The following is a 72,089-nucleotide window of genomic DNA, read 5'->3' on the forward strand; positions in this document are numbered from 1 at the left end:
GATTAATAGGCTACATTATTTCAGTAGAATAATTAATAATGTCTAATAACATGTTCATGCATGGCAAATGCGTCACAGAATTTTTAGCCATTTGAAACGGACTTTAAGAAATCTGTGCATATGCTGTAGAAACAACCCTGTTGTGAATTCACTTTCTGGCCTGCCTCTGGTTGCTAGTGAAGGCAGTGGAGCTGGTTTTATTGACAGAGGAGTCGCGAGTTCTCTTTCCGGGCTCACTCTGGTGGTTACAGGAGGTAATGGAGCTGATCTAATTGACAGAGGCCTGCCCCCTGATAATGAGGACGACGATTGGACATCTGGAATCTCAGACTGGATTTAAGACAGCCGACTCCCTCCATCCCTGCTAGTGATTTTTCCTGCCTCCTGAGGTCTTAATTTCCAGTTCATTCCCTGCATGCTCAAGCTAAATGTTCTTTGCTATTGTTCACATTTGATTTGGTTTTGTCTATTCAGTTTTGTGTGGTCAGCCAGCCCCGGCTGGGGCTGTGCTGAATTTCCATCCTTATGTTACTGTTTGTGTCAGTTTGTTTTTTGTCCCTTATTAGATTGGCCTCTTTTTGCTCTGCTTTCAGAATATGCCAGAGTGCTGATATAGTGGGAGAAGTCTAGTGACTTCAGAGTTTTTGCTCTCAGAAGTGTTGGACATTTTTGCAGGGTTTTTTGTGTGATTGCAGACAGTGTCTTTCCTTTCCTTTCTAGTTAGTGTGGGCCCCATCATTTGCTCAGCCTATTTTCCTACCTGTGTTTGTGTTTTCATCTTGTCTCACCGACAATATATGTTTGGGGGCTGTCTATTCCTTTGGGGTCTGCTCTGGGGCAGTTTAGATTTCCCCTTTTCTTGCTTTAGGCTTATTTAGTTCTCTGGCTGTGTCAAGGCGTCTAGAATCATCGTAGGCATGCTCCACAGCTACTGCTAGTTGTGTGGATAGGATCAGGGCTCTGCAATCCGCTTAGTTACCAACCTCTCTGGTTTTCTGTAGCTTAGCTTGGTCTTGTTTTCTTCCTCGGTGACCCAATCATAACACAACCCCATATAACTATTCCATTTTTAGAATGTGTACATGGTGTCTTGAAGATGCTGGCAGACCCACATAGGTTTTGAAGCAGAAGTGTTCTGTTTTTCCTGAAGTGCCTTCTTTGTTGTCTTTATTGTCATTTTTTCTGTAACTCTACCACTTCTGGCATTTTGTTTTAATTTTATACTTAAAATAGAATACATTATGCAGGAAAATGATGGTTGCCATGGCAGCAAGAGGGCAAACAATAACCTCATGATCTGCACACTATGGTGGCCTGTTAGACCATTCCATGAGCATGGTCTAAAAGGCGTTTTGTCAGTGAAACACTGACAGGTGTAATGCATTGCTAAGAAAATACGTTTAAAAAAATGTTTTTTTAAAAAATCACAAAATAAAATTATACCAATAAATATGTATATTTATGGATTAACAAAAATAAACAAAAAAGTACACATATTTGGTATAACTGTGTCCAGAACAACCCAATCAATAAAACTATCACACTATTAAACCCCCTCAGTGAACACCATAAAAAAAATAATAAAAAAAAGTGCCTAAAACTATGTTTTACGGTACACTGCTGAAAAAAGTGGAATAACATATACCGTATATACTCGAATATAAGCCGAGATTTTCAGCCCAAAAAATTGGGCTGAAAGTCCCCCTCTCGGCTTATATTTGAGTCATATACAAAGGGGGTCAGAGGGGGAGGGGGGGGGCGGGGGTGTCAGGTCATACTTACCCGACCTGACACTGTGTCTTGAGCCCCCAGCTTCTCCCCGTGCTCTCTCTTCCCGCCTTCAGCGGTCACGTGGTGCCGCTCATTAAAACTCATGAATATGCGCATATTCATGAGTTTTAATGAGCGGTACCACATGACCGCTGAAGGCAGGAAGAGAGAGCGCGGAGAAGCTGGGGGCTCAAGACACAGCGTCAGGATGGGTAAGTATAGTGATACTCACCTGTCCTGCGTCCATGGCTGCTTGCTGCTGTCTGTCATCGGTCAGTGACTTCAGACAGCAGAGGACGCAGTGACATGGTTAGTGCGCGCCGCGCCCCCTGCAGTCTGAACGTCACTGACTGATGACATGGCAGATAGCGGTGAGCAGCCGTGGACGCAGGACACGTGAGTATCTCAGGTGCCAGCAGTGACACCGGCACCTGACACCCAGCGACGGAGAGGTGAGTATGTCATTTTTTTTATTTTTACATGCAGCAGCAGCAACATGGGGGCAGCATATGGGGGAACAATCTATGGAGCTTCTTATGGGGGCAGCATATGGGGGAATAATCTGGAGCTTCTTTTGAGGCAGCATATGGGGGAACAATCTATGGAGCTTCTTATGGGGGCAGCATATGGGGGAATAATCTATGGAGCTTCTTCTGGGGACACCATATGGGGGAATAATCTATGGAGCATTTCCCACCCTAGGCTTATACTCGAGTCAATAAGTTCTCCCAGTTTTTTGTGGCAAAATTAGGGGGGTCGGCTTATACTCGGGTCGGCTTATGCTCGAGTATATACGGTAATAAAAAGTTGAATGTAAATCAGAATGGTTTGGCTGCAAAAATCATTTTGTCCTGCCAAAAACAAGCTACCTTACACCTCCGTCAGTAGAAAATGAAAAAGCTATAGCTCTCAGAACATAATGATGCAAAAACAATACTTTTTTCCTATAAAAGTGTATTTATTGTCTAAAAGCAACAAAACATAAAAAATTATGCAAATGTGATATAGCTGTAATCGTACTGACCCAAAGAACAAAGCTGCCATATCAATTTTTCCACACTGTAAGCAACATACAAAACCCCCCAAAGAACAATTCCTAAAATTTTGTTTATTTTGCATCTCAAAAATTAGAATACAAAGCGATCAAAACATTATGTGCCTGAATATCGTACAAATAAATACTTCAACTCATCCCTCAAAAATAAAGACATCACATGCCTCTGTGACTCTGTTGGCATAAACATAGAAAAGCTATAGCTCTCAAAATATGGCTACACAAAAACTTTTTTTTTTGAAGAAAAATGTTTCTTAGTGTGTGAAAGCAGCCAAAAAAAAAAAAAAGAAAACCATATCAACCTGGTATCTGGTGCAGACAGAGTCCAGAGTAACTCTGCTGCCTAATTATAGTGAATGGATCCCTTGGGGGTTTCATCTGAATCACGTCACTCAGAGATTTCGATATAGAAACTGCGAAGTAAGTGCTCAGCGTAGAGAACACAATATATGTGATCCAAAATTTTAAGTAAAATGTTCACAATAAAAGATTCAACTCAATCCAGAAAAAAAGCAAGTCCCCAATCAGGTCTGTCATCTGTTGATGGAAATATAGGGGGCTTCCATGTTACAGGTAGCACAAAGTCTTTGGAAAAACGTTATGGCTCTTTATCCCCCAAAAGCCTTAACAGTAAAGTCTGCACTATAATATGGCGCTCCTTTCCTTCCAATCTTTTCACTGTGCCTGAAAAGTAGTTCCCGATTCCCTGTGGGGTATTGGCACACTCAGCAGAAATTACAAACTGGGCCATCCATTTACTACTAATATGAAGTACAATGTGTCAATAAAAAACAGTTTCAGAATTACTGGGTTATGTTGAAATATTCCAGAGTTATAACCACATAAAGTCACACCGGTCAGAATTTAAAAATTGGATCTGGTTAGTAAGGTGTAAATAGGCTTGGGGCGAAAGGGGTAAGGAAATGTAAAAAGATAACACATGTGCACAATAAGTCGTTTTGACATTGCTGTGGATTTATTTATTATTTTTAACTTTTATCAAGTGCTATGCAGGTAACCTAAGGCTACATTTAGATATCCGTGTCTGTTTTTACATGTAAAATGGATTGTTTTTCTCTCACATGTTATCCATGCAGCTGAGTTGCATCAGTTTTTCCTAATTTCTTTTAATAACGGAGGTAGAATGAACTTGTATTTATCCGTTGACTCTTAACAATGAATCGGTGAAAAAAGGCTGAAGCATGGAAGGAATTATGAAGGTCTTCCATGTTCCATCTGTGATTAACAGACCACTATAGAGTTCAATTGCCAAGCATGATCAAAGCTTGAGAATACGATATAGGGCTCATAGTCATTGCGAGAAAAAAAAAAATCAGATTGCACTCTGACCAATGTTATTCAATGGGTTACAGCTCATCGGCGTTTTTCTTCTGAGATGAAATCGTCCTGAGAAAAAAATTGCAGCATGCTGTGCTTTGCCACTGACCTCGGACGAGACTCGCCAATGTAAGTCAATGGGTGGGAGCAGAAAAAATCGCGAGGCATACGGAGCATTCATATGCTGTCCGATTTTTACAGATACATTACCATTCTGTAGAATAAAACACTGTAAATGGACCTGGAAATTATTTCAGAATTATAGTTGCAGAGAAAAAAATGCATGTCATACTGATGTCATACGGATGCTATGTGGAAAAAAAAATTGCATTGTAGTCTCATGACACTCGCATGACACTCATCCGTTTTTTCCTTCCTTGTATTGGAACGTTTTTTTCACATATATGGGTGTGAGCCCATGCTTTGAATGTCATGGATATGACACTTGGATCCACTTTTAAAACAGACCGGTGTTGGATCAATTAAAGTGAATGGGTGCCTACGCTGTACGTCTAGGAAATGGACAGTACATGGACCTGTAACACTGATTTGTGAATGTAGCCTTCAGCAAAGGCTTGTGAACTTTCCCTAAGTTCTTATAATCTTGTTTTACCTATTACAAATCCACGCATGAGATAAATCTGGGATGTAATCCTATCCTGGAAAATTAAACAAAAAAATTCTAAAAGCTTTCTTTGGGAGAGAATTTCATGATCACTGTGGATAGAATTTTTCTTGTTGCTTAAATATTACCAACATATTCTGTATATTTACATGCACTAGTAAGGGTGAAAGTGTAAGATTCTCATCATAACTAGAGATGAGCTAACTTGTTCGGTAAACATTCGCCAATCTCCAATTCAGCACGAACGTAGCACATTTGGATGCATGTTTGGTTTCCCAAGCATTTTTGCTCAAAATCAGCAACATTCAGTCAAAGATCAGTAAATGATTGCATTTTCACTAATGCTTTTGTTTTGACTTTGTCTAAGATAGTTGTGCTGTATGATGAGCGGGCGGGACATGTTTTATGAGGGGAGGAAGGTATTTACGTCAGAGGAGCATAGTGTAATTTTTTTTCTTTAATAGCTTAATGTGTGTACATTCCGGCAGCCAATCAGGGCACAGAAACCATCCACAATGTCATGACACAAGGTCTTCTGTGATTGGCTGCTGAAGTTACTTGTCCTTCTCCATATAAAAAGCAGACATATTGTTTGGCTGACACTATTTTCTCAGTGTTACAGCACAGAGAGGTTGCTCCTGCTGCTGCACTTGAATGTATAATTTATTTAGATAGGATACTGTCCTGTGTGAAATCGATTTTCCAGCATCTAACGAGATTATGTTAAAACTGTGTTGAAGTCAGGAGGCCCCATTTGCTAATCCAAATCTTTTGGGCTAAAACTGTGTTGCAGTGAGGAATCAGGAGGCCCCATTTGCTAATCAAAATCATTAGACTTAATATTGGGGTTCAGCGAGGAGGCCCTATTTGCTAATCCATATAGTTTGTGCTAAAACTGTGTTGCAGTCAGGAGGGCCCATTTACTAATCCAAATAATTTTGACTAAAACTGTGTTGCAGTGAGGATTCAGGAGGCCCCATTTGCTAATCAAAATTGTCAGGCCTAATATTGAGGTTTAGCCATGAGGCCCTATTTACTAATCCAAATAGCTTGGGCTAAAATTGTATTACAGTCAGGAATCAGGAGGCCCCATTTGCAAATCTAAATTGTTAGGTCTAATAGTGTTGTTCAGGTACACTATCGAAGAAAATAAATACTGATTGTTAAATACTGAGTCTGCCCCGTGTATCACATAAGTGTGTATCATACAGGTGTGATGCTCAGAATGAATCCAGGATGATGTATACAGACTGTGCCCTGTCGTCTGCCACCATCGCAGTCTAATCAGCATGTCCATTTATCTTTTCTCCCTACAGGTACGTAACCCAACATTCCATACAGACTTTTCTTACCTCTGCTGCTAGCATTCACTCGGTACTAGTGTTGCGCGATACCTTCCGACATCGGGAAATATCAGATCGGATTGGATCGGACCGATACCCCAAAAATATCGGGTATCGCCGATTCCGATACCGGAAACCCATGCAAGTCAATGGGGCACAAATATCGGAATGAAAATAAACACTTTCTTTCCTTGCACATCCAGTTCTGGAGGGGGGAAGAGTGTGGGCGGTGCGTGGGCGGACACTGTGTGTGTCTGTGTGTGCGGGCGGGGTCTGTATGGGCCTCTCGGGGGACAGTGCGGGCCTGCAGGGGGTATGTGCGTGCCTGCCGTGGGTCTGTGTGGCTCTGCCGGGGGTCTGTACGGGCCTAACGGGGGTCTGTGCGGGCTGCCGGGGGTCTGTGCGGGCCTGCCGGGGGTCTGTGCGGGCTGCCGGGAGTCCGTGCGGGCTGCCGGGGGTCTGTGTGGGCCTGCCGGGGGTTGTGTGTGTGTGCAGGCATCGTCTGATGGGACTACAAGTCCCATCGGGCTATGACTGCTACAATGACAGTGATTGACACATTAGCCAATGATGGGACAGTAGTAGTCCCATCATCCGGCTAATGTGTTGAATGTAAAAAAAAAAAAAAATACATACTACATACATACTACATACATGCAGTACTACACATATACAACATTCATACAACATACATACATACTACATACATACTTCATATATACAACTTTCATACAGCATACATACATACTACATACATACTTCATATATACTACATTCATACAACATACATACATACTACATACATACTACATATGTACTACATTCATACAACATACATACATACTACATACATACTTCATATATACAACATTCATACAACACACATACATACATACTATATACATACTACATATATACTACATTCATACAACATACATACTACATACATACTTCATATATACTACATTCATGCAACATACATACATACTACATATATACTACATTCATACAACATACATACATACATACTTCATATATACTGCATTCATACAACATATATACATACTACATACATACTACATATATACTACATTCATACAACATACATGCATACATACTTCATATATACAACATTCATACAACATACATACATACTACATACATACTTCATATATACTACATTCATACAACATACATACATACTACATACATACTACAGATATACTACATTCATACAACATACATATATACTACATACATACATAGTTCATACAGTATATACTACATTCACACAACATACATACTACATATATACTACATTCATACAACATACATACATACTACATATATACTACATTCATACAGCATACATACATAGTACATACTACATACATACTACATACATACAACATACATAAAACATGCTACAGACATACAACATACATACTACATACATACTACATACAATACATTCATACAATAAATACATATAGACATACAGTACATATAACATAGAGTACATAGTCACCATCACTTGTTACTTTGATCCCCGAAGCCAGTGTCATCTGTAAAAAATATTAAAATAACAAACAAGCAATATACTCCCTGATCTGCAGAAATCCATGAGTGTCCCACGACGATCTCCGGTGGAGAACAGCAGTATCAGCTGATGTGACCACTCTCTAGGGGCCCCAGGAATACAATGACGGGAGGTAAGTATCCTTCCGCACTGTATTCCTCCGCCACTGTAAAAAAATAGTCCCTAGTCTCACTTTTGGCATTGCTGTGTGAGAAAGTTCCCACGCAGCTTTTGCCATAAAGTGAGACCAGTGAACTATAGTGACCTCTCAGTGATGCACTGCAGGAGATTGTCGTGGGACACTCGTGGATTTCTGCGGATCAGGGAGTATATTAGTTGTTTGTTATTTTAATATTTTTTACAGTGAGATGACACTGGCTTCGGGGATCAAAGTGACAAGTGATGTTGAGTATGTACTCTGTTATATATGTTATATGTACTGTATGTCTACATGTATGTATTGTATGAATGTATTGTATGTAGTATGTATGTAGTATGTATGTAGTATGTATGTTGTATGTATTATGTATGTATGTATGTTGTATGAATGTAGTATATATGTAGTATGTATGTATGATGTATGAATGTAGTATGTATGTTGTATGTATGTATGTTGTATGAATGTAGTATATATGAAGTATGTATGTAGTACGTATGTATGTTGTTTGAATGTTGTATATATGTAGTATGTATGTAGTATGTATGTAGTATGTATGTTTTTTTTTTTTTACATTCAACACATTAGCCGGATGATGGGACTACTATTGTCCCATCATTGGCTAATGTGTCAATCACTGTCATTGTAGCAGACATAGCCCGATGGGACTTGTAGTCCCATCGGACGATACCTGCACACACACACACAATCCCCGGCAGGCCCGCACAGAACACCGGCAGGCCCGCACAGAACACCGACAGCCCGCACAGACCCCTGGCAGGCCCGTACAGACCCCCGGCAGGCCCGTACAGACCCCCGGCAGCCCGCACAGACCCCCGGCAGGCCCGCACAGACCCCCGGCAGGCCCGCACAGACCGCGCATCATGATGACATCATTTCAGCAGCCAATCACAGCCATGCCATTAGTTAACATGGCTAAACAACTGGCTCATTACATTATGGGAACTTCCGATTCCGGTATTCGATATTGTAAAAATATCGGTACTCGGTATCGGAATTCCGATACAGCGAATATCGGCCGATACCCGATATTTGCAGTATCGGAATGCTCAACAATACTCGGTACGTAACCCAACTTTCCACACAGACTTTACTTACCTCTGCTGCTAGCATTCATTTGGTATGTAACCCAACTTTCCACAGACTTTTCTTACTTCTGCTGCTAGCTTTCACTCGGTATGTTTCAACAAACCCCTGCTTTACCCCAATGTTATTTATGACCTTGTTTACATTGCCTTGATCATATGCATCTGGCTCATTCTTAATTATCTGACCAAGATGAGCAGAGACCACTCCTCTCTGCTTCACACCTGAATGCACTTTCTAGCAAATATATTGCAGATCCTAAGTCTGCCAAGACTTTCGTCTGCCCCATGTATCACATAAGTGTATATCATACAAGTGATGTGCTCAGAAATAATCCAGAATTGAACCAGAAGTGAACCAAAGGTAACTGGATACATAATCACTGTAAACAATGTTTCTATTTGTTTTTACTCTCACCCCTATAATCCTTCACTTTCTGCTAACCCCCCTAATACCTACACCTAGTAAGGAACTGTTCATCTCTTCTTCAATCCTCCCCATCCATCTCACCTCCTCCTCCGAACTGTTCCTCAGCATACAATCCTCTGTCTCCAAACACAGACAGCACCCTCGTGCCCTCTCATGCTCCCACCTGCTAACACTTTCTCTGCTTCTCCTCACTGCTTATGATGTCTTTCCAGATCCTGGTCCTCCTCATCACATTCCCACAGTCATTTCTACCTCCCATCCATGCTCTATCACAACTTTCCATAACCTCTCTAACCTTATTACCATTCGCCCAGCACCCGCTTCCCCAGTCCACTAACAGGAGCTCTATAGAATGCTCGCTCTGTCTGCAAATTAAACAGCAGAAAAGAGCAGCACCGCTTACCTGCCCAGATCTTGGAACAAATGAACTACAGGGTGCAGTCAGCTCATATAGCAAGATGTTAGCAACAGTTATTTTTCCCTCTGTCTGCAACAAACTTTCCTACATCCATGATCTTTTCATTACTCACAAACTTTCCTTCCTCGCCATCACCGAAACCTCGCTTATCCCCTCTGACACAGCCTCTTCTGCTGCACTTTCATATGGTGGATTCCATCTTTCCCACACCCCCCGCCTCAGCAGCAAGCATGGCGAAGGAGTTGGTTTTCTCCTGTCAGATAACTGCTCTATCTCTCCAATCTGACTGTCAACCTCTGTTACCAACCTTTCCTTTGAGGTGCACTCTGTGCGCATCTACTCCCCCTCCAACTTCCAACTGGCTGTCATTTACCGCCCTCCAGGGCTAGCCACCACCTTCTTCGACCACTTCACCACCTGGCAACTTCATTTCCTTTCTGCTGACATCCCCACTATCATCTTGCTTGACTTCAACATCCTCATTGACACTTCCCTCTCAGCTGCCACTAAATTTCTATCTCTCACTTCCTCCTTCGGCCTCAATCAATGGTCTTCTGCAGCCAGTCACAAAGATGGCCTCACACTGGACCTCATCTTCACCCGCCTCTGCTCCCTCTAACCACTCTAACTCACCTCGACCTCTTTCTGACCAAAACCTACTTACAGTCTCTTCCCTCGCTTCTCCAAGTCCACAATCCCCACCCCACAAACTTGCACACCTTTGCAGAAATCTTAAACACCTCGATCTACACCCACTGTCTGAATCCCTCCTCCCTCTTACAGACATAGGTTCCCTACACAATGCAGATGCTAATGCCACCCTATATAACACCACAATAGCTGTAGCTCTGGAATTGATTTCCCCTCTCACACATACCAAAGCTTGCAAAATTAACAGACAGCCCTGGCACACCAGCCTGACCAAAGAACTGTGGCAGGCTTAAAGGGTTGCTGAGCAGAGATAGAAAAGATCACTCTCCAATAAACACTTCATCACATTCAAACAGTCCCTCACTACTTTCAAGGCCACACTGCAGCAAAACAAACCTACTTCTCAGCTCTCAAATCCTCCCTGTCTCACAACCCTAAGCATCTATTCAACACCTTCAATTCTCTCCTCCATCCCCCAGCACCTCTTCCCTCACCACTCATCTCAGCTGAAGACTTTGCCTCATTTTTCAAGCATAAGATTGATAACATCAGAGACAGTTTTGGGCGACAACCTCCCAGAGCCCTTTCTCCTAATTGTCCAGCCCTCCTCCTCCAAAACCAACTTCTCCACCATTACAGATGATCGACTCTCCACTCTACTCTCAAGATCACATCTCACCAACTGTGCACTTGACCCGATCCCATCCCACTTCATGCCAAACCTCACCACAGTGTTCATCCCAATCCTAACCCATCTCTTCAACCTATCACTAACAACTGGTGTTTTCCCCTCGTGCTTCAAACATACCTCAATCACACCTATCCTCAAAAAGCCCTCTCTTGATCTATCCTCTGTATCTAGCTATCGCCCTATAAAACTTCTCCCAATGTCTCAAAACTACTGGAACAACACGTCCATCTTGAACTGTCCGCTCACCTCTCTTCTTGCTCCCTCTTTGACTGCTTACAATCTGGCTTCCGGCCGCACCATTCCACTGAAACTACCCTATCTAAGGTCACCAATGACCTATTAGCCAACAAGGACTACTCTGCCCTCCTCCTCCTGGACCTGTCCTCTGTCTTTGACTCAGTGGACCATTCCCTATTACTACAGACACTCTCATCACTTGGCATCACAGACTTGGGCCTATCTTGGATATCGTCATACCTAACAGACCGGACATTCAGCGTCTCCCATTCGCACAACACCTCCTCACCTCACCCCCTGCTCTTCTCCATTTACACCTTCGGCCTTGGACAGCTCATAGAATCTCACGGCTTTCAGTATCACCGCTATGCTGATGACACATAGATCTACATCTCTGGACCAGATATCACCTCCCTACTAACCAGAATCCCAAAATGTCTGTCTGCTATTTCATCCTTTTGCACTAAATTTCTAAAACTTTATATGGACAAAACAGAATTCATATCTTTCCACAATCTCACTCGTCCCCCCCAGTGGACCTATCCATTAAAGTAAATGGCTGCCCACTCTCCCCAGTCCCACAAGATCGCTGTCTCAGGGTAATCCTTGACACTGGAAGAAAAAATGTAGCACTCACCAGCATAAATCAGATCCAATAGTCCTGGACCCGTAGAAGCGATTAATCGCGAAACAGCCATCATCCTCCCTCGCATGTCTCACAAGTCCTGCTTGTCCACTTGCTGTCTATTGCACTTATGTAAATAAAGGACTATTGGATCTGATTTATGCTGGTGAGTGCTACATTTTTTCTTCCACTGTTCCTTGGATCTCGTCTATTTTCGTCAAGCACCAATACCAGCTATGCTTTGCGTGGTGTTCAGATTTATTTGGTTCCTTGTCTGTAAAGTGGTGATTTGTGTTCCCTAGTGCCATTCACTTTTTCTCTTTGCTTGAGAGATTAATGCTTGATACTGATATCTCTTTCACATCACATATCGAAGCCCTTTCCACTTCCTGCCAACTTCAACTCAAAAATATTTCATGAATCCGTATACTCCACAACCAAGAATCTGTGAAAACCCTAGTCCCTGCCCTCATCATATCCCACCTTGACTATTGCAACCTCCTGCTCTATGGCCTTGCTGCTAACACTCTTGCACCCCTCCAATCTTATCTAAACTCTGCTGCTCAGCTAATCCACCTGTCTCCCACTATTCCCCTGCCTCTCCCCTCTGTCAATCCCTGCACTGGCTCCCCATTACCCAAAGACTCCAGTTCAAAACCCTAACCATGGCATACAAAGCCATCCACAACCTGTCCCCTTCATACATATCTGACCTTGTCTCCTGGTGCTTACCTACAAGCAACCGCCGATCCCCACAAGATCTCCTCTACTCCCCTCTTATCTCCTCTTCCCACAATCACATACAAGATTTCTCCCACGCATTACCCCTACTCTGGAACTCTCTACCACAACATATCAGACTCTCGCCTACCATGAATACCTTCAAAAAGAACCTGAAGAAATACCTCTTCCGACAATCCTACAACCCAACCTGCAGTAATCACCAATCAACCAAGCCACTGCACGACTAGCTCTACCCTCGCCTACTGTATCCTCACCCATCCCTGGTAGAATGTGAGCCCTCGCGGGCAGGGTCCTCTCTCCTCCTGTACCAGTCGTGACTTGTATTGTTTAAGATTACTTTACTCGTTTTTATTTTTGTATACCCCTTTTCACATGTAAATGGCGCTATAATAATAAATAATAATAATTGTTAATTTAGTGACAGGTCTGTGCCTAAGGTTGTGAAACAGCAGGTTAAAAGAGGGTAATGGTACATAGAGGGTAATGGTACATACACCATGCATGGGAAAATGCGAGGTTGTGGTGGAAGAGGTAATAGACTTGGTGTTTAACCGGTTAGGTGTTAATGTTAATGAAAGCTCAAGTGAACAATCACCATGTCATCCTTCCTAAAGACCACTACCAACATCTTTTACTGGATGGGATACTCAACTCCTTTTCTTTGGCAGCTGCACAGCGGTATGCCTTGTAGATGAGTCAGAAGAGCATGTGCTCCCGTGCATGGCAAGAGCTGCATCAAGTGGCCTCTCCCCCTCTTCCTCCACCTTAACATCACACACCATACAATCATCAGAGGTGGCAATCACCCTTGTTTCTCTCCGGGTCACATATTTCCAACCGCCCAACTGACTGTGGGGAACCACAAATGGGTGTTGTGAACACTTTTGACCTGGCTTCTGAGTTTGGGCTCCCTCTAGTGGTTGCAGCGGGTAATGAAGTTGGTCTGGCTGGCAGAGGTCAATCACCTGAAGAGGATGATTGGAGGTCAGGTGTTACAGACTGGGAAGATTTAAGTGAGCAACCTTCCTTCAGTTGTTGCTGGTGATTTCGTTTCTTCCTGTGCACTTTGGAAGTCTGTTTGTCTCCTGCTTTGTCCGGCATCTTTCAGATAAGTCATTTGTCTGTTTTTTTCCTTACTCTGATTTCTGCTTTGCTGTTGTGAGTTTAGCCTTGTCCCTGTGGGGACCTGCACTGGACCCCGTTCCATATGCTTCAGCTCATGTTAGTTTGTTCAGTATTTCTAATCCCCTGGTATATCAGTATCTTTTGCTTTGCTTCCAGTTCACACCAGAATTCTGATCTAGTGGGGGAGAGGTTGTGTCGCCTCAGTATTTTTGCATATCAGACGTGTTGGATTTTTCTTAGGGTTTTTTGCGTGATTGCAGACAGTATTCTTTCCTGTCCTATTCTATCTAGACAGTTTGGGCCCCATCATTTGCTTACTCTATTTTCTGCCTGTTTTTTGCTTCATCTTGTCTCACCGGCAATATATGTTTGGGAGCTGTCTATTCCTTTGGGGTTCTACTCCGGGGCAGTTTAGCTTTCCTCTTTCTTTCTTTAGGCTTAGTTAATTCTTTGTCTGTGCTGAGGCATCTAGGGCATCGTAGATACGTCCCATGGCGAATTCTAGTGTGTTGTAAGTTCAGGGGTCTGCAGTCCGCTTAGTTACCAACCTTTTTGGTTTTCTGGTTGCCTAGCATATGGGCCAGTTTGCAGAGCTGTTCACACATTCTATTCCATGGGCATCAGAGGTCTGCTCCAAAGATTCACAGAATCGAGAAGAGGAAAGCATCTGCACTGATGCCTAAAATGTTTTCCTGTTGGATCTGGGGCCGGACAAATTAGGGTCCGAGCAGAATCCAAACCCTCTTCACCAGATATTAATCTATGATTGTAGAGGTGATACTGATGAGACTCAGATACCAGAGGCGCATGAAGCCTGTACTGTGCTCTCAGAGTGGGAAGAGGAATAGGGTAACTCTCAGTGCGAGGAGTGGGAGAACAGAGAAGATGATGATGAAGTTGTAGATCCCACATGGTGTGAACCAATAGGAATGCAGCTGAGTAGGTCAGCAGAGGAGGAAGATGAGCAGGTTATGTTGCGGTTTCCCGCACAGACATTAAATGATGCAACCACGACAAGCACTGCATCCTCAGCCACAAGTGTGGCTGTGGTCAGCACCGATCATGAGTCTGCGGTTCACAGGAGTGGCAAGGACTCATGTTATCTGCCAACTTTGCAAAAACAATTCAGTGGCACAAATTTAAATAATTTGACTACTATATGCATGAACTGGCACATGCATGATCAATATGCCTTAGCCTGGGAATCACACTGCACAAAAATGCAAATTGGCAGGCCTTGCCAACCACTGGCCATTCCATCAACAGCATCTGCTGCTTCTTCCTCCTCTGTTACCATGGAAAGTGTTCTCACACAGGTCTCCGGCCATAGAAACTCCACTTCTTTACCTCCTACAGTCAGGGTGAGTGAGAACCCATCAGCTGTTGTGGAAGTGGAGATTCCTGCTGTTTTTGTCTCACTGAGCACACTACCTCTTTCTCAATCCACCGTAACATCTCTCCATGCTCCTCACTCACAGTTCAGTAGTTTGTCCTGTTCATCCTACTCAACCCTTCTCAGCACAACAGCCAGCCCTCGCCCGACAGTTTCAGTCAAATAAAAGAATGTTTCCTCCTACACATGGAAAAGCTAAGAGCTTGAACTCCACCATCTCCAATCTGTTCACCATGGAAATGCTGCATTTCTGCCTGACAGATACAAACGGTTTCTGAAAGTTGATTGCCTTCACAATCCTTCAGTGCCAGTTGCCCAGTCACCATTACTTCTCTAAGAAAGCTGTGCTTGTGCCATACTAGCATGTCGCAAACAATATCACCAAGCAAACATAGGCAGGGACGTTAAATCTCGGTGACTGGGCACTGGGTGACTGGTGCTGTGGGTGGAGGCAGGTAAGGAGCTGTTCCACAAGTCTTGGAATCCCCAAGGCTTGAGAGACAAACCTATGTATCAATCACTTCCTCTACTGCTTGTGGCTCCTCCCCCTCCTCTAGGGCCTCCACCTGCGTCCTCAACCCCTCATTTAATGAGTGCAGAGAGAATCCACCCCACCTCAGTACTGCACAGCCAGGGTTCACCGCAATCAGTGTTTATATTAATATGCCCAGGAGAGCGCAGTCACCCAGCTCAAGAGTTGTAGACAGCTATCCAGGCTGAGTTAGAGCAATGGCTGTCTCCACTGAACCTGGAGCCAGGGGAGGCTGTGTGCGATAACGGTGTGAACCTGGTAGTGGCCCTATGTCGGGGCAACCTCACACACGTACCTTGCATGACTCTCTCACCCTGGTGGTACAGCAATTTCTCCGCCACTATCCCGGCCTGGATGTGCTGCTGCAGAAAGCACAGTTGATGTGTGCTTACTTCCACCGATCGCAACCCGCAGGTCACCGACTTGCAGCTCTGCAGAGGTCTCTTGGTCTACCAGTTAACCGCTTGATTTGCGATGTGCTGACATGGTGAAATTCCACTCTGCACATGTTGGCAGCAGCAAAGAGCTTAGTTACATTATGTCCTTTTAGGCCCAAACAGTCTGACCATGGTACAAATCATGCTTATGAAGTGGGCACAGATGAAGGACCTCTGCACCCTTCTGCACAATTTCAAAATGGCTAGTAAGATGGTAAATGCTGAAGATGCAGTCTTCAGCATCACTATTTTAGTCATCTACATGCTGGAGTATACTTTAAATAGTCTGCAGGATGAGGTGGTAGTCCCAAAGGAAGAGGTGGAAGTAGAAGGCTGCGGAAGGGATAACAATATCTCTAAGTTCCAGAATGTCATTGCATAGGCGAGTGCCATGGGAGGGTCTATTACAGTGACTGAGGGGGCATATGGTGCCAATCAAACTATTAGTGAAGGTACAGGAGCCAAGGAACAAATGGAGCATGAGAAGGAGTGGTCAGAAGATGAAGATGAAGATGATCCTCTCTTGTCCGTGGTTGGCGGGAGGGTACTAAGAAAGCAAGCTTTAGTGTTACCCTACCAGTTGTTCAAAATTTTTATAAATGATCAAGATAAGAGAACTGAATGTAAACTAACCAAATTTGCAAACGATGCAAAGCTTTGTAGGGATAGGGAAATGATTCAGAATGATCTAGATAAGCTTGAACAATGGGCAGTGACTAACAGAATGGTATTTAGTAGGGAGAAATGGAGGATTCCATATCTGGGCAAAAATATAAATTTTATCTATAGAATGGGAGGAATACAAGTAAGCATCAGCATTCAGCACATGTTAAAAAGATTTGGGTATACTAATAGATCACAGACTGCATGTGAGTCAACAGTGTGATGCAGCAGCAGCAAAAAAGGCAAATACAGTTCTAGGATGTATTAAGAGAAGCATGTATTAAGCATCCCCATGTATTTCTCCTTGGTCACATTTAAAAAACAATACATTGAAAAACTGGAACAAGTCCCAGGAAGAGCTAAAAGGATGGTGAGCGGACTGCAAAGTATGTCTTACGAGACACAGATAAAGGATCTGGGAATAATTAGCTTGCAAAAAAGAAGGCTAAGAGGAGACTTAGAATCTGTCTACAAGTATCTGAAGGGATGTCTCGATGTAGAGGTATCATCATTATTCTCATTTGTACATGGAAAAACAAGAAGCAATTAAATGAAATTGAAAGGGAGAAAATACAGATTAGATATTAGGAAAAACTTTTTGACAGTGAGGACAATCAATGAGTGGATCAGGCTGCCACGAGAGGTGGTGAGTTCTCCTTCAAAGGAAGTCTTCAAACAGAGGCTGTACGGACATCTGTCTGAGATGGTTTAGTGAATCCTGCATTGAGCAGGGGGTTGGATACGATGATCCTTGAGGTCCCTTCCAACTCTTCTATGATTCTATAAACACATCATGGACTTGTGCCTCATGTAATCGCCCGACATATGAGTACCATCTTGCTGCACTATCTTCAACATCGTGCTATTATTCTTAGAAGTAGTGCTGACTACTGGGATGCTACTCAGTCAGATCCAGGATACAAGAGTAAATTTTACCAGATGACTCCTCACCTGGAAAGTGACGTGTGCATGTTGGAGTATCAAAACACGTTTGTAGACAATCTTAAGACTGGGTTTCCCCAAGACAGCAGTGAGGCACACAGAGTGCATCACAGTTCTACACTTACAACCTTGAAAAAAAAGGAATGTAATTACCAGTTTAATGGTAGTTTTAAAGTAGAGGGACCAAAAAATGGTAAGTATTGTAAAATAGCATTTATTAAGACAAGTATCCAGGGAAATGGTGGCACAAAGGCGCACACATGCAAATGAATCGAATAATAGACATCACAAATGTAGCAAAAAAATGTTTTTTGCATATACAAGTTATTTAAGAACATACAATCATGCTATTGACAACCATGGGGACACATGGGTTATAGGTATTTATGGAGTATTTTATGTTAATATGAATATAAATGTAATGGTAATAAAGGAATCATATATGTATACACACAGAGTAGGAAAAGGTAATGTGTATACATTCAATATATGAAATAATTGTGTGTAAAAACATACACACTCATTTAAGTAGTGGTAATCTGACACACGGTTGCATAGGACATAGTTAGGAATAGTTCATGGCAGGGTAGTACATACCAGAGGAGGTGGTGTGCTGATGCAGATGCGTGGCACCGGACAATCTTAAGAGTGGTCTTCCCCAAGACAGCAGTGAGGCACACTGAGTGCATTGCAGTTCTACACTTCCAACCTCGAGAATGTCAAGGTATCACCACGAAAACAATAACAACAACAGCAGCAGTGTAAGTGGCATAAGCAATTTTTCTGAGTTGTTTTACACATTTTTAGACTGGCCCGTGCATCAGCAGAACAGAGTACAAGTCTGACACTTTTTGAACGACTGGAGAGGATGGTGCAGGAATATGTCGAGCTCAATATTAATGCCATCAGGGGGAATTTTGACCCTGCTGCATTTTGGTCTTCAAAAATGGAAGCGTGGCCTGAGCTCACCTGTCACACCTTGGAGGTTTTGTCAAGCCTGGCAGCAAGCGCGCTCTCAGAACTTGTGTTCAGCTCTGCTGGTGGTGTCCTGACGGATAAGCACATTCGGCTCTCAGAACGTGTGTTCAGCTCTGCTGGTGGTGTCCTGATGGATAAGCACATTCGGCTATCACCTGAAACTTTCATTGAAATGAACAAGTCATGGATATCCAATGACATTTGCTCCCTAGTCATAGACTGGGCTGACGAGGCAATGGTATCATTTTTAGTGTTATGCATTGATCTTGCGTTACTGCAGTCTGTGACACCTTTGTCTTGGCTTCTGTGCCTGCTGTTGCTACTGCTGCTGTTACAAACAATTGTTTGAAATGTGTAGACTCCAAGTTGGATCTCTATCTGATGCATTGCTTATTGTGGAAGGTATATCAGAGGCCCATTATACTGTTTGAACTCTGTGGAAATTGATGTCACTTTAGTAGTGTGTGACAATATTTTTTTGAAATGTGGAGACTCCAATTTGGGTCTCCATCTCTAGTGAAGCCGGTAGTGGAAGGTGTGTCAGAGGCCAATTATAATGTTTTTACTCTGTGGAAATTGATGCCACTTTAGTAGTGTGTGACATTAATTTTTTTGAAATGTGTTGACTCCAAGTTGGGTCTTAATTTTTTGGGTTGCCTGTAGTGGAAGATGTGTCAGAGGCCCATTATACTGTTTGCACTGTGTGGAAATTGTTGTCACCTTAGTTGTATTATTATTATTATTATTATTATTATTATATTTTAGCATTATGCATTATTTTGCACAAGTATTTATTTATATTGTCATGCACTTTGCACTTTATTTAGTCAGTCAGTTTGGTCTCTCCAGTGAAGCTCGGCAGCCTCTATATTTAAAAAAAAATTATGTATATGCCTAATAAAATTTGATATTTTAGGATTATACTCTATGAGCATTTAATTCTTTTTTGGTTGAAGTTCTGATACTAAGTTGAGTTCTCTATCCAGTTTTACTAAGTTGTGGGCAATTTTGTGTATAATATTGTAATGTAGAATGCAGCATTTTGCACTCAGCGCAGGTGAGATGCGTCCAAAATGCTGCTCTTCCTGATCTTGGACACATACACTCAGACATAAATGCTGAACCTTTCTATTATACTTTGTGTCATTCCTCACCACTTTAAAGATATTTGGTGTCAATGAATGGAAACTTGTTTATCATCAGAGACATGGAAACTTGCTGAGATTTGTTACAGTGTATCAGCCTAGGAATCCAACTAGAAGCACATGCTTCCAGGGGCGTTACTACTGAGGTTGCTGGGGTCGCAGCTGCGACGGAGCCCCGGAGTGGTTAGGGGCCCGCCCAGTCCAGCAAAGAAGCAGCCGGCTTCATGTTGGACCTGGGCTTCGATCACGTCCAGCGCCCCCTCATCCAGCATGGACTTGGTTATTCCTCCCCCTGAGCTCTGCACTCCACCCCTCAGTGTCTCAGGTGATGGAGGATGAAACCTGCTTCCATCACTCAAAGCCGACACCTCAGTGACCAGTCACATGGAGCCCCATGACTACAGAGTGCAGGGGGAAGGCATGCATGATGGCTGTTCTGTGTGCACTGAACCTGTGAAGAGGTCACAGGAGGGGAGGAGTCAGGGGTCACAAGATCAGGGGCCTCCGTGTGTGCAGGACTCTGCTGTGCTGGTTGTTATGGTGCTGGGAGAGGGTAAGTTTATGTGTGGGGTCAGGAGGTGTCTACAGTATAGATATAGCAGAGCCATGTGTGCATGAGGTGTACAGAGCGGAGCCGTGTGTGCGAGGTGTACGGAGCAGAGCTGTGTGTGTATGGGGTGTACGGAGCAGAGCCGTGTGTGTACGAGGTGCACAGAGCAGAGCCGTGTGTGTACAAAGTGTATGGCGCGCAGCCGTGTGTGTACAAAGTGTATGGCGCGCAGCCGTGTGTGTACAAGGTGTACGGAGCAGAGACGTGTGTGTACAAGGTGTACGGAGCGGAGCCCTGTGTGTATGAGGTGTACGGAGCAGAGCCGTGTGTGTACGAAATGTACAGAGTGCAGCCGTGTGTGTACGAGGTGTACGGAGCAGAGCCGCATGAGTATGAGGTGTAAGGAGCGGAGCCGTGTGTATACAAAGTGTACGGAGTGCAGCCGTGTGTACACGAGCTGTATGGAGCGGAGCCTTGTGTGTACGAGGTGTACGGAGCGGAGATGTGCGTGTACGAGGTGTACGGAGCGGAGCCGCGCGTGTACGAGGTGTACAGAGCCACGTGTGTACGAGGTGTATGGAGCGGAGATGTGCATGTATTTTGGCATGGGGGGCCATTTGAAAGTTCGCACCAGAGCCCATAACTTTGTAGTTACGCCACTACACGCTTCTCTAGTCTTAGATTATATATTTATTGCTTTTACCTGAACCAAATAATTGATTCTTGGAAAGCTCTTTCATACATTATTCTATACTGGGCCATAATTTATCTTATTGTATTTTTCCTCATCAAGCTTAAAGCAACACAGTTATTCACTTCTAGCCTATTTGCTATCACAATGCATAGTATAAGGACAAATACACACTTTTATCAAATGTGGACAGTGCTAGGCCCACAATACCATGTCAGCCAGCGGGTCCACTAACCTGGGGTTATTGCTCCATAGACATATATAAGGCAGTCACATGAGTTTAGGAGTTCTGCTGGTCAAGATTGGTATTGCGATCCAAGCACGGTCCTCTTACAAAGAAAGCATTGCAAATAGTAAATTAAGCATAACTATAGGGTCAGCATAATAAAACATACAAATTTGAGTATTGTTTTCACTGGAACAGTTTATAAACATACATAGAGCCCATTGTCTTCATGATCTAATACTGATTAAAGCTTACAAACTGTAGATATATGATAAGTTCTGTTGGCATCCAAAACTTTGTGGAACTGGAAAAATATAGTCCTTTGATTGATTTGACAATTGCTTTATTTGGCATAATGAATCAAAATGATGATTTACTAATCAAAGGATATTAATATTACAAGAAAATATATTGTACCGTATATTTTATCAAAATATTAGCTTAGAATATATTGCATTATGATGAAATTGATAGCGATTGACCAATGCACTAATATATACTTGAACCAAATGGATATGGTAAATCCACCTTCACAACCCATTATTCATCAGTCAAAAACATGTAAAATGAAAAAAGAGGAGACAATGGTCTTGATTGAATATTTCATACAGTATTGTTTCTTCACTTCTTCTGACACAGTCATAGGCATCGTCATAGTAACAGACTACAATTTCTAAAGCTAGTTTTACACTAGCGTATGGAGGAGCTACGGAGGGCTGCATACTTCCTCCGTGAAGCTCTGCCCTCTGTCATGCCTCCATTGTGAAGCTCCGCCTCTGTCGGCATGCAGCCTGCGTACCCTATATTTAGCATTGTGTATGCAGGCCATGCCGATGTATGCGAATGCCTCCGCATGCTTCGTTTTGATTGTGCAGCGACCGCACCAAAATGCAAGACGTTGCGTTCGGCGCAGGTCGCCGCACCGTCAAAACGATGCATGTGGTGGAATGCAGAGGAGGAGCTTCACAGAGGAGGCGCGGTGGGGTGGAGCTTCATGGAGGAAGTCCGCAGCCCTCCGTAGCTCCTCCATATGCTAGTGTGAAAATAGCCTAAGTAGTCAGATTCTGCCGTTGCACTCTCTTTTCAACTCTCTTGTTAATTTCCAGATGTTTATTCACAAAACAAAAAGGCCTAATGGAAAAGAATATACCTGCAAGATCAGAGTACATAGATCCTGAAGACATCTAGCACGGAGATATGTAGATCAGCATAACAGCTTTTGACAAAATAGATTTTTATTCCTTAACCAATTTCAGGCTAACTTTATTTTTCATTCTATGCGACTTGAGAGAATAAATATGGTTACAAATTGGACATTAGGTTATATCTGCTTTAGGCAACCCATTTTCTTATGTCATTACAAAAGGAGAAAAGAAGGTTAGAAAGAATCTTCCTCTTGCCAGAAATATCTTCAAATCTAAACAACAGGACCTCCCATGATCTACTGAACACCTCTTATTAGAGTTGAGCGAAACGGGTCGAAAAAATTCAAAAGTCACCGACTTTTGGCAAAGTCGGGTTTCATGAAACGAAACCCGACCCTAGGATGAGGTCGGCCACGAGGTCGGCGACTTACGCGCCAAAGTCGCGTTTCAAAAGTTTGTTTTGCGCTCTTTTTCAGCCAATCAGGATCCACGGACAATGTGGGCAACGTGATGACATTGGCACGGGTCACCACCATCTTTCAGAAGGGCATGCAAGTGATTGGCTTGCTTTGGTGGGCGTTACAGGGGGTATAAAAGGGTGTGCACGCCGACCGCCATCTTACTTCTGCCGATCTTAGCATAGGGAGAGGTTGCTGCTGATTCTGTAGGGAGAGCGTTAGGCAGGGAAGAAGACAAAAAAACTGCTTCTGCTGCTAGCGATTTGGCCTGCACAACACACCAGTCACTGTGTGTGCAGTGCAAGGGGAGGCTATATAGTGGTGTATCAGTGGTGTTGGTTGTTGGGCTGCCTTCTAAGGCTTCCTGACAGGCTGGCATTGCTGTTTACCCACTGCTCCGCAAACTGCTTTTTTAAAAGCAATCCAATCTCCCTTATCCTCTAGTCACTTTGGTCACAGCTGCGCCATCGAGCCTGTCACATAGCGCTCAGATATTCATTGGGCCTCAAACTGCTTAAGCAATCCCAATTTTTTTTTTTGTCCTGCTGAAAAGAAAAAAAAACTGCTTCTGCTGCTGATAGCAATTTGGCCTGCACAACACACCAGTCACTGTGTGTGCAGTGCAAGGGGAGGCTATATAGTGGTGTATCAGTGGTGTTGGTTGTTGGGCTGCCTTTTAAGGCTTCCTGACAGGCTGGCATTGCTGTTTACCCACTGCTCCGCAAACTGCTTTTTTAAAAGCAATCCAATCTCCCTTATCCTCTAGTCACTTTGGTCACAGCTGTGCCATCGAGCCTGTCACATAGCGCTCAGATATTCATTGGGCCTCACACAATCCAAAAGTGTCCAGTGTCCAAAAATGTGTGCAGATATTCAAAATCTCCCTTATCCTCTAGTCACTTTTGTCACAGCAGTGCCATCGAGCCTGTCACATAGCGCTGAGATATCAGTGGGCCTCACACAATCCAAAAGTGTCCAGTGTCCAAAAGTGTGTGCAGATATTCAAAATCTCCCTTATCCTCTAGTCACTTAGGTCACAGCAGTGCCATCGAGCCTGTCACATAGCGCTGAGATAACAGTGGGCCTCACACAATCCAAAAGTGTCCACTGTCCAAAAGTGTGTGCAGATATTCAAAATCTCCCTTATCCTCTAGTCACTTTTGTCACAGCAGTGCCATCGAGCCTGTCACATAGCGCTGAGATATCAGTGGGCCTCACACAATCAAAAAGTGTCCAGTGTCCAAAAGTGTGTGCAGATATTCAAAATCTCCCTTATCCTCTAGTCACTTTTGTCACAGCAGTGCCATCGAGCCTGTCACATAGCGCTGAGATATCAGTGGGCCTCACACAATCCAAAAGTGTCCAGTGTCCAAAAGTGTGTGCAGATATTCAAAATCTCCCTTATCCTCTAGTCACTTTTGTCACAGCAGTACCATCGAGCCTGTCACATAGCGCTGAGATATCAGTGGGCCTCACACAATCCAAAAGTGTCCAGTGTCCAAAAGTGTGTGCAGATATTCAAAATCTCCCTTATCCTCTAGTCACTTTTATCACAGCAGTGCCATCGAGCCTGTCACATAGCGCTGAGATATCAGTGGGCCTCACACAATCCAAAAGTGTCCAGTGTCCAAAAGTGTGTGCAGATATTCAAAATCTCCCTTATCCTCTAGTCACTTTTGTCACAGCAGTGCCATCGAGCCTGTCACATAGCGCTCAGATATCAGTGGGCCTCACACAATCCAAAAGTGTCCAGTGTCCAAAAGTGTGTGCAGATATTCAAAATCTCCCCTGTCCTATAGACACCTTGTACCTTGTTTTACATTACTATATAGTTTGTTGGATTTTGTCTACATTTCTACCAAAAATGAGGAAGGCTGGTGGAAGAGGCCGTGGAATTGGGCGGGGGTGGGCAGCTGGTAATGATGGTGTTGGTGGTGGATCTGATGGTAGTGGCAAGAGCAAAATAGGACCGAATGCAGGAGGTGCTGACCCTGCGTCATCGTCTGGCTACATAAGGCCTCGAACGCTTAGTTTTCTAGGAGTTGGCAAACCGCTTTTAAAGCCAGAGCATCAGGAAAAAGTTTTGTCTTACATTGCTGACTCAGCCTCCAGCTCTATCGCCTCCTCTTCTTCAATTGTAAAAAGTAAAAGCACTGAGTCGTCATTGGAGGCTCATGTTCATGAACCACACCTTTCCTTGTGTCCTTCACCCCAACCAAGATTGAAGGATGACGCAGGCCATACTACTGATTACTCCATGGAGCTGTTTTCACATACCATGCCTGGATTATCAAGTGAAATGGTGAATTACCCAGGCCAAGATGAATCTGACATGGAGTGCACTGATGCACAGCCGCTGATGGATGATTCTGCTGGTACATTCACTCAGAGCACTACATTGTCCTCGCAGTGTACAGAGCCAGATTCTGACCCTGATGAGACTCAGGTGCCCCTTCCCACACACTATACCACCATACACGGTGACACAGAGGAAGGTGCACATGACATAGAAGAGGAGGTGATGGATGACCCAGTTGTTGACCCAGATTGGCATCCATTGGGGGAAGAGGGTGCTGCTTCCAATAGCTCAGATGAGGAGCATCCACAGCAGACATCGACATCGCAACAGCTGTTATCTGGCAGGCCCGGAGCACTCCAAAGACAGGATCCAAACATCAAAAGAGTTGCTGGACAGCTTGTCCAGAGGGTCAAAAGATCACAGCATGCTAGGCCGCAAAATGTCTGCCAAAGAAGGAAGAGTGCAGTGTGGCACTTTTTTGAACAAAATCCTCATGATCAGGCCAAGGTTATCTGTAAGAAGTGCGCAAAGACCTTTAGCCGAGGGAAAAATCTGAAAAATTTGAATACCAGTTGCATGCTTAGACATTTAACCAGCATGCACTTGCAAGCGTGGACACAACACCAAACCTCAAGTGCCACATGTGCAACTGATCACAACGAAGGTAGTCAGCAACGCTACATTGTTTCCCCCACTGTAAGCCCACCGATTAGCACAGCAGCAAATGTTGAGGTGTCGTTGCAAGACCACAGCAGTCAGGGAATCCCACTGTTATATCAACGAAAGACTGATTCTAGGCCATCAGAAAGAACACCAACTCCATCACCATCATCAACCCTCTCTCAGTCCGCCCTATCCACCGCTACTTCCACCATATGCAGCTCTCAAGTCCAGCTCACCCTCCCAGACACTATGAGTAGGTCAAGAAAGTACTCAGTCTCTCATCCGCGTACACTGGGTTTGAACGCCCACATTGCCAAACTAATCTCATTTGAGATGATGCCCTTTCGGTTGGTGGAAAGCGCAGCTTTCCGCGAACTCATGGCCTATGCAGTACCACGCTATGACCTACCCAGTCGCCACTTCTTCTCTCGCAAAGCCATCCCAGCCCTCCACCATCATGTGAAAGACCGCATTGTCCATGCACTCAAGCAGTCAGTGAGCGGAAAGGTGCACCTCACAACTGATGCATGGTCCAGTCGGCATGGCCAGGGCCGTTACATGTTCATCACTGCGCACTGGGTTAATGTGGTGGATGCAGGGTCCACAGGGGACAGCGGTGGTGGGACAGTGCTGCCTAGCCCACGGTATAGGAAACAGTTGGCTGTAGGCGTTCGACCCTCCTCCTCCTCCAGAAGCGAAAGCTCGTCCACAGAGCGCAGTCGTACGAGCACTCCATCTGCAGCTGCCACTGTTGCACACGATGTGTCCCCCTATCGAGCAGCTAGTGGAAAGCGTCAGCAGGCTGTGTTGCAGATGATGTGTTTGGGCGACAGACACACCGCCGAGGTGCTGGCCGAGTACTTGAAGCGACAAACTGAGTCATGGCTGGGCAGTGTACATCTTGAGGCAGGCAAGGTAGTTAGTGATAACGGCCGTAATTTTGTGGCAGCCATAGCCCTTTCAAAACTCAGCCACATACCTTGCTTGGCTCACACCTTGAACCTGGTGGTGCAGTGCTTCCTCAAAAATTATCCGGAGTTAACAGCCCTGCTCCATAAGGTGCGAAGACTGTGCGCGCACATCCGCCGGTCGCCTGTACACTCCGTTCGTATGCAGAAGCTGCAGCGATTGCTCCACCTTCCCAACCACCGCCTCATTATCGACATTGCAACAAGGTGGAACTCCACCCTGCACATGGTGGAGCGGCTGTGCGAGCAGAGGCAGGCCATAATGCATTTGTGGGAGGATACACGGCCAGGCACTTTGAGAGCAGACATGGAGTTGACAGGTGTGCAGTGGTCGAAGCTGAAAGACCTTTGTAAAGTCCTTCAGTGTTTTGAGGAATGCACACGGCTGGTAAGCGCAGACGACGCCATCCTAAGCATGAGCATCCCACTTATGCGTCTGCTCATGCAAACTTTGACGCACCTTAAGGAGCAGGCGTCTGCAGCCAATGTTGATGAGGAGGAGGAGGAGGAGGGAATCCTTGATGACATTCAGCCATTGTCTGCTCAGGGACCTCTCCTGGACGAGGTGGAGGAAGAAGAGGAGGAGGAGGATGATGATGGGGATGATTACTTAGGGGAGGAGGATGCATCTCGTGGGGCAAGTGAAAATGTTGGCGTGGCAAGGTCTGGTACAGGGTTTGTGCGTGACTGGAGGGATGTGGATTTGCCAGAAAGTGCTCCTCCACCCAGCACTCACAGTGCATCATTGACACCGGGAACATTGGCCCACATGTCAGATTATGCCTTGTGGATCCTAAAAAGGGACCCCCGCATTGCCAAAATGATGAACGATGACGACTACTGGTTGGCCAGCATCCTGGATCCACGCTATAAAGGCAAATTACAAAACATCATGCCACAGGAGAACCTTGACCTAATATTGGCTAATAAACAAGCAACTCTGGTAAATCGGTTGCTTGAGGCATTCCCAGCACACAGCAGCGGTGATGGTTCTCACACGAGCCGTACAGGCCGGGGGCAGCTTGGCAGAGGTGTTCGTGGTGCACACAGCAGAAGTGGCGTTGGAGACAGGGGTTTCATGACAATGTTGTGGACTGATTTTTCAAATACCGCTCACACAACTGGTAATACTGCATCGATGGAAAGTGACAGGAGACAGCAGTTGTCAACTATGGTTACAAACTACTTTTCCTCCCATATCGATGTTCTCCCACACAGGTCATTCCCCTTTGACTATTGGGCCGCTAAACTGGACACCTGGCCTGAATTGGCCCATTATGCCTTACAGGAGCTCGCTTGCCCAGCTGCAAGTGTGCTATCAGAAAGAGTCTTCAGTGCAGCTGGATCAATCCTGACAGAAAAAAGGACCCGTCTGTCAACCCAAAATGTGGATGATCTAACCTTCATTAAAATGAACCACGCATGGGTTTCCAAGGATTTTGTCCCACCTTCCCCTGATGACACATAGGGTGACAGAAAAATGGCTTGCTTTGGTCCACCTCTTCCTGGTACTTCACCTATTTCGCCTTTTGCATCAGCTGAATGTCCAACATCAACATATGCCACTTTCTAAAACTCCCTAACTGTGCTGCCTCCCCCCCCATGGCCGGGGTCACCACCTAGCGCACGACACCGTGCGAGTGCCGTTGCCCTGGACAGGTGGGTAGGCCGACTCTTGGGCGCGGGCACTGGCACAGGGTCCCTCATAGTGCAATCAAGTGTCTCTGACGGTGGTGGTGCACACCCGCCGTCAGACACACCGCTGTACTATGAGGGGCCCAGTGCCAGTACCGACGCCCACGAGTGGGCCCCCCTTGCTTGGGCAGGGCCCCAGCATTTACAATCTTTACCTCTCCCTGCTCCTCCGCTGTGTAATCTGGGCCGTCAAATCCATACTGTGCCTGACACAGTCTGAGCCTGCCTCCTGATGTATAGACATATATTTTGAATGTGTACGCTATCCATACATGTTATCCGGGGATACGGTACCCTTTCTAACCTTTGTGCAATCACGTGCAATCCATACTGGGCCTAACACCGTCTGAGCCTGCCTCATGCTGTATAGACATATGTTTTGAATGTGTACGCTATCCATACATGTTATCCGGTGATACGGTACCCTTTCTAACCTTTGTGCAATCACGTGCAATCCATACTGGGCCTAACACCGTCTGAGCCTGCCTCCTGAGACATATATTTTGAATGTGTACGCTATCCATACATGTTATCCAGGGATACGGTACCCTTTCTAACCTTTGTGCAATCACGTGCAATCCATACTGGGCCTAACACCGTCTGAGCCTGCCTCATGCTGTATAGACATATATTTTGAATGTGTACGCTATCCATACATGTTATCCGGGGATACGGTACCCTTTCTAACCTTTGTGCAATCACGTGCAATCCATACTGGGCCTAACACCGTCTGAGCCTGCCTCCTGAGACATATATTTTGAATGTGTACGCTATCCATACATGTTATCTGGGGATACGGTACCCTTTCTAACCTTTGTGCAATCACATGCAATCCATACTGGGCCTAACACCGTCTGAGCCTACCTCATGCTGTATAGACATATATTTTGAATGTGTACGCTATCCATACATGTTATCCGGTGATATGGTACCCTTTCTAACCTTTGTGCAATCACATGCAATCCATACTGGGCCTAACACCGTCTGAGCCTGCCTCCTGAGACATATATTTTGAATGTGTACGCTATCCATACATGTTATCTGGGGATACGGTACCCTTTCTCACCTTTGTGCAATCACGTGTAATCCATACTGGGCATGAGAACGGCTGGCGAGCTGTTAAGCAAGCTACAGCACCTGTCCAGACAAGTACAGGGATTCCCTAGCGAGGAGACTTATTTGATTGTTTTCAATGTTGGGACAGCAATTTCTGGGGAGCACTATACTCTGGAGAATGATAGATGGGGCCCACCATACACTGGAACATTCCAAAGGTGGACATCAGACACTGGAGCAGCATTTACAGGGCCCATTATACACTAGAGCATTAGAAATGGGGCCCATTATGTTTGGAGCATTATTTGGGCCCATAAGACAGTGGAGCTTCATCCATGGGGACAAACATATACTGAAGCATTATGTGGAGCTCATCATATACTGTTTCAAACATTATATGGGACCAATGATTCTGTATGGAGAAATAGATGGGCCTCGTCATGAGATGTAAAAAGTGAGGTATTTTTCATTGGACTATACTGCTATTTCTCTGCCGTATCGGAGCATGATGAGTTGTGGTATGTGTTAAAGGGGCGCTCTTTCGCCCAGGGCACATGAAAACCTGGAGCCAGCCCTCCCCCCCACAGTTTGTAGCCAAATAACCCCCATTTTTCAGTGCGTAACTTGTATTATGAAGTTAATTAAGGTAGACAAGCTTAAGAAAGAAGAATTGATGCTTTTGGCATTCAAATGGGCACTGTAGGTGTGTTTCCTGTCCTCCTCTCACTGCCGACTTTTATACCCCATTGACTTACATTGGGTTTCGTGTTTCGGGACGACCCCGACTTTTCCCTATAATCGGACGATCTTGCTCGACCCGACTTTTGGAAAAGTCGGGTTTCACGAAACGAAACGCGACCCTAAAAAACCAAAAGTCGCTCAACTCTACCTCTTATATGAATAGGGATTACCCAAAAATAAAAACATAATCAAATGTTATAAAATAACACATCAAAATACAAGAATGATCTTAACATCCGGTGATTTTGAAATATAAAATGGCCTTGATGTGTTCATCGTGTTCATCTTTTCTTATCCATATAATTACATTCCTTACAGCATGTTCCCATTTTTTACTGTATTTCCACAACATTTTTTTGTCGTAACTGTTGCATACACAAGATTTTTATATCACACTGTTGGGTATACATCATTTTAAATCTATTTTTCACCTATAATACCTCATCTTCAAGCTATTAACTAAATTAATCATTGACTATCACAGCTGAATTTAAATTGATATTAAGCCAAAGAGAAACAAACCATTAAAACAAGAAAGAATACATAAATATTAATACAATGACATAAGTAACTCATTTAGAAAGATATGGGCATACAGCTGAATCACATAAAGAAAGCCTGAAAGGTCTGTGGTAAATATACAATTATATTGTTCTAATGCCCTTTTTTGTTATTATTTTTATTCTTATTTTTTTTCAATAATTGCTTTTTAAATATCTGCAAAATGCAAAAAAAAAAATCCAGGGATTTAAAGAGAGACCCTAGCATTGTGACATTTTTACGCAGACTATGTTCACACCTCAGAGTCATTTTCCACCATCTTATGAGAAGGTTTGCATGAAAAAAGGAAGAAAAAGAGGTAAAAAACAGTTAGGCTATGTGCCCACGAATGCATAAAATTTCTGCTTCAGAAACGGACTCCTTCCCAGAAAACGCACGTTTTATTTCCGCGTGTTCTGCGCGTTTTTTGCTCAAAAACGCGCATTTTTGATGAGTTTTTTTCCACACGTCTTCTGGACTCATAGGAAATAGCTAAAAATGCAGTCTTTTCTGCAAAATTAATGAGCATGCTGCGTTTTTAACCGCTAAGCATTTCCTATGAGAAAAAAAATGCATCCATTGGCACAAAAAGGCCTAAATGCATTAAAATGAATGGGATGCTTATTTTAAGCGTTTTTGAAGCAGTTTGACCCTGAAAAACGCTTCAAAAATGCTTAAACGCTTACGTGGGCCCACAGCCTAAAGGTAAAAGAATGGTGTTATTAATCTGTATAGAAAAATGACCTGCTGTTCACGTGTTCAGGCTGTTTAACATCTTTTAGAAAGATGTTAAACCTCCTGGCTAGTGTTGAGCATTCCGATACCGCAAGTATCGGGTATCGGCCGATACTTGCTGTATCGGAATTCCGATACCGACTTCCGATATTTTTTCAATATCGGAAGTCGGCATCGGAATCGGAAGTCCAAAGTTGATTGACAGCCTGACGTTATCATGATGCGCGGTGTGTGCGCATCATGATGCGCCGTCATTTCGGGCCTTCCGGGGGTCTCTGCCGGCCTGCCGGGGGGCTGTGCCGGCCTGCCGGGGGGCTGTGTGGACTGCCCGGGGTCTGTACCGGCCTGCCGGGGGGCTGTGCCGGCCTGCCGGTGGTCTGTGCACCCTGTGGGGGTCTGTACCGGCCTGCCGGGGGGCTGTGCCGGCCTGCCGGTGGTCTGTGCACCCTGTGGGGGTCTGTACCGGCCTGCCGGGGGGCTGTGCTGATGTCCGGGGGTCTGTGCAAGCATCGTCCGATGGGACTACAAGTCCCATCTGGCGATGCCTGCTACCATGACAGTGATTGACACATTAGCCAATGATGGGACAGTAGTAGTCCCATCATCCGGCTAATGTGTTAAATGTTAAAAAAAAAAAATACTACATACATACTACATGCATGCTACATACATACTACATGCTACATACATACTACATACATACTACATACATACCACATATATACTACATACATACTACATACATACTACATGCATGCTACATACATACTACATGCTACATACATACTACATACATACTACATGCTACATACATACTACAAACATACTACATGCATGCTACATACATACTACATACATACTACATGCATGCTACATACATGCTACATACATACTACATATATATTACATGCATGCTACATACATACTACATGCTACATACATACTACATATATACTACATACATACTACATACATACTACATACATACTACATGCTACATATATACTACATGCATGCTACATACATACTACATGCTACATACATACTACATATATACTACATGTATGCTACATACATACTACATGCTACATACATACTACATATATACTACATGCATGCTACATACATACTGCATGCTACATGCATGCTACATACATACTACATACATACCACATATATACTACATACATACTACATACAATACATTCATACAATACATACATAGACATACAGTACATATAACATAGAGTAACATACTTACCAATACTTGTCACATTGTTCCCCGAAGCCATTGTCTTTTACGGAATAAATATTAACATAACAAACCACAAAAATACTCACCCACGATCCGAAGCAGTCCACGAGTGTGTCCCACGACGATCTTGGGTAGAGAACTGCAGCATCAGCTGTTGCTGCCATTCTCTACGGGCTGCAGGAATCCAATGACGGAAGGTAGGTATCCTTCCGCACTGTATTCCTCCGCCACTTAAAAAAAAAAAAGTCCCTAGTCTCACTTTATGCCATTGCTGCGTGGAAATTTCCCACACAGCAATGGCATAAAGTGAGACTAGGGACTTTTTTTTTTTTTAAGTGGCGGAGGAATACAGTGCGGAAGGATACCTACCTTCCGTCATTGGATTCCTGCAGCCCGTAGAGAACGGCAGCAACAGCTGATGCTGCAGTTCTCTACCCAAGATCGTCGTGGGACACACTCGTGGACTGCTTCGGATCGTGGGTGAGTATTTTTGTGGTTTGTTATGTTAATATTTATTCCGTAAAAGACAATGGCTTCTGGGAACAATGTGACAAGTATTGGTAAGTATGTTACTCTATGTTATATGTACTGTATGTCTATGTATGTATTGTATGAATGTATTGTATGTAGTATGTATGTAGTATATATGTGGTATGTATGTAGCATGTATGTAGTATGTATGTAGCATGCATGTAGCATGCAGTATGTATGTAGCATGCATGTAGTATATATGTAGTATGTATGTAGCATGTAGTATGTATGTAGCATGCATGTAGTATATATGTAGTATGTATGTAGCATGTAGTATGTATGTAGCATGCATGTAGTATGTATGTAGTATGTATGTAGTATATATGTAGTATGTATGTAGCATGTAGTATGTATGTAGCATGCATGTAGTATATATGTAGTATGTATGTTGCATGTAGTATGTATGTAGTATGTATGTTGCATGTAGTATATATGTAGTATGAATGTAGCATGTATGTAGTATGAATGTAGCATGTATGTAGTATGCATGTTGTATGTATGTAGCATGTAATTTTTTTTTTTTTTTTTACATTCAACACATTAGCCGGATGATGGGACTACTACTGTCCCATCATTGGCTAATGTGTCAATCACTGTCATGGTAGCAGGCATCGCCCGATGGGACTTGTAGTCCCATCGGACGATGCCTGCACAGACCCCCGAAGCCTGCACAGCCCCCCGGCAGGCCGGCACAGCCCCCCGGAGCCTGCACAGCCCCCCGGCAGGCCGGCACAGCCCCCCGGCAGGCCGGCACAGCCCACCGGAGCCTGCACAGCCCCCCTGGCAGGCCGGCACAGCCCCCCGGCAGGCCGGCACAGACCACCGGAGCCTGCACAGACTCCCTGGCAGGCCGGCACAGCCCCCCGAAAGGCCCGTACAGACCCCAGAGAGGCTGTACAAGGGAAAAACAGGATTTTTCTTATTCCGATACCGGAAGTCCCATAGACTTGAATGGGACTTCCGGTATCGGAATCGGCGATACCGATACTTTTTTTTAAGATCGGCCGATCCATTCCGATCCGATACTTTGAAGTATCGGACGGTATCGCTCAACTCTACTCCTGGCTATTACTGAAACCTGGATCCAGCAGTCAGACACTACTGCTGCTGCTGCTCTTTCATATGGGGGACTACACTTCTCTCATACCCCAAGATCAGACAATAGAGCAGGTGGAGGTGTTGGTCTGCTCCTATTACCAAAATGTACCTTTCAGGTTATCCCTCAACTACCCTCACTAGTCTTCCCTTCTTTTGAGGTCCATGCCGTCAGACTCTACACCCCCTTCTCCATGCAAGTGGTGGTGGTGTATCGTCCCCCTCTGCCCCTCCCATCAATTCCTGGATCATTTTGCCACTTGGCTTCCACATTTTCTCTCCTGTGACATCCCTACCCTCATCATGGGAGATTTCAACATCCCCATTGCTCTTCCCCTCTCACCATCTGCTACTCACCTTTTATCTCTAACCTCCTCATTTGGCCTTTTGCAGCTTACTAATTCTCCAATGCATGAAGACGGGAACTCCCTCGACTTGGTCTTCTCTCGGCTTTGTGCAGTGGATGATTTTGCAAACTCCCCTCTCCCGCTCACTGACCACAATCTTCTTTCATTCTCTATCAAGAACTGCCGGGCTACTCAGGTCACCCCCACTGTCCATACTTATAGAAACATACAGGCCATTAACACCCAGATACTTATGAAGAACTTGCAGTCTTCATTGGCCCCTATCTCCTCCCTCTCATGTCCTGATTCTGCATTGAAGCATTACAATGAAACACTTCAAAGTGCCCTGGATGAATTTGCACCCCCTATAAATAGAACACCACTTTGCAGACGGCGACAACCCTGGCACACGGTGCAAACACGTTTCCTGCAGTGGTGCTCCAGGTGCGCCGAACGTCTGTGGAGAAAATCCAATCTACACGAAGATTTCATCCATTTTAAGTTTATGCTTAGAGCATACAACACTGCCCTTCACCTCTCCAAACAAGCCTATTTCATCACCCTCATCACCTCACTGTCCAATAACCCGAAACGTCTCTTTGACACTTTTCATTCTCTACTCAACCCAAGAGTACAGGCCCCAACCACGGAGCTACGAGCTGACGATCTGGCCAATTACTTCAAAGAAAAAGTTGACCAGATTCGACAGGAAATTATCTCCCAATCACCTCATACCATGCACTGTCCTCCCTCCCCCACTGCATCTAGCTCACTCTCTGATTTTGAACCAGTCACAGAAGAAGAAGTAAGCAGGCTCCTTGCATCTTCTCGCCCAACCACACCAGTGACCCATTTCCGTCACATCTCCTCCAGTCCCTTTCCCCTGCTGTCACCCCTCACCTAACTAAAATATTTAACCTCTCTCTCTCTTCTGGTATCTTTCCTTCCTCATTTAAGCATGCCATCATACATCCACTACTTAAAAAACCATCCCTCAACCAAAACTGTGCCGCTAACTATAGACCTGTCTCTTATCTTCCCTTCATCTCTAAACTCCAGGAACGCCTGGTCCACTCCCGTCTTATCCGCTATCTCTTTGATAACTCTCTTCTCGACCCTCTCCAATCCGGTTTCCGCTCTTTACACTCTACTGAAACTGCCCTCACTAAAGTCTCTAATCATCTACTAACAGCTAAATCAAATGGTCATTACTCCATGCTAATTCTCTTGGATCTCTCTGCAGCATTCAACACTGTGGATCATCAGCTCCTCCTCACTATGCTCCGTTCCATTGGCCTCAAGTACACCGCTCTCTCCTGGTTCTCCTCCTATCTCTCTGACCGCTCCTTTACTGTATCTTTTGCTGGTTCCTCCTCCTCTCACCTTCCCCTTACTGTTGGGGTTCCTCAAGGATCGGTTCTAGGTCCCCTCCTCTTCTCCTTGTACACTGCCCCTATTGGTCAAACAATCAGTAGATTTGGTTTCCAGCACCATCTCTATGCTGATGACACCCAATTATATGCTTCTTCTCCTGACATCACGCCAGCCTTTCTAGAAAACACCGGCGATTGTCTAAAAGCTGTGTCTAACATCATGTCCTCACTATATCTGAAACTGAACCTGTCAAAGACTGAACTCCTGGTGTTTCCTTCCTCTACTAATGTACCTATACCCGACATTGCCATTTCCGTGTGTGGTTCCACTATTACTCCCCAGCAACAGGCCCGCTCTCTTGGGGTCATACTTGATTTCGAGCTTTCCTTTGCCCCCCACATTCGATCACTGGCTCGCTCTTGTCATCTGCACCTCAAAAACATTTCTAGAATTCGACCTTTTATTACTTTTGACTCCGCAAAAACTCTTACTGTTTCTCTTATTCATTCTCGTCTCAACTATTGTAACTCTCTTCTAATCGGTCTCCCTCTTACCAAACTCTCCCCTCTCCAATCTGTCTTGAATGCTGCAGCCAGGATCATATTCCTCACCAATCACTACACCGATGCCTCTACCTTGTGCCAGTCATTACACAAAGCCCTCCATCGCTCAGCACCACCCTACATCTCCTCCCTTGTTTCAGTATACCACCCTACCCGCGCCCTCCGTTCTGCTGATGACCTGAGGTTAGCATCCTCAATAGTCAGAACCAACTAACTCCCATCTCCAAGACTTTACACGTGCTGCGCCAATTCTTTGGAATGCACTTCCCAGGTCAATACGATTAGTCCCCAATCCCCACAATTTTAAGCATGCCCTGAAAACGCATTTATTCAGACTGGCCTATCGCCTCAACACATTAACCTAATCTATCCCAGTGTGGCACAGCCAAAAGTTTTACCATAGCCAGATTCCCTGCATCATGTTCCCACATGCTTTATGCATCCATTAGCCCTCTGTGTTTGTACTGTTACACACTAAACATTATGGCTGGCCCATACAATCAGGGCAACTGTTACCACCCACCTGTCGTGTCTACATCTTTCCTCATAGACTGTAAGCTTACGAGCAGGGCCCTCTTTCCTCTTGGTATTTGTTATAATCTATGTGATTATTGTTATGCTGTAATGTCTATTGTCTGTACAAATCCCCTCTGAAATGTAAAGTGCTGCGGAATATGTCGGCGCTATAGAAATAAAATGTATTATTATCTTTTAAACAGTTCAGGCTTTTAAAGACACCAAGCGTTTAAAAGCAGTAACAAATACATTCGTACAGTCTTCTGCCATTTTCCATAAGGTGGACACTAAATATATTACAGTAGATGTCAATAGGAAAATATCTATGTGTCAAAAAAAATTATTAGTTGCTAGACACTTCAATCAATATACATCAAAGGGGTGTCTGTTGAGGTACCATTGCTAACAGACAAGAAGTGATGACAACCAATGTAAGGTTAAAAATACCAATTTTTATTAATAATCAATTTAAAATAAATTGATATAAAAACAAACAGGGCTAAAAACCTCCAAATAAAGTAGAGGGAGAGAAACAGCACAAAATCCCAACATTTTTGGGTTAATAGCAACAGGACAATAGTGGAACAATCAATGGCTCAAAATAAAGGTTATAGGTACACTATTGATATGTGACTCTCAATTACGATATATAGTCTCCATGAAACTTACAGAAGTGCTCATAGATCAAACAAAGTAATGAATGGGTTAATACTTTTAGAGGAGTATATAATAAGTGCAAGTTGTGCAATGAGAAAAGACAATTCATACAATAAATAAATCCATATGCTAATTCCCAAATTAGATTATCCCATCATTAAATAACTCCTCACGGTATATAGTAAATGTACAATCCGTATATTGTAGCTGAAAGCTGGGATAAAAGAAATATCCCCTATATGGCATTCATTACTTCAATAGGGCTGTAGCACTGCAAGTGCTGACCACGGGTGTTCACGTTAGGGCTGTACTCTCACCTCCAGCCCGATGGGCGCCGTTTCGCTGCTCGCTTCTTCCGCCCTCGGAAGAAGCATATTGTTTTTTCAATGTTTTTTTTAAGCAAGAATATTTGATAGTTTATTAGCATTTGGACAATGTTTTGGGTTTTTTTTTACTAACATTAAGTCCATTAAACAATAAAAAACTAGCATTTTTTGAAGAAAAAATACTGGCAAAAACTCAAAAGATGCCTGGGTTTCTTTCAGGAATTCTTTCAGCCTTCCTATTGACTTCCTGTTTTTCCTGCGTCTGTGTATGAGAGAAGCAGCCTGCTGTAGATGCTGCACAGATAGAGACACACAAATGATTTATTCCTGATCTATTAAGCATATTGTTCCTGATTGTTCCTGAATAAAGAAGCTCTGTTGTCAGATGCTTAGAGAGTAAAGTGGGTAATCACCTGCCAACACTCTCGAACTAGGATCTCCCAGCCAGTTCTCCTTGTTTACTCCTTTGGTGGGGACAGCATTTGACTGTTGGAGCCAATAACGGACTGCTGCTGTTACATGTCTGTCAACCAGAAGAGGAAACCAGCAAGAGGGTTGTATAATATTTTTTAGACAATACAGGCCTGTTTTTGTTGCAGGAGACGTAGTAGACAACCCCTTTAATTAACTGTGGTCAGTTTTGAAGTTGTATATTCAATGACATTTCATAGCTTTTAAAAAGTGCCTCATTTTGGATAGCAACATTTCCCTGAAATTGTCCCCCATCAGGAAATAGAAGACAGGGTTAATCACGCTGTTCAAGAAAGCAATAGGTCTTGAAATGACATATATGGAATTGATGGTGATCTTTGTTTGTTTGCTCAGCTGCCATGCTTCCATTCGTGATGCAATCCTCATATTTCTCATGATGTGATATGGGGTGAATAAAACAAAGAACACAATTACTGCAACAGATACCAAGGTGAGAGGCCTCACCAGGGAAAAGGATGTTGGAAGTATTCCATTTCTGGTTTTTAAAAAGCGTGCCATTTTCACGTAAAATACACACATGGTGCAGAGTGGTATGATGAAGCCAGTGACAGTCAGGAACACACTATAAATTAGGCTGGACGATGCCGTTCCAGAACTTCCATAGCTGAGGCATTGGCTGTCATTCCGTAATTCTATAAAAAACAGAATTGGCGCTATTTCTAACATGACTACAATCCAAACACCAACAGAAATCAGAATGGCCGTCTTCTTCCTCTGCATAATATGATCTTTAAAAGGATGCTTAATAATCAAGTATCGATCAATACTGATGAAGGTGAGGAAAAGGATGCTAGTGTAAAGATTGGCATGCAGCAGGTATCTATTGCTGTAACACAGGAACTCTTCAAACATCCAGCACCCCTTGGTGTAGCTTTGAATCAATAGAGGAAGGGTGCACAGGAAGGCAAAGTCTGATAAGCAAAGGTTGAATAGGTACACATTTCCGCTGGTCCATTTTTTCATGCAGAAAATATATCCGAACATCACTATACCATTGCCAAGAATTCCAAAAATAAATTCCAGTGAATACACGGTGGATAGGTAGTATTTCTCAAGTAGGCAATCAACTGATGAACAGTTGGGATTTTCATGACCCTAGAAGGCAGAAACAAGCATATCCAGAATGTTAGTTTAGTTTACATCATAATAAAGATTTGTATGAGACAATAAAATTACAAAAATAAATTTTGAAAACAAATCCTTTCTAAATTCAGAGCAAGTGGGGTTGTCCAGGGCTTAGCAATTGATGACCTATCCGAAAGATAGATCATCAATAGGAAATTAGTGGGGATTCAAAGCATGAAACCCTTGTCGGTCATGTAAAACCTGCCTTAGGGGCAACCATATGTATGCAATCCAACATCACACTAGGAACAGGGAAGGGGATCAGTGTTGCCTCACCGGCATCCGCAGGTGCCTGGAACAAGTGGCTGGATACCATTCATTAGCAAAAGCAATAGTAAAGAAAGGAAAAAGTTCCAGCACATGTCCATGATTAAGAACTTTGTTTGAAACACGTCAGACGTTTTAGGGGCTGCGTCCCAGCATGATTTTTTATTTTTGACATGAAAATAAAATATTGAAGATTTTAATGAAGAGACACCTGGTGCCGGAACTTTTTCCATTCTTTACAATTGCATAATTGTATATGTATGCAATGTATGAACACAGGAGCCCAATACATTACTTAATGGATGCTGGGTAGTGGCATTTGTCATTATGTACAGTACAGGGCAAGGAAAATAAACAGTGCATGGGGCTGCTGTGTTCTGTCCCACATATCACTTAGTTCCAGCCTCTGGCAGAGCAGTTTTCAGCTAATGCGTGGAGGTGCTGGACAGCACCCATCTCATATTGAGTATTTACGTCATCAATATTTCAGCCCCGGAAATTAAGTGCAAAAATAAAACATATTCAAACCACAGTGAACTATTTTAATGGAGGCACCTTATGACTTTAATGAGTAAAGGAGCATTATGTAGAAATAGAGCTGAGCTGAGTTTTACAGGACTCTGGTCGGCTTATCTTTTTATTTACGGCATCTCGGAATCAGTTTTTAATTACAAGTGGATAACCTGTCACTCCTGCCAATAAGTAGGTTGTGCTCAGAGAAATTACTGGAGTCATTAAAAAGTTGATGCTAACTTCGGCACAAAGCATTGTCCAGTGAATTATGTTGAAATAAGTGATGCTTTATTTAACTAAATCCGACAGGTGTATACGGATAAATGGTCCAACTTTTTGACCTTAAATGTTCTTTCTCAAGGTTATCCAAATACAGATAATATGACATAGTGAAAAAGAGAAGTGGTGATTATATGTACGTATAAGCATATAAACACACACATATATGCCCATATTTTTATATACACAATTATTCATTGAAAGTCATTTTCGAGAGCAACACAGAGATTATTGCAAATTTTTCATAGAATATATTTCTATTTTTCTTTTCAAAGTAAAGGATATAGAACTTTATTTTCTATGTATGTGCGAAGAATCACTGGGATAAGTAGAAGGTCTGTGAAAATAGGATATAAGTGAATATAAGAAGGATTAAAAAGACAAGAAAAGATGATAGATGGAGATAAAGAGAATAAAAGGAAAAATTACCGTAGATAAATGAAATAAATAATAAACAAAGAAATAAAGAATGAAATAAAATAAATTATGCAACAAAAAATGAAAAATGAAGAAGATGATAAGGAAGAAATAGGAATGATAATAGAGAGGCAATAAAAGTAATTTAAATAGAAGATGAGCCAGGGTAACTGAGATTACATCCAACCACTAACAGAGCCGAATGCTGTTAATTAATAGAGGAGGTGCTGGGTACTGGACCATCATTCATCTGAAATTGAAGACCTGACTTGGGATAAGTCATCAATATAAGTGTGTTGGAAAGCTACTTTAATGTAAATGCCAGTTAGGTGCCTCCTCCATAATGGTTTCCTTTCCCTTATGCTGTTGTACTGAAACACTAAGGGAGAGATATTGCAAAAATCAACTTGTCAGCTTCGTCTACAGAAAAATAAAAAAAAGTTATAGCTTTCAGAATGGCGCAATGCAAAAACAAATCACATTTTGGGAAATATTGTTTTCAGTCTGTAAAAGTAGAAAAACATAACAAATCCTAAGTCTGGTATACCATATGGTGCTCCTACTGACTCTAAGAACAAAGCTTTCCTATCACTTTTACTGCACAGTGATTGCTGAATTGGTGTTTTTTGTTCTTCCTGTCAGCCATAAAGTAAATAAACTATGACAGCAAAAAATTATTTTTGCTAAATTTTTTATTTAGGGTGTAAAATACATCAACTCATCCCTCCCATAAAAAACAAGCACCCACTCAGGTCCACCATCTGTCAGTGGGAAGAGAGGAGTTTCCAAGTTCTGCTAGCACAAAGGTAATGAAATAGTGATGTGGCTCCCCCCCAAAAAAAAAATCCAGTGTAATCTGTGATCTCGAGTTAGCCCCCCTTTCTTCTTTGTCCAGCAGTTAGTATCTACTCGTGTGGCATTACTGTGGCTGGAAAAGTCCATTTAGCAATTTGTGGGGTGCATGTCTCCGGAGCAGAAGCTGGACATGCCTTGTTCACTAAGCTGGCATATTTGCAATTTTCATTCTGCAACATCCACTGTATTTTTTTTCTGATCAACACCCGTGGGGCTAAAATAGTCCCTGTACCCCAAAGATTAATTGACCCATAGATTAATTCATTGACAAGTCTACTTTTCAAAATGGGGTTAGTTTTGGAGTTTTCCTGCTGTTCTGGTATTTTAGGGGCTCTGCAAATGGCACCAAAAGTCAAATGGAGGGTAACGATTGAAACAAAATCTACAATTCGTTAGCCAAATGGTGTGTCTTCCTCTCTGTGCCCAGCTGTGTGCTCAAACACTATTGTCTAGCAAATTTTGCGATTCATTTTTGACTATGACCCCTTGCGAAAATGAGATATTTGAGGCTAAAGTAACATTTTAGAGGGGAAAAAAAATGCATTGCCCAATTCATCACAGCTTATCTACCAGTATTCTGGCTTAAAAAGCTTTGAAAATTAGTAATTTTGACGCAGCTGGAGACTGGGCTAAAATATTGTAACCTGACGTTCTCACAGTATTTTTGCACAGATCTAACCAATTGGGCTGAGCTGAGGCAGGATTATCAGTTCAAAGTGCTAATTACACCCATAGGTGAATTCCTACAGGGTTTGATGTTCAAAAATTGGGTCACTTATGCAGGTTTCTGCTGTTCTGGTATCTAAGGTGCTCTGCAACTGCAATATGGTGCACACAGTCTGCAAAAATCAAATTGAGCGCTTCTTCCCTTCCAAGCTCCGCAGTGTCCCCAAGCAGCAGCTTTTGACCACATACATAATAAATTGTGGTATGCATTTTCTCCTATTACCTGTGAGGTTTTTCAATATATAAGCTGTTCAAGGACACTTCAAGACCAAATAGGTCAGTAAAACATAGGATTCATAAATCTCCTTGGAAAAAAAAATAGAAAAAGATTGGTGCTAAATTTGATCACTTCTAACATACTATCAAAATAAAAAGACTTTTGACAAATGTGAAAATTTTGCTATTAGGGTTCACTCACATCTGAATCTATAAAATCGCTTAGATTCTCAGCCAGAAAAGTTGGCGAATGTCCATATGTCATAAATATGACACGCGTATGCCCTTTCTATGGTATGTGTCTTTAACATAATATTTTACATACTGCAATTATACTCTGTGTAAATTACTTCTAATTGTCATAAATAATAAAGCAATTTTATATAAACATAGATGATAGATATATAGAAAGACATCTGTACAGTGTACAGCTTGTGTAACAGTTCAAATTAGGTGTGCCCTCTAAATAACTCAACACACAGCCATTAATGTCTAAACTACTGGCAATACACCCCTAAGTGAAATTGGCCAAATTGTGCCCAAAAGTGTAAATTTTTTGCGTATTTCCAGAAGCTTTTAATGACAGAATCAGGGAATGTGAAGGGAAGCAATGGTCCTGTGTGGGACCCTTATTTCCTAATATATTGGTGACCAAGGGACAGTGTCTTGTTTTTCTTTCTTTCTTTCTTTCTTTTTATGGTTTTCAGGTTTCTATTTATGGACTACATCAGATTCCCTGGACTCAGGACAAGGGGTCCCCAATGGGGCCACAATGGAGAAAAAACCCTGAATGCCTGCATCCATCCAGCACATTCCTACGGCCACAGGCATTATGCCCAGTGACAGCTGGAGCGCAGGCAAGACAGTGGAGTAGTGTAAGTCAAAGACACAGCTGACCTCTCTCTCTATCTGCACCCTGGCCATTGCTCACTCCCTGCAGATGTGAATACAATTGCTGTGAGAACAGACTTCCAGTCTCTGATGGCGCACACAGGGGACATCAGTTAACAGTGTAGCTGTTAATTTAAGGGGTTAATTCATTGTAAAAAAATGTGTGGGCTCCCGCATTGACAAATTACCGCGGGAGCCCACACATTTTTTTACAACGAATTAACCCCTTAAAGTAACAGCTACACCTCCCAAATGTTACACATCAACCCTCATCTAATTACTAATGAAAGACATACAAAAAAAACATGAAATGAAATGGTTTACTGTATGTAAACCATGTGTCATTTCATGTCGGGTTGGGGAATGATTTGACAAAAGCCGGCTATTCTGCTATGAAGAACTCTGTGACATATAAATATATATATATTTGTGTGTCTCAATGACATGTGTATATATATATATATGTATTCTAAGTGTCTATATCTATTCTTTCGTTTGTGTTATAAAACCTGTCATAGGGATCCATTATATGTCCATTTTGCAAGCCGGCGAGAAAATCTCAGCATACGGATGGCATACGGATTACATACGGATGCTTACATGCGCAAAATACGCGACCACACCTTGCTTACGGATGACATACGAATCACTATTTAGGGGTCATTCATCCGTATTACGCCTGTAAACTACGGACCGTATTTTGCGTCGGTTAGTGTGACCCCGGCCTAATACTAATGTTTGAACTCAGGAAGAGTTCAGAAATGAATATTTTGTGGAATAACCATGATTTTTAAAAACAGCTTTCATGCATCTTGGCATGCTTGCCACCAGTCTTTCACACTGTTTCTGGTGCAAAAATTTAAGCAGGTCTTCTTTGTTTGATAGCTTGTGACTATCAATTATCCTGTTGATTACATTCCAGAGGTTTTCAATGGGGTTTAGGTATGGAGAATGAGCTGCCCATGACAGGGTTTTTATGTGGTGGTCTCTTAATTTTTGCTAGAGCTGTAGAGCAGAAGGAGCTGAACAGATTGATATGTAATTTTGTGAGAAAACCCTTTGCTCTTTCTGGACTTTTCAGTCCAGTGGGAGGTCCTAGCAGTGATTGACAGTTATCTCTGTATGCACTGTTATACAAAGAAAGATGTCAGTCACTGATCGGACCGCCCACTGGAACCAAAATCCCAGAAAGAGTAGAGGATTAAATGACTAAAACTTAAGTTATACTGAATCTTTTCTCACAAATCTATATAAAAATCCCCACAGATCTCCCTGCTTTCTAGCAAGGTGACTGCTCAATGGACTGCATTATTATGGTGACAGGTTCCCTTCAAATGTGAAAAAGCTTTTCATTGGTTTTCCTCATTCAAAATAATGCCGCATCTCTGCCACTCAACCTTAATGATATCTGTAGTCTTGTAAAAAAAAAAAACTCAGAAATTTTCCAAGATTATTTATGTGCAAAACCATGAAAGAGAAATCTATGGTGGCTCTTAACCTGCTAATGGGAGTGATATATAAAAAAAATAAAAAATTTTTTGCAGGTTATGGATTGTTCATGTAACCTCTATTATTGCATGTTCCTTTAACACCTAAAAGTAAAGCTCGTGTGATGGTCACGTGTGACTGAACACACCGCCTCCAGCAGGGCAAATTTCTTTGACACACGTGACCCTGGATACACCGCCTCCAGTAGGGCGAATTTAAATAAAGTAACATGCAGCCAGATACACCGCCTCCAGCAGGCGACTTTCAGTATTACACGTATATCTGGATACACCGCCTCCAGCAGGGTGAATTTACACAATTAAGGGAAACACCAGGGAAACCGATACAATGGAGGGCCCTGCGATAGGGAACGGGGACATGGAGACCTCCTGTACTCCCCTGAGTCAGTGTCTCTACAATCCTGACGGTCCCTAGGCGGGTTACGCACCCAGCGACGAGCAGGATACCTAAAAATCCCTAGCTCGCCCTGCACCTAGCCTTTTCTAGTGAATTGGATGGTGCAGAAACTAATCCCACCACTGCACTAAAACACACATAAGGGAAGTCACAAATAGGGATAACACCACTTAGCTTTGCTCTGTTGCTATTGCTCCAAGCAAAGTTCAGCTTCACCCCTGAAGCTCGACACCTGAATTCAGCTTCCACCTGAAGCTATAACACCAGAGCTCCCCTGAGCTGCCAGGAACTCCTCTCTGTAGTTCCTTCCTCCCCCAGACTTGGTTGGAAATGAGCAATATCACCAACAGTGATTGCAACGCCTGACACTCTTTTATAGGTCAGAGCCAGAGCAATCACACCTGCTTTATAATGACGTGCACTAAACTAAAGTAACCAGAGTGCAATGACCCTAACGGCCACCGGCCGCTGTGGGCCAAACTAACTTTAAGCACACAGCTTAAGGAAAAAAAAGGTTACTTGTGCATTTATCCGTCATAATCTAACCTGGATCATGACACCTCGAACCCAAGTAAAAATTTTGCCTATACATACTGTAGCTCATGTCTAGACACCATACCTGGTGCACTACTTTTCATCCCCACTTTTGCCTTTCCCAATTATTGAGGTTGCTTTCTTTTTGTCCTAAATGACTCATGTGGCCACATAGGAAAAATAGTGGAATGTATGAACCTTCACTGCTATGGGATGGACCAGCACTGATGATGTTCAGAAAGGCAAAAATAGAGATGAAAATCAGTACCCCAGGTCTGCTATCTGCATTAATTATGTATAGGCTTTTTAGAATTGCTTGCTCTTACTCTCCTTCTCATTTTACAGCTCCTCTACTTTCAAACATCCTTTAGTCCACTTTCAGTGTATCAAAATTATTATCTATACAATCATTCATTAGCCTCAACAGTGAAGCTGGTATGGCAGAACCACTGCGGTCAATGATTGCCTGTACAATTCCCCTCTATAATGTAAAGTGCTGCAGAATATGTTGGCGCTGCAGAAATAAAATTATTATTATTATTATTATTATTATTATTATTGCTGCTTTACAAACATGTACAGCTGTTGAGAGGGTTGAACATTCCCTCTGTTGGTTTGTTCTACCCTTACTGACTCTAAGAACCTTGATTTATATTACATATTGTTGGTGATTTCAGTATGGAGCTGATGTAGCTCCAACCGCATGCTTGTTGAAGAGCTGAGACTACTTTGCAAATGCTGATTTTAAAAGTGAGGTATGCATTGCCAAAATTTGTTTTGGAGCTATGGTTTAATGGTGCTATAAGGTGCAGGAGGCCCACATCTCAGAGAGGTACAGCACCTCATTGAGGGACAGGTACCAGCAGTCTCTGAAATTGTTGACTCTGCATGTTATTCTATGCATGGAAGACCAGCCCGTTGAAGGTTAGGAAAAATATCTGAGTTTTTGCAGACTTGAGGAGACCAGACAAAGTAGCCAAGATGCAGTGTGTGGTGAAAGTGAGAATGATTGACTAAGGAGGTGACTGTGAGTGTGGAACTGTGACCATCATATAGGCAAAATGTGAGAATCTGACTTTCAATAGAGTAAAAGAGTGCTACGCCCAAGACGTCCATCATGGAAAGATCTAAGCTTATGTCCATATTGTGTTTTTAAGAGTTCAAAAACCAAAGGTTTCCAAGCCGAAACCACTTCAGGAAGTGCTCCTTTTTGGAAGGTTTTGGAGTTTTTCTTTTCCTTAAACATTTTCTGAAGCTGTTTTAGAGATGCTTTGAAGAGTTTTGGAAGAGTTTTTTTTTCTGAAAACGTTTTGCAGGTCTTTGATTGGACAGAGCCTACTTTTGAGAGGTCAATTTTAGGAACTGCTTCAAAGAAGTGATTGCACTTTATTTTCTTCCACCAGGATTTTTTCAAAACGTCTTCAGGTAATCATCACCTCGAAAAGCTCCTCATATGAACAGCAAAGTGGATTTCACATAGAAATGAATAGGAAAAGTTTACCAAGTTTTAAGTTAGATTCTGAGGAGGGTTTTGAAATGTTTACACTCCAAAATTTCCTGAAGATAACTCTGTGAACATTTTTTAAACCAGACAAGGTCCTTACACAGGCACCCTGTAGAATTCTATTGGATGAGCAGACCCATGGATGATTGGGGCTGACGGGTTTTGCCAAACAGTTAAAAAAAGATTGGGGTGCCAGAACAGTACCCGGACCTGGACCTGAAACTTGACCCCATTCACTTGAATGGGGGGTCGGAACATCCAGTGTTTGCCACGCTGTCATGTGCATGACAGCGTGGAAAACACTGCTTCTAATCGTCGGTAAAATCTTTACCGCCCGTCTGACAGCCGCAGTTTCCATGCTATCAAATGCGTGAGCCAGCAGCTGTGTTCGGAGGCATAAAGTTTACCTCAGGTCACTGGTGTTGGCTGATGGGACTACTGCACCCATCAGCTGACCGGTACCTGAACCTGAACTTTTTTATAACTGATCGACCAAACCTGCTGGACCCGAACATCCAGGGGTCAGCCCATCTATAATAAAGACACATATGTGTATGTACGCATATGTATGTGCTCTGTATACATGTGAGTATGATCTCTGTATATATAAATTGTGTAACCTGCATTGTGAAACAATGCTGGAGCATTGATGAAACTGAATGTCATCACAAAATTTTCATAGAAACCCTCAGCTGTAATGAAGAAAGCCTTCGACTCATCACCCTGGCGAACACTTATAAGGTTATATGCCCCACTCAGATCCAGTTTAGAAAACCACTTGGCCCCTGCTAGTTGATTAGATACAGTTGTGTGAAAAAGAGTTTGCCCCTTCCCGATTTCCTATTCTTTTGCATGTTTAAAGCAATACGAAAACAGGAGTTTTTGTGACAAAAATCATAATACTTTTAATAAGGAAACAAAAACATGGAAAAACATATGTGAGTAAAATCATGAACAAAGATGATGAGGAAAGATTCACAGATGTCCTGGTGAAACACAATGGATAGTGCAATGAATACAAGAGTTCTATTTAAATCTACCAAAGGCAGATAGGAGCATTAAACCGTTAGACTAATGTATATAATAATGATGAGCTAAATTGCCCACATGGCTGCCGAGCACAAAAGTCTGTCACATAGCTCAGATATTGTCCAATAAAGTGCTTGTGCATAGCAAAAAAATAGATTAATCTATTGCACTCTTACTCATAGTAGCTATCTAAAAGTCCCCAGAACCTGGAAAGAACTGTATAATCTAAGCACCCATCTCGGTGTGCCAAATGCTTGGGTCTAGCGGGTGACACCACTCCTTTTTCCCCTGTGCTAGGTGCTTCCCAATCCCCTGTCCATGACAATGGTGCTGATGCCTCTCACCCTGCACCTTTCCTTGCACATTCTGATGCATCATCATCAGGCACTTTTAAATCCTTGTCCCTACACAGCGTTCAGCTATCCCTACCCCAGGCCTTTAAAAGAAAGAGAAAGTTTAAACCCACTCACCCACATGCCCAAATGCTAAATGAGCACATTTCCAGGATGCTTCCATTTAGGCTTGTTGATAGGGAGGATTTCCACCAGCTCATGATGGCAGCTGTCCATTTATACTCGGTCCTCAGCCTCCACTTTTTCACCTTGTGTGGTGTCCCCTCCTTGTACCAGCACGTGTCCAGGAACATTACCCGTGCCCTTACCAAGGTGGTAACTGGGATTGTCCACTTAATGACTGACATGTGGACAAGTGATTGTGGCCAGGGATACTACATTTCCCAAATGGAACACTGGAAGACTGGTGCCAAGTCCCATCCTGGCACGGCACATGAGAATTAATGATGCTATGTCTATCAAAGTTTCCTTCACCTCATAGATCAGTTCCTGTGTAGAGGTGTGGGCCGAGCTGGGGGGTGGTCCCTCTTCCTTACCGCGCAGAGACAAAACAGCCTTCACCCAGAGCCTCGTCTCTACTGCGGTCCTTTCCTGTCAGGACCACCCCCCTGACGTTCTCTCTCCTCAGTCCCCCTGGTTTGGTTTTCCTCAGAGTGCACAGACTGTCGCAGTCCTTCTGTCACTTGAGCTCCCCCTGGGGACTGGAACCTTCTGGAACCCTCCCTCAGTATTTATAGCTCTCCCGGTCCCCTGTCACTGTCCCCCATGACCAACGGTTTCTAAAGCCCTAAGGCCTCTTTCACACTTCAGTTTTTTGCATCAGTTCAAATCCGCCAAAAAGTCAGAGAAGCGGATCCGTTGTCAACTGATGTGAACGGATGGCACAGGATCCGTTTTCAGACGGATCCTGAAAATGAGGAAATTTAAAGGAATCGCTGGCCGAGAGAGAGAGAGAGAGAGAGAGAGAGAGAGAGAGAATTTTTTTTTTGTCCGGCACCCAGAAAGAATTTCGGGTTAAATGAGTGTCTGGAGGATCCGCCAGAGAAAAAAACGTTGCAAGCTCCGTTTTGAAATCTTTGAGGATGGTGACGGACAGCAACTTTTGGTGGATCCTCAAAAAAAACGGATGCAACGGACAGCAATCCGTCACAATCCGCCATTAATGGAAGTCAATGGGGGAAAAAAACAGATCCTCAAAAGAAAATTGAGGATCCGTTTTTTTCAAAACCTGGCGGATTGTGACTGATTGTAAAAGACTGAAGTGTGAAAGAGGCCTAAGCTGTTGTCAAGTCCTTTGCTCACACTCCTCCCTGCCATCTAATGGTCAACCCAAGGTACTGCACGTCCACTACACTTTCCTAGCTGTTTCCCCACTGTAATAACTGACACCTACCTACACTGTGCAAACCTTTCCTTCTTCACTCTGACTAGTCCGTCCGTCCGTCAGGTCACCTTCCCTACACTTGCACCCCCTCCTGCTCCTCTTCATCCTCCATCTCTGAAGTGTTATCTGAGAGTACATCATCCACATCACCTGGATGCTGGAAGCTCTACAGCACTGCTTCAGCAAAGTGGCAACAGGCTTCGCTGAAGCTAATTTGTCTAGGAGACAACCGCACAATGCGGCACAGTTGCTTAAAGGAATAACAGACCAGACAGATCTGTGACTTTTGCCACTGAACATCTAACCTGGCATTGTCGTGTGTGATACTAAGCATAACCTGATGGCTGCTGTGAAGCTTGGAAAGTTCACCAATTACCATATTTGGCCCAAGTGCTCAACTTGGTAGTTCAGCAGTTTCTGAAAACATACCCAGATTTTCCACAGCTTCTGGTCAAGGTACGCCACGTCAGCGCCTTATTACACATATTGGATACAGATGGCGCTGCTCCGGCAGTGCTGCAGCAGAGCATGCAAGTGCTACACTTGTTAAACTCTACACTGCACTTGCTGGTAAGTCTTTGTGAGCAGCAGAGACCAGTTGTGGAGTACCAGCTCCTACACATCGGTAATCTATTCAGTCTTCGCACATAACTGAAGAGTGGGAAAGGATGTCTGACATTTATGCAGCTCTCCAAAACTTTAAGTCTACTCAGAGATGGTGAACAGTGATGGCACCATAGTCAGCGCAAGAATCCCGCTTCTGTGCTTACTTAAAGAGTTGCAGCTCCCAATTAAATATGAAGCTATGCATGTTGGTCATGTTACGATGGAGGAAAACATGAAACAGAGGGATACTACCAAGATAATTTTTAGACTGTTTATATAATAAATATAGCCTAAAAGGTCTGAGACATCAGTGTGTTGTGAAATACTCTGTTGGTTACCTGTGATTCCCATACATTTTCCTTTAGCCAGATAGGTGGAAGTTATTTGGACACTGTTTGCATTACAAAGCTCAAAACATCTTCAATTTGACTCGAAGGGGAAATCTGTCCTCTTCACATGTTATCCAGACAAATAGAGGTTTTAACCCCTTTCTGACAACGGGCATAATAGCACTCCGATGTGGAACTCCGTCTGTTTGGTGTGGGCTCCGGCACTGAGCCCGCACCTTTCTGGGCACATGACAGCTGATTTATACACCTAACATGTGCCCGCAAAAGCCATGGTTGGAATCGCAATTTACCTGTGGCTGTTAACTAGTTAAATGCCGCAGGTCACCGATGGGTTGGCATAACAACCAGAGGTCTCAAGCAGAACACTATGGTTGTCATCACCGGATTGCTATGAGCGCTGCCCGGTGGATGGCGCTCATAGCAAGTGAGCATTTCTGCTACACACAGGTGATCTGATCATCGCCTGTGTGTAGCAGAGGCGATCAGACAACTGCAGTTTCTATACCCATAATCCTATATCAATACGGCATTGGTCACTTCAATAAGTATATCAAAACAAAGATCATCATGAGATATGTCATGAAGATTGAAGAAGTGAAAACAGTAGTAAATTATTAAAAAAGTTCAAATTTTATTGATAAACAATTTAAAATGGTAGGAAATTGCATAAAAAAGACATGAAATGGGTCTCCAACAAAAGGGGATAGGATAACCAGCAAAAAAGAAAAAATGAATTCTCCATATGGTGCAAAATATATTAGCGGTTTGAGAATATTATTGTGCATCTATAGTCCATAGTGCCCGTAAACTCCCATCAAAAGTAAATATATATCTTATGGCCTAAAAGTCAACCAGCAATTGCAATGATATTGCTAAAATTTACTAAACAAAGTGCAGCAGCACTGTAGGAACATATGGCCTATTTTCCAAGATGGGGGAAAGGGGGCTACAAAGGGGGGACCACACCAAGGGAATTACTGTTAGGTCTATATACAAAGCCTCTGTTCATTAATTTGGAGTTTGTGGCACAGCAAAAAGACATTTCATTAAAAGAAGTAAAGTTCAGGTTTTTACCTATTGCTGGTCACTAGGATGCAGAGCAAGTATAATGAGGCTGGATGCTGGTAGGCTTATCCCTGCACCCAGACAGCGCTGTTTCGCAATCGTTGCTTCTTCCAGGGGCATTTGACAGGTAATGGTGTTCGTCGGATATTTATGGTTACCATAGATGAACCGAAGCGGTCATGTGACCAGAAAGTGTGTGTAGGACCTGCGAGTAATTTTTACATCTGGCTGTTACCGGATGTACAAAGGACCTGTGAGTAGTGCGTGCATGGTTCTGCCCCCTTTGAGCTAAGGGACTTCCCTGCCTAGCGCTTCATGGCCTGCAGTGAACTACACAGCGGCCATGTGTGTGAGCACTGGGGGAAGTCAGAAGGAGCTGTCAAACCCTGCACCTGCACATAGGTCACAATAAAAACAGTATTTGGACTGGTGTGAATACAGGTTTAGTATATCGTGTCCGCAATGTATATTGCTGAAGATTAAATGTGAAATTAAGTGAATTGTATTCAAGGGGTGGCAGGACACTGTGGAGATGCCTGGGTATGAAGGAAAAAAGGGGAATAAAGATAAAACACGCAAAAATTACTAACAGTAATTCCCTTCGTGTGGTCCGCCCTTTGTAGCCCCCCCTTTCCCCCATCTTGGAAAATAGGCCATATGTTCCTATAGTGCTGCTGCACTTTCTTTAGTAAATTTTAGCAATATCATTGCAATTGCTGGTGGACTTTTAGGCCATAAGATATATATTTACTTTTGATGGGAGTTTACGGGCACTATGGACTATAGATGCACAATAATATTCTCAAACCGCTAATATATTTTGCACCATATGGAGAATTCATTTTTTCTTTTTTGCTGGTTATCCTATTCCCTTTTGTTGGAGACCCATTTCATGTCTTTTTTATGCAATTTCCTACCGTTTTAAATTGTTTATCAATAAAATTTGAACTTTTTTAATAATTTACTACTGTTTTCACTTCTTCAATCTTCATGATATACGGTATCTCATGATGATCTTTGTTTGGATAAACTGCAGTTTCTAGTCTCCCATGGAGACTATTGAAGCAAGCAAAAAAAAGTTAAAAAAATGTTTTAAAAAATATTAAAAAAAATAAAAAAATATAAAAGTTCAAATCACCCCCCTTTTGCCCCATTCAAAATAACGCAATGAGAAAATCAAATATACAGATATTTGGTTTTGCAGCATTCAGAATCACCCGATCTATCAATATAAAATAAGAATTAACCCGAAGAGAAAAAAATTAAAAACATTAGCATTACATTTTTTGGGTCATCGCTACATTGCAATAAAATGAAATAACGGTCAATCAAAAGATCGTATCTACACCAAAATGGTAAGAATATAAATGTCAGCTAGGCACGCAAGAATAAGCCCTCACCCAGCCCCAGATCACAAAAAATGGAGATGCTACTGGTCTCAGAAAATGGCGCCATTATTTTTTTACTAAACTTTGGATTTTTTTCACCACTTAAATAAAAAATAACCTAGACATGTTTGGCGTTTATGAACTTGAAATGACCTGTAGAATCATAATGGCAGGTCAGTTTCAGCATTTAGTGAACATGGTAAAAAAAAGAAAAAGAAAAAAAAAACCCTGAGGAATTGCCACTTTTTTTGCAATTTCACCACACTTGGAATTTTTTTCCCCGTTTTCCAGTACACAATATGTTAAAAACAATAGTGTCGTTCAAAAGTACAACTTGTCCCAGAAAAAACAAACCCTCACATGACCATATTGACCGAAAAGTAAAAAAATTATGGCTCTGGGAAGAAGGGTAGCAGAAAATGAAAAAACAAAAACGAAAATACCACTGGTTGTTAAGGGGAAAATTCATGCAAATTTAATTGATGCAAATTCAATTTTTGCGGAAGTTCTGTGAAGTCGTTGAATTTGAATTTCAAAAGATACACTTAGCTCTATTTGCTGCTATTGCTATGTATTGTTCTAAAATACAACATTAAAAGGACTACAAACAAATGAGTTGTAATTTCTAGTATTACAATGTTATCATAGATTTATGTCTCCCTTAAACAGACATTTGCAGAATTCGCTTTATCAGTCATACTTGCCTCTATTCTCAAAAGCTCTTCTATCACCACCCCTCCCTCTTTTGCAGTCCACTGTGTTACTGGACCAAACCTTTAGACACATATCACAGGTTCAGGGCAGCTAATCCACTACAACACTGAGTACCAGTCCTCTCCATTCTGATGTCCCACACAGCCCCTTACACGCCCAAGAGAATTCTCTCTTAGTTTCTTTAATACCCCACAACCCAGCAGTGGCAGCCTACACAGAACTCTACATGCTGCTGCTATGATTATCTCAGGCCACCACTATAAACCGGCAACAGCTCCCCTTGTCAGTGTAGCATCTGCACATTAGTGATTGCACCTCGTTCCTATGGAACCCTCTAAAGCATAGTAGGTAACATTCTGAACAGCATTTCCACAAGCTTCTTATCACTTTCTCCAGCCTTCAACCCTCTCTTTTAGAAAGTTAACTTAAAAAATGGCAAAACAGAGAAGGCAAAGTGTGGGATATCTAAGGATTTTTATTTTTGAATAAAAAGAATAGAGTCCTATGTCCAGACACCTGTAGCAGTACACTTTTATTATCCTTGTTTAATTCCTTAGAAGAAAGGGTCACCTGTTGGGGTTGTATTTCAATAGTCACAACACTAGTTGAGAATTTTCTGTTTACCGTAACCTTCCTGTGTGGTAGTAGCAATGGATTTAGGGAAAATAAATAGCTTAGATGGGTCTTGGTGAAGTACCATTAGTGTGGTGGTTTCAAGGAATATACACTTCAAGAGTGGTCTGCATTCTTTATATCATATGCTGAGGACAGAGGTCCACAAATAAAATGTGTATGCTTGAAAACAGCGGAGAAATGGTGCATTTTACACTATACTTACATTTTCCAACTTAACGTTTTACTCCAAGAGAAGTCAAGTACACATCCGCTCTTTTGCTTTAACCTTATGAGAAGTTTGCGAGCTTCTAAAAAAGGTGAAATTTACTGAGATCACTGCTCCCAGACCGAGGAAGACGCTACGCTTATCTAGATATCCAAGAAGATCCCATGAGCTACTGAGTTGTCACAATATATACTTTGATATAAATACATTTCTATGTATCATTAGTATACGGTTACATTGGAAATGACACATAGATAGATAGATAGATAGCAGCACAAACTTGAGCTGATTTTGGGTGCAATACTTAATGCGATTGTCCAACGCAAAATATAAATGGAAAAAAAAAATCAGGCAGCACTCCAGTTCAAGGAAAAATTGTGGGTTTTAATCTAAGTGGTGCAGCGTTTCGACTTCACAACACGGTCTTTGTCAGCATAGATAGATAGACAGACATAAGTAGATATTATGGGTTATAATTAGGCAATATACCTCATAGTGATCTTGCTTTAATGCTATGTCAGCAGCATATTACATAGTAACATAGTAACATAGTTATTAAGGTTGAAGGAAAACGTTAAGTCCATCTAGTTCAACCCATATCCTATCCTAACTTGCCCTAACATGTTGATCCAGAGGAAGGCAGAAAAACCCCATGTGGCAAACAGTAAGCTTCACATTGGGGAAAAAAATTCCTTCCCGACTCCATATTGATTACATTCAATTTAAATATCAAGCGTTGAAGATTGACTAAACTCCAGTTCACAAAGGTCATATATGAATATTTGAGTACTGCATAAATCCTTTATTAGTAACTTAAAACAGAGATTAAAAGCTATTAACAACTCAGATTATCAATATTAGGTATCATTTTTAAGGAATAACAGTAAATGTAAATTCAGCTTCAGCTATCATAAGAATTGCAGTAAGGAATGCAATGAATTGTTAGGTTGAACTCGATGGACTTAAGTTTACCTTCAACCTTATAACTATGAAACTAAGAATAACTACAGTATGTACGCCAGTGACAGTGAATACTGACTGAAGTCAATTAATAGCACGAGTCTGCGATGTCTAGCTTCACTTACCATTGTATCGGATGATCCTGATGCCTGCAATCCTCTCCTGGCCAGTGGCAGTGTGTGAGTTTTATGACTTCTCTGTGTACGCGGAGGGCAGCTGTAATAGGCTCATTTGCATATCTTGAGTATCGTTAGTTAATTATTCAAACATAAGTTATGAGCCTGTGTAGCCAAACTCACTTCGTGGTTAGCAACCAGCAGGAAGAAATATAGTTTACAACATCCATCTATAAACAACCTTCCATGATTAAGGCAGATTCATTTTTGGAAACAAAAATCAGGTCTAAAAGTGATTGTTGACGTTGCCTCAGTTTTCTCATCAAGCTCTTTGCTTTTTGTTTCTGTAATTACCATATACTCTGATGCACTGTACGATGTACAATAAAAGACTGCATTTTACAGTATATGATACAGTATATGATAAATGAAGCAGTCAGTAAATTAATGCAACTGTATTGCCCACAGAGAATGTGTAAATGTTTATAACATGAGTCATCTTTTATACGTATTCATGTCTTTTATATCCCGCAATGATAATGAATAGTAATGTAATAGTATATACTTTTATTATGGGATTTCAGTGTGCTTAACAGTAAGCAGCCTGCACGCTGGGTGCCAGATATACCGGCGTTTTTAGCTTTTATCCCGTCCATGTGCCCTGGGACTTAATTCCCAGGGACGGGATAGTAAGTCATAGCGATCAGTTGGGCTCACATGGTGAGCATGCTGATCGCGGCCGGGTTTCAACTGATTTTCACAGCTGACACCCGGCACTATGTGTCAGGGGAGGTCACGGACCGCCCCCGACACGTTAACCCCTGGCACACTGTGATCAAACACAAAGTGTACCGGGGGTTTAGGAAAGCATAGGGAGGGAGGGGGCCCCCTCGGTGCTTCCCTGCAACCCCGGCAGCAGCGCAATGTGCAGCGCCACTGCAGGGGTCTCACTCCCTGCAGGTCCCCGGATCCAAAATGGCGGCAGGGGCCTGCAGGGAGCCGGATTCCTCGGTGCCTGCAAAGCGCAGGCACGAGGAAGCCTGTGCAGTGCTGTGACAGATCGCTGATCTGTCACAGCGATCTGTGATGTGACAGATCAGCGATCTGTCGATGACAGTTATGTCTCCCCTGGGACAATGTAATAAAGTTTAAAAAAAAAAAGTGTAAAAATAATTTCTAAAAAATCGCTAAATAAACTAAAAAAAAAATATTCCCTAATAAATTAATTTTTTGGAAATAAAAAAAAAACAATAAAAGTACACATATTTGGTATCGCCGTGTCCGTAACGACCCACCCAATAAAAATGTCCCATTAATTAACACCCTTAGTGAACCCCTTAAAAAATAAAAAATAAAGTAAAAAATAATGCTTTATTATAATACCGACGAACAAAAAGTACAATAACTTGCAATTAAAAAGACGGATATAAATAACTATGGTACCGCTGAAAACGTCATCTTGTCCCGCAAAAAACGAGCTGGCATACAGCATCATCAGAGAAAAAATAAAAAAGTTATAGCTCGCAGAATAAAGCGATCCAAAAATAATTATTTTTTATATAAAATTGTTTTCATTGCATAAAAGCGCCAAAACATAAAAAAAACATAAATGAGATATCACTGTAACCATACTGACCCGAAGAATAAAACCGCCTTATCAATTTTACCGCACGCGGAACGGTGTAAACGCAGACCCCAAAAGAAATTCTTGAAATGCTGATTTTTATTCATTCTGCTTCCAAAAAATCGGAATAAAAAGAGATAAAAAAAAGTCACATGTCCGAAAATGCCAAAATACTAGTATTGCATTATATATGATCCAATTATCTGTCTATAAATCCCTGGATGTAAAACTTGTAGATTTTTTTAAGTGTCTGTGATTAGCATTGTTCTCATAATTTATATTCTCGCAACCAGATGAGAAAAGAGAAGAAGCTGCAAAATAAACAAATATAATTTTGGGAATGTTCTCCTCAGTAGATGTAAGGCCTCTTTCACACATCCGTTTGTCTCCATCAGTCAAAATCCGCCGTTTTGCAAAAAAAACGGATCCGCCATTTTTCTTGGCGGATCCGTTTTTTTCCCATTGACTTGCATTATCGGCGGATCTTGATGGATGGTCATCCATTGGATCCGTTTTTTTAAGGATCCGCCAAAATTTTGGCGTCCGCTGACATGACTGGACGGACCATGAAACTTTTTTTACCTGGCCGGATCCGCATGTTTCACAGCGCATGCCCAGAAGAATTACCTTTGGCCGAAATTCAACCCTAAACCCGATTCTGGCGGCTGAAAGAAAATTCTCTCTCTCCCTTACACGGATCCATCAAAACAACGGTCCGGTGCCACCCGTTTCTTTAAATCCACCTACGGATCCATGTTCCGCCATTTTGGATTTCGACTGAGCAGAAAAACGGATGTGTGAAACAGGCCTAAGTGGTCCGAATCACCAGATCATTAGGGATGACATCTTATTTGGGTGGATAACAATGTTCAAAAAGTGCAGATTTTAGTGCACGCAAATTTTTGTCTTAAAGACTTACCTAAATGCAGGACTCAGGTCTTTCTCTAGACTTTTTTCTTCCAGCAGCCCTGATCTTTTTGACTTGCAGATAAATTATGTAATTTTCTACTGACTGAAAGTGATCAGTCAGTACGAGTGCAAATTTCCCAGAATAGACTTGGCAAAAAAAGTTTCACAGAACATCAAAGGCCTTTGGTGAATATCCTGCTTTTTCAGGCTAAATATCCTGGAGGGGGGCTGGTTTGGGTGGAAGAAAGTAGGGTTTGCTCTTATAGGAAATAGCATTCCTAATACAGGAAACATACAGAAGTAGCAGATCTGAATTTGCAACATGACTAACAATAGCTTTACAGATTTAATGGTTGGCAAGTGGAAACATGTATTTATGCCAACTGACTATTTTGACGTTGAATGGCTCCATGAAGCTTTGGGAGGTTTATAGATGCATAAATGCTTTAAATGTATCTACTTGAGATAAATGTCTATTGCTTTAAAATCGTTCAATATACTTTTTTATTTTAATAGAACATTATTAACCTATATTAACTCCTTTACCCCCCCAAGCCTGTTTGCACCTTCATGACCAGGCCAAATTTTACAATTCTGACCAGTGTCACTTTATGTGGTAAAAACTCTTCAACAATTGTGAGACTGCTTTTTGTGAAATATTGTACTTCATGATAGTAGTGAAATTTCTTCAATATGACTAACGTTTATTTGTGAAAAAAACAGAAACTTGGCAAAAATTTAGCAATTTTCAAACTTTTCATTTTTATGCCGTTAAATCAGAGAGATATGTCACACAAAGCAGTTAATAAATAACATTTCCCACATATCCAATTTACATCACCACAATTTTTGAAACATAATTTTTTTGTTGGATAGTTAGAAGGGTTAAATTGTGACCAGCAATTTCTCATTTCTCCAACAAAATTTACAAAACCATTTTTTTAGCGACCACCTCACATTTGAATTGACTTTTGACTTTGAGAGGCCTATATGACAGAAAATATCTAAAAGTGAAATTCTAAAAACTGCACCCCTAAAAGTGCTTAAAACCACTTTCTAGAAGTTTATTTACCCTTCAGGTGCGTCACAGGAATTTTTGAAATGTGGAACGAAAAGATGAACATTTAACCCTTTTCTGCCATATGACGTACTATCCCGTCCATATGCCCTGAGACTTAATTCCCAAGCATGGGATAGTACGTCATAGCAATCAGCGGCGCCCCCGGGGGGGAAGCGCGGCGGATCGCAGCTGGGTGTCAGCTGCTTATCATAGCTGACACCCGACACTATGTGTCAGGGGCGGTCACGGACTGCCCCTGACACATTAACCCCTGGCATACTGCGATCAAACATGATCACAGTGTACCGGGGGCATAGGAGAGAAGCGCGCAGGGAGGGGGCTCCCTCCGTGCTTCCCTGCGACCCCCGGAGCGACGCGATGTGCTGCGTTGCTCCGAGGGTCCTCCTCCCTGCAGGCCCCGTGATCCAATATGGCCGCGGGGTCCTTCGGGAGCCTGCAGGGAGCCGGCTTCCTCACTGCCTGCTGAAAGCAGGCATGAGGAAGCCTTGTGCAGCACCAGTCAGATCGCCCATCTGCCATCTGAGTGCTGTCTAAACTGTCAGATCTGAGATCTGACATCTTATAGTGATGTCCCTCCTGGGACAATGTAATAAAGCTAAAAAAAAAAAAAAGTGTAAAAACAATTTGTAAAAAAATCGCTAAATAAATAAAAAAAAAAAATTTTCCCCAATAAATTCATTTTTTTGGAAATAAACAATAAAAGTACACATATTTAGTATTGCCGCGTCCGTAACGATCCGCCCTATAAAACTGTCCCACTAGTTAACCCCTTAAGTTAACCCCTTAGAAAAAAACAAAGCAAAAAACAATTCTTTATCATCATACCGCCGAACAAAAAGTGCAATATCGCGCAATCAAAAAGATGGATATAACTAACCATGGTACCACTGAAAACGTTATCTTGTCGCGCAAAAAATAAGCCTCAATACAGCATCATCAGTGAAAAAATTAAAAAGTTATAGCTCGCAGAATGAAGCAGTGCAAAAATAATTGTTTTTTATATAAAATAGTTTTCATTGCATAAAAGCACCAAAACATAAAAAAAGACATAAATGAGGTATCACTGTAATCATACTGACCTGAAGAATAAAACCGCTTTATCAATTTTACCACACACGGAACGGTGTAAACGCACCCCCCAAAATAAATTCATGAAATGCTGGTTTTTGTTCATTCTGCATCCCAAAAATGGGAAAAAAAAGCGATAAAAAAATGCCACGTGCCTGAAAATGGTACCAATAAAAACATCAACTCTTCCCGCAAAAAACAAGACCTCACATGACTCGGTGGGTCAAAATATGGAAAAATTATAGCTCTCAAAATGTGGTGATGCATAAACTATTTTTACAATAAAAAGCGTCTTTTAGCGGGCGACAGCTGCCAAAAATAAAAACCCGCTATAAATAGTAAATCAAACCCCCCCTTTATTACCCCCTTAGTTAGGGAAAAAAAAAAATAAAAAAATGTATTTATTTCCATTTTCCCATTAGCGCTAGGGTTAAGGCTAGGGTTAGGGCTAGGGTCAGGGTAAGGGCTGAGATTAGTGTTAGGGGTGGAGTTAGAATTAGGGGGTTTCCACTTTTTTGGCACATCAGGAGCTTTTCAAACACGGCATGGCGTCCGATCTCAATTCCAGCCAAAAAAGTCAAATGGAGCTGCTTCCCTTCCGAGCTCTGCCATGCGCACAAATAGTCATTTACACCCACATATGGGGTATCAGCATACTCAGGACAAATTGCACAATAACTTTTGGGGTCCTGTTACCTTTGGGAAAATAAAAATTGGGGGTGAAAAGATAATTTTTGTGAAAAAAATGTGATTTTTCAATTGTACTGCTGTACGTTATAAACTTCTGTGAAGCCCTTGGGGGTTCAAAGTTCTCACCACATATCTAGATAAGTTCCTTGGTGGGTCTAGTTTCCAAAATGGGGTCTCTTGTGGGGGGTTTCCACTGTTTAATCACATCAGGGGCTCTCCAAACGTTACATGGCGTCAAATCTGAATTCCAGCCAATTTTGCATAGAAAAAGTAAAACGGCGCTCCTTCCCTTCTGAGCTCTGCCATGCGCCGCAACAGTGGTTCCCGTCCACATATCAGGTATCAGCATACTTAGGACAAATTTCACAATAACTTTTGCAGTCCAATTTCTCCTGTTACCCTTGGTAAAATAAAAAAAATTGGACCTGAAGTAATTTTTTTTGTGAAAAAAAGTTAAATGTTCATTTTTTTTTAAACATTTAGCCAGGTCTTTCCCCGGGAGGGAACAACCATGGGAAGTGCAGTCTCCAATGAAGGAAACCACCTATGCCAAAACATGGTGTCCATCCACAGACAGCTGTTTTGGGGTATTGCCCCTCATCAGTCTGGAAAGACCTGGCTAGTCATTGCTTGCATTGAGAAACATGTGATGGTGTCTCCGCGGCTTGTGTTTTGCATATATTTACATATTTCCCATAAGGGTGGGGGCATTGCCCTTGAATCACTGCATTGAGAAACATGTGATGGTGTCTCCGCAGTGTTGGATGTTGATCTCCATGAGTTCATTCATCCTCATTTTTCACAGTCTTCTACTAGACATTGCTCCTACTGGCCAGTTTCCTACTCCACATTGATGAGGGGCAATACCCCAAAACAGCTGTCTGTAGATGGATACCATGTTTTGGCATAGGTGGTTTCCTTCATTGGAGATTGCCATTCCCGTGGTTGTTCCCTCCCGGGGAAAGACCTGGCTAGTCATTGCTTGTGTTGAGAAACATGTGATGGTGTCTCCGCGGCTTGTGTTTTGCATATATTTACATATTTCCCATAAGGGTGGGGGCATTGCCCTAGAATCACTGCGTTGAGAAACATGTGATGGTGTCTCCGCAGTGTTGGATGTTGATCTCCATGAGTTCATTCATCCTCATTTTTCACAGTCTTCTACTAGGCATTGCTCATACTGGCCAGTTTCCTACTCCACACTGATGAGGGGCAATACCCCGAAACAGCCGTCTGTGGATGGATACCTTGTTTTGGCATAGGTGGTTTCCTTCATTGGAGACTGCCCTTCCCGTGGTTATTCCCTCCCGGGGAAAGACCTGGCTAGTCATTGCTTGCGTTGAGAAACATGTGATGGTGTCTCCGCGGCTTGTGTTTTCCATGCACGTGACAGGGCCCCGACACCGGCCCTCAGCCTCCCCGCTCGGCCTTCCCTCGTCCAGCATCCCCGCCTCCTGATGGATCCGCGGCCCAGGCAGGGCCAACCAATGTCCGCGTCATCGACCCCGAGCTGCCCCGGCCGGCGGCGCCCCGTCCCACGCCTCTGGTGCAGAGCGGATCCGCGGCCTGCTGACCGAGGCCCGCGGTCACCTCAGCCACGCTCCAAACCATGGCGGTGGCCTATCCATCGAGGCCCGCCGCCACTTCAGCCCCGCTCCAGACCGTTACTGCGGCCGGGTCGCCAGGCTCCGCGGCCCACCCATCGGTATCCACGGCTCGTTTCTGGCTTACTCTCGGCTCCGGTTGCGGCTTACCCACCAGTGCTCACGGCCACATCTGCCCCACTCTCAACCCCGGCTGCGGCCTACTCACCAGTACCCACGACTGCCCCACTCTCAGCTCCGACTGTGGCCTACTCACCAGGCCCCACGGCTTATACCGGGCCTTCTGTCTGGATCGCTGACGTCATCTCGCAGAAAAAGGCCAAAGAGCAGGAGGTCTGGGCGCTGCTGCATGAAAAGGGGAGGCAGCCATGTCTGCCCCTCGGTGCCACGGACAGCTCATTTACACAAATGTGGAATGGGGGTACGGTTTCATCTGGAAAACGGAAACCGGACACAAAGTCTACCTCAACACGGCTTCCTTCAAGCATGAGAGGGCCCTGCGGATGGGGGATTATGTATCCTTTTACAAAGAGTACTGTCCCCACGGTTACTACGCTGTGGCTGTGATTGTGTACCCTGAGGGACATGGACCCTCATAAGGGGATATGGACTCCTAGGTCTCAGGCAATAAGGACACTCGGGGCCCAGGAACAGTCAACGGCTGTGGAGTTCCTTGCTGTTGGTGGAACACTGGCCATCTGGAGACGGCTCGGAGCACAGCTGAATACGGACTACCGGGACTGCTGTGCGCTATTGCACAGCATGGGGTCTGTTCCATGTCCCCTCGGGGTAAGAGACCCCATCTCCTGATGCGGCTGGGATGTGTGGGGGTGCTTCCCACAAAGGAAGGGGGCGTACCACTGTTTAAAATGTTCTTTTGATAAATGTTTGAAACGTTGCATCATGATGAGTTTATTAATGATGTACAGTTTAAAAAGAATGTCTAATGGTTAGTAAAAGAGTAAATGTTGTCTATCTTAAAAAATGGAGATAGTGACCAGTTTAAATGTTGGCTATATTAGAATGAAAATGTTCACCAGGTCCTAGGTGCTAAATTGGAGGAAAAATGCTTACCATGACTAACTGCAACTGAAGGTACAAGATGGGTTGTGGAATTGGAACAGACAGTGGTCCATAGGTCAGGTCCTAGGTGGAGAATACACAAAATGAAGGGGGGGAATGATGACCTGGTAGGCCGGAGCCTCGGTCATTTCGCCCCAGATCTGAAAATGGTTCTGAAAGTGAGAAAAGTGGGGGAGAGCACCCGTTGAGGAGTCCGGCTGGTCCTACCCCAATGAATGAGAATTGTCATAGAGGCGCAATCGCCCGCAGGTAGCCATAAGCTACTCGGAGCATGATTGCTCTCAGCTCTGTTCAGCATCCCCCGTAGAGCTAGACGGCTCCGGGCTCTGCTCGACAACCAGTCGCTCAGACACAAGAAGGTGGGGAAGTTCAAAATGAAAAAACGAAGGGGACGAGATTGTCGGGGACGTCAATAGTAAAAGAAAGGGGTATGTAGGGAAGTGGACTGACCCATGAACCTGTCTGAAGAAGAACAGTGAATGTAAAATGTGCAGTAAATATACTTGAAGTGAATTTGTATATACATGTGGGGAGACAGCTAGAAATAGTGAAAGATGGTGAAGTACTGGGTTTTGGCCTCTAGGGGGAGACAAAGAATAGCAGGAGAAAGAGGCGGTGCAGTACTGAGGTTTGGCCACTAGAGGGAGACCAAAGGAAGCAGGGAAAGGACTTAACAGCAGCTAATGCTTAAGAAACCGCGAAGTCATGGTGGGCGGAGTTACAGGGACTCGAGAGAGGAATTCCCAGGCAAGGGAATAAAAGAGAGGGAGTGAGAGTCCAGGGGTTCCAGTCCAGCAGGATTTCAGCACAGCACAGCTCAGGACGAGCTCCGGAAGGGACTGGAAGGAGAGACAGTCAGGGAGTGGCCCTGACAGAATAGCCGCAGGACAGATGATGCCCGGGGGTACCTGACAGACGGACTCAGTCAGGGGAAGCACTGTGGTGGTGGGCCTAAGGCAGCCACAGTGAAAGAACCGCGAGGGACGTTGCTTTAAGGGAAAGCAGGAGGTGAAAAGGTATCCGGGCCTGTGCTTAGAAGCTGTCGTGCTGCTGTGGTCGTCGGGAGGACGGCCATTAAAGAGGACTTGTTGAACGCACATCAGTTTCTGTCTCCAGTCTGTCCATGGCGGAAAGGGACCACCCCTAGTCGGCACACGTACCTACAGCTGTCCATGGTTCAGGCTGCATGAATCAGATGACAGTGTCTCTTTAATACACATACCATGCTGTAAACATATAATCTCCAGTGTATTATGTGCTTTAAACACATAGTCATGAGCAAACATCTGGGGCAGGCTGGTCCATGGGGCAGGAAGGGAACATACAACCCTGGACCAGAAAGAGCATAATGACTGTGGTCACAGAAGGCCTGTGCAGGACAGGGACCTGCCAACATCAGAGTCCAGCAGCTGATGTCGGTGTGAACATCATGGGAGGCACATGTCAGTGACGTTATGTGCCTCCTGTGTCAGGGATGTAGAAATCAGCTGCATGTCTCTGCGCCTGCTATGGAAAAGGCTGTTGTACGTCATGAGAGTGGGGAAAGTAAGGAGAATCATTTATTTGATTTAAATATGCTGGAAAAGAATAGCAGTACAAGGGACATTATTACTGGAAGAGGCTCTAGGTGGAGCACATTATACTAGTAAGTAGGGATGAGCGAATTTGTTCGGATTCAGTTCCGAATATGATTGGAATCGAATATTGTTTTTGCAATATTCGTCGAACAGCCAAACATAATTAGAGTCAATGGTAGTAGAAATGACCGAATCTGTTCGGAACCGATCATAAGACATGCATTAGTCACGAATAGTGGTCTAATATTGCCCGAATATGTCAAAATCAGATTCGAGGCCAAAATCTGAACAAATTCGCTCATCTCTGCTAGTAAGAGGCCTAGGATGGGAGACATTATTCCTGAAGGGGCCAAGGATGGGAGACATAAAAACAGGAAGGGGCCAAAAATGGGGGATAATATTGCAGAAATGGGCCCAGGATGGGGTGCATTATGATAGGAAGGAGCCCAGAATATATGACATTATTGCAGGAAGGAGCCCAGGATGAGGGACATTAATACAAGATGGAGCAAGTATGGAGGACTTAACAACAGGAAGGGGCCCAGAATTGGAGATATTAGCACAGAAAGGGCACCAGGGTCGGGATATTATTACAGAAAGGATCCAGTACAGGAGACATTACAGAAAGGGGTGTCCATAATGGGGAATATTTTTACTGAAAGGGGTCCATGATGGGGGACTTTATTACAGAAAGGTGTCCAGAATGTGAGACATTATAAAAGAAATTTGCCCAGAATTGGGGTCATTACTTCAGGAAGGGGTCCAGGGTGGGAAACATGATTACAGGAAGGGCAACATTATTACTCATAGGGGCCTGGCTGAAAGAACATTTTTACAAGAATTGGCCATGATGAGTGACATTATTACAGAAAGAAGCAAAGACAGGGAACATTTTTACAGGAAGGGCTTCATGATGAGAGACATTATCATAGAAAGGGGTTAATGATGGAGGACATAATTACAGAAAGGTCCCAGGATGAGGTAAATTATTACAGGAAGGAGACCAGGATTGGGGACATTATTATAATAGAAAAGAGTGAAAGATGAGTGATTTTGTTACAAATAAGGGACCCATGATGGGCGGAATCATTGCAGGAAGGGTTACCTATGATGAGGCGCATTATTACAGGTGAGATCCCAGGATGGAAACAATATTAAAGGAAGGGGCCCAAGATCAGTGACATTATTACAAGTAGGAGCCAGGATTAGGGACATTATTAAAGAAAGAGGTCTAGTATGGGGGACATTATTATATAAATGGGCCCAGGAAGGGAGTATATTATTACAAAAAGAGACTAGGAAAGGGGAAATTATTACAAAAAGGGGCACATGATTGGGTGCATTATTACAGGAATGGGCCCATGATGGGGGAACATTATTACAATTATCCACGTCATCTCCTCTTCCTCTCGCTGTCTGGGGACCTCAGGGCTCAGTCCTTGGCCCCCTTCTCTTCTCTCTCTACACGGCCCCAATTGGACAGACCATTAGCAGATTTGGCTTTCAGTATCATCTTTATGCTGATGAGAAATGATAAACGGTCTTAGGAGCGCAAGAAAGAGACTCAGACAAGAGATGGGTTTAAACCACAACGCGTTTCGACGGAGCATCCGTCTTCATCAGGTGGAAGTTTATTATTGACATAGGGGATGGGGTATTTAAATGGGAAGCAGCCAATCACAACAGTCAAAACAGTCACATGCTATGATAGTCACATGTTACGACAAGATGACATCATATATAAAAAAAAAGAGATAAAAACAACCTTTATAAAACGTGAAATAAAACAGCATGAGTTAAACAAGTTTTAAATGTATAAAATGTGCAAAAAGGAGCAATAAAATAATATAGAAATATAGATAAAAATGAATAAAATTATTAATTGGTCCAAGATGCATTCCTGAGAGCCAAAACTTTCACACAGAAAGACTGTATAAGCAAGATTATGAGTAATAAAACCGCTTGTTCTTCTTGTACGGATCTAGGTAATTGTGTTTGGTTACCACTTTCAACCAATCCTATGGGTTGATTAAGAAGCTCCTTACCAAGTACTGGTTCTTCCTGAAAGGGGACCCAGTTTTGACCAAGCATATTCCCCCCCGACCTAGAACGGTATTCCGCAGAAACCGCACGGTACGGAACCTTGTTGCACCAAGCAACATCATCTTTAGTTCAGGCTCCCTATCCTCTCTCTCAATTTCTCTGAACCCTGGTTGCTATGCATGTAGAGTCCCCAAATGTCTTTGCTGCACCTCCATTTTAAATGGGGTACATGAAGTTTAATCCAACACTACAGGTACCTCATATAAAAATTAATTTTTATGTTAACTTTCAATCTATTTTTGTGGTATACTTGATTGAATGTGGTTGCAGCCTACAGTACGTAGGTTGAACCATACAAATGATGCATGCTAGATTGAACAAGCATCAACAGAATATCCAAAATGGCTTTCTCCTGCACAGCCTTTCTAAACATTTTTTAACTGTGCATCAAAAAAATCCAAAAACTTTGAAACTAACGATTATTGACCACATACCTGATACTGCGGCTGATCGCTTCAACAGTTTAATCAATAGAGAAAACTTTTGTATATTCAAGCTTGGCACACTTGCCCCTGAAGGTCTGAATTTAACTATTGATAAAGTGACCAGATAACTTTTTTTTGCCTTTTTATCATCAGTGGGTTAAACTTAGATGCTAGTGTTTACATGCTTTTATTATTAATATGGATTAACCTTTAATAATTTTATTCATTTTTATCTATATTTCTATATTATTTTATTGCTCCTTTTTGCACATTTTATACATTTAAAACTTGTTTAACTCATGCTGTTTTATCTCACGTGTTATATAGGTTGTTTTTATCTCTTTTTTATATGATGTTATCTTGTTGTAACATGTGACTATCATAACATGTGACTGTTTTGACTGTTGTGATTGGCTGCTTCCCATTTAAGGCTGTGTTCACACACAGCGTTTTTTTAGCAGTTTTTACCGCGGTTTTCACTATAAAACCACTATAAAACCGCTAAAAATAAGCTGCACAGTAATTTCTATGCATTTTGCACTTTTTGTGCACATTGATGCGCTTTTTACCGCGAAAAAACCGCATTGCGGTAAAAAACGCAGCATGCACATTAATTTTGCGGATTTTTCCGCGGTTTTGGCTTCTTCCATGCGTTTAGAAACCGCTGCGGGAAAAAACGCATCAAAAACGCATCAAAACCGCGCAAAAACCGCGGAAAAAACGGCGCGGAAAAATAGGTGCGGTTTCTGGGAAGGGATTCAGGTTTTTGAGCAGAAATTTTCTGCAACGTGTGCACTTAGCCTAAATACCCCATCTCCTATGTTATTAATAAACTTCCACTTTAAACCCATCTATTGTCTGAGTCTCTTTCCTGCGCTCCTAAGACCGTTTTTCATTTCTCATTGCTCCTATCCTCCATTGGAGGTTTTCGGCTGGAGCTGCGGTGGAGACCTGACATGCTTGTCTGCTCCTGGGTTGCTTCCTAAGCGCTCCTTTATGACCACTTATCACTGACTCTTATCTTTATGCTGATGACACATAACTACTGTATATACGTCCTTACCCCAGCTGTACTACTGAACGCCAGTGACTGTCTGTCCGCAGTCTCCAACATCATGTCTGCTCTCTATCTGAAACTCAACCTCTCCAAAACTGAACTTCTTCTGCTCCCGCCGTTTACTAACCTCCCTAAATCTGACATGTCCCTCTCCGTGGGTGGCACCGCAATAACACCCCGGCAGCAGGTGCGCTGTCTGGGTGTTATGTTTGACACCAATCTCTCCTTCACATCCCATATACAATCTCTTGCCCGCTCTTGCCACTTACACATAAAAAACATCTCTAAAATCTGCCCTTTTCTCACCACGGAAACAACAAAAACCTAATTTCTGTCTATCGGCCTAACCGACCGCTGCGCTTCCTCAAAAGACTTTCGACTAACCTCTGCACTAATCCATACCTCCCACTCCCGACTCCAAGACTTCTCCCATGCTGCGCCAATCCTCTGGAATGCTCTACCCCAAGAAATTAGGACTATCCACAATTTGCATAGTTTCAGGCGCTCCCTCAAAACACATTTGTTCAGAGCGGCCTATCACGTTCACTAATCAAAGTCATTCTATGTGTAAGTGTGCGTGTGTAGCCCATTCACTATCTCCATCTATCCCTCAGTCCCTCAAGATGGCTTGACCATCATTGTAAATACACTATTGTAAATACACACCTGTACTTTGTATCTCCCCACCTCATTGTAGATTGTAAGCTCTCACGAGCAGGTTCGTCTTATTTTGCTTTAATTATTGTATTGTTAACGATGTTACTTATGACTTGTGTTTTGAAACTGTTAAACTGTAAAGCGCTGCGGAATATGTTGGCGCTATATAAAAAAGATTATTATTATTACTGCAAAGCCAAATGTTTACATACATTTCATTAGTATTTGGTACCATTGCCCTTACACTGAATGACTTGGGTCAAACGTTTGAGATATCCTTCCACAAGTTTCTCACAATAGTTGATCGGAAATTGGATCCATTCCTCCTGAAAATATTGGTGTAACTGATCCAGGTTTGTAGGTCGCCTTGCTTGCACCTGCCTTTTCAACTTTGCCCATAAATTTTCTACCCAAGCGTTAACTTCCTGGCTGATGTCTTGAGATGTTGCTTCAGTATTGCAACATAATCTTCTTTTCTCGTGGTGCCATCTATTTTGTGAAGTGCACCAGTTGATATGCATATGCCGGACCAAAGCAAGTTCATCTCTGGGATACAGAACCCGTCTCCTCCCTGAGCGGCATGATGGCTGGCCATTTCCATCTTGTTTGCACTTGCATATATTTGTTTGTACAGATGAATGAGGCACCTTCAGGTATCTTGAAATTGTACCCAAGGATGAACCATACTTGTGCAAGTCCACAATGCTCTTCCTTATATCTTGGCTGATTTCTCCAGACTTTCTCATGTTGCTACACAAAGAAGCAGTGTGTTTCAGGTGTGCATTAAAATACATCCACAAGTCAGAAGCTTCAAAACACATGACAACATCATATGGTCAGTCCAGAATTGTTTAAAGATATAGTAATCTTAGTGTATGTAAACTTTTGACTTTGCAGTAAGTAATAAATAAATGCCTTAAAACATTCTCTCTCATTATTCTGAATTTCTGACATTTGGCAAATAATAATAATTATGGTAATTCTAATTGAATTAAAATGGGAAATTTGCTTTCTGATTTCATGTCCGTTTTATTTGTATTGTTCTGTTTTCAGATACATACACTGTATTAAAGTAGAAATTACGTTTACTGTTCATGAGAAATAAAGTGTATGAAATCATTTATAGGAAATTGCACATGTACAGACAGTTATTACAGAATCAAAATAATCAGCCAATCAGGAAAACCTGTCAAGTGTTTATACTTGTTTGAAAGTAAAAAAGCTTATTTTATAAACTCTGAAGTCACATACAATACAAAGGAAATAT

The 72,089-nt window shown here is 42.8% G+C and overlaps 1 protein-coding gene across 1 annotated transcript; it reads right to left on the minus strand.

Moving 5' to 3' along the window:
* Positions 1–37,863: 37,863 nt before the first annotated feature.
* SUCNR1 (succinate receptor 1) lies at positions 37,864–57,022 on the minus strand. Its single transcript, XM_073579049.1, has 2 exons — positions 56,954–57,022; positions 37,864–40,001 (listed from the first exon to the last, which is right to left on the minus strand). Exons 1-2 carry the CDS (start codon positions 56,954–56,956, stop codon positions 39,069–39,071), a joined length of 936 nt encoding a protein of 311 aa, XP_073435150.1. The 5' UTR covers positions 56,957–57,022; the 3' UTR covers positions 37,864–39,068.
* Positions 57,023–72,089: the final 15,067 nt, after the last annotated feature.

Source organism: Dendrobates tinctorius, unplaced genomic scaffold, assembly GCF_039654945.1.
Source record: "Dendrobates tinctorius isolate UK_male_01 unplaced genomic scaffold, ASM3965494v1 ptg000060l, whole genome shotgun sequence".
Taxonomy (NCBI): Eukaryota; Metazoa; Chordata; class Amphibia; order Anura; family Dendrobatidae; genus Dendrobates; species Dendrobates tinctorius.